At 32.5% G+C, this 60,948-nt stretch overlaps 2 protein-coding genes and 1 pseudogene across 2 annotated transcripts; all 3 read left to right on the plus strand.

The window, feature by feature from the left end:
• Positions 1-20,337: 20,337 nt before the first annotated feature.
• Positions 20,338-21,769, plus strand: LOC102578019 (1,6-rhamnosyltransferase; the record flags this gene model as incomplete). The annotated part of the gene is given in 1 exon segment (NM_001288900.1): positions 20,338-21,769. A coding segment is annotated over 1 exon segment (1,428 nt).
• Positions 21,770-46,095: 24,326 nt separating this feature from the next.
• On the plus strand, positions 46,096-47,924 carry LOC102619670 (probable xyloglucan galactosyltransferase GT14; annotated as a pseudogene).
• Positions 47,925-50,423: 2,499 nt separating this feature from the next.
• Positions 50,424-60,183, plus strand: LOC102615874 (heat stress transcription factor A-5). The gene is made up of 2 exons (XM_006492472.4): positions 50,424-50,788; positions 58,683-60,183. The coding sequence occupies exons 1-2, from the start codon at positions 50,555-50,557 to the stop codon at positions 59,928-59,930; spliced, it is 1,482 nt and encodes a 493-aa protein (XP_006492535.2). The 5' UTR covers positions 50,424-50,554; the 3' UTR covers positions 59,931-60,183.
• The last annotated feature ends 765 nt before the right edge of the window (positions 60,184-60,948 follow it).

Genomic DNA, 60,948 nt, shown 5'->3' on the forward strand with positions numbered 1-60,948 from the left:
GTGAATTAAAATCAATTTCTATTATTTTGTAACTTGCAAATAGGTCAGTAAAAATACCTTGTGGTATTATAAAGGATGTGTTGATACATATTAACAAATTTTATTATCATGTTGATTTTATTGTTATTGATACTCAGTATGTACAAGATCTAAAGAAACAAACCCTAGTTATTTTAGGTCGTCTTTTCTTAGCTACAGCTGATGCTCTTATTGATTGCAGCTAGAAAAGAACTTAAAGCTGATGTTGAAGATGAATTAGCAGAAAGTGAAGGGGACACCTATCAATTGGCAAGAGATATGAAGAGAAGGGCCATAAGACCACCTAAAAGATATCCAGTGGCTGATTTAATTGCATATGCTTTGACTGCTGCTCATCAGCTGAATTAGGGGTGCTCGCGGATTGGATTTTACGGATTAGACATCGATCTATATTCGATTCACGATTTTGCGAATTATAAATTTGTAATCCAATCCAATACACGAATTAATGAAATTCAATCCAAATCCAACCCATACATTTGTGGATCGAATGCGGATTTGACCTAATGTATATCTAATCTACCATTTTACAGATTGGTTTGTGGACTGAAAACTTTAAATTATGTTCAATCCACAAATTAACTAAATAAAAAAAATTAATATAAAAATAATTTTACTACTGATCAAATTTAAAATTAAATAAGATTTAAAAAAATTAATTACTTAAATAAAGCTAGAAAATACATTTAAAGTTTCAAAATATAACACACCAGAACGAAAAAAATTTCATTAGTTTAGATCAGCACATGGAAATTAACTATTTAAGAAGTTAGATTTTTTTATTTAATTATTTTTTATTTTATATTATTATCATATAAGATATAATATAGTGTTAATATAACTATATTTTAACGTATTTATTTACTAATAAGTACTAATGCCATCTTTACAAGTTTTATTTTTAATTAAATAAATAACTTTTTTACAGATTCACAGATTTTTACGAATTTACAAAAGTAGATTCATATCCAATCTAATGATTGCAGATTATCAAATTTTCAATCCAATCCAATCCACCAATCCACGAATTGGATTTTTACAGATCAGATAGCTAAATAGATCGAATTGGATCTAAACACTCCTAAGCTGAATGATGATGAACCTAGGACTTATCAAGAAGCTATCATAAGCAAAAATAAACTAGAATGGAAGAAGGAAATGGATGAGAAGATTGCATCCCTAATGAAGAATAAAACTTTGGAACTGATTATAAAACCAGAGAAAAGGAAGATAGTAAGCTGCAAATGGATCTTTAAGATATAAATTATATATATATATAGCATATAATTACTGCAACACTACTCATAACTCTTGTTGCCTTTGCACTCAAGTCTGCATATGGGGTACATATGCAAACTTGGTTACTCGGCAACTTAAACCATTGGAGCATAATTTATTTCATATCAGGCACAATCAAACAAACATTTTTCCCCCAAACTTGAGATATTTTCTATTTTTTTTTTGTTTTCCTGACTCTGCTACAACATTTTTATAGAACTCAACGAAAGTCTAAGGGTTGGGAAAGAATTTCAACCTTCATCTATAACTATTTCCATTTGGTATTTTCATAAATACTAACTAATACTCAATTTATCTTCATTAGGTTTTCAAATCTATACACAAATATTAGATCACAGAGCTTCACACAACATAAGCATAAACACCTGCACTCAGAAACACAACCCCCCAAACTTGAGATGTGTTGTGTCCTCACAAACACAAAATAAAACCACATAAATCAAACATGTATACACTAATTAAAAGGACATGCAAAATGAATCAGAAAATTAAAACTAAATGTAAGAAAATTTTTTCAGAAAAAAAGTAAAATAAACTAGCAGGTAGGGGATACTCCCCTGTTTCTGGGGCTTTGCTGTAACAAGGTGCAGTGACTTCAGCGCTTTTTAGATGCGCTCCGCAGTCGATCCTTATGGGATTCTTGCGGTGAGATAGCTGACAACGTCTTTTTCTTTGTCTCCAACGGGCCAGTGGAAGGAGTTGCAGTTGGTGCAGCCTGCCTGGATGAAACAAATCTGGTCCTTTTTTGTTCTGGTGTATATTGCAGCAACCACTCCAGAAGTGCCCCATTTTCTTTTGTTGGATTCTTTAAGACTAGCAAGAATAAGTTTGCTGGGGGTTCGCTGTGAAGGAGCTGGAGTTGGGTCTTCGTCTTTATACCCCTCAGCTGTGATTTTAGCAATGATATCAAGCATATGCTTTGTTTCAGTGGGTGTACGAGTGACTCTGGCTGCTGCAGCTTCTATCTCTACATCAATTTGCTCGGCTTCATCATCGAAGGCAGAAGGGGTAGTTACTTTCTCCTTACCTTTTCGCGAGATGACTAGAATTGGAGGCTTCTCTACAAGTTCATCTTCCTCTGCTCGTATGATATTCTTTTTCTTGGGCTTGAAAGAGGTCTTACCTGGGGGTTCCTCGAGTTCTTTCTCAGGCTCTTCCTCCTTTTCTGTTTGGGAACTGTCAGTTGCAGACTTGACACCCTCTTCTTCAGACTGGTCAGACTGGTCATCAGTATTTGTATCTGCTTTTGCTTACGGTTCTGCTGCTGCTTCTTCTTCTAGTTCATCTGTGTCAGTAGCATCGTCATTGACTTCTGCTGGAGCATCTATATTGAAGGTACCAAAATTGTATTGCTACAACAATGAATCAAGGAAATTTCGACGGGTACTTTTCATATATACAGCAAATTGGTGTAGGTAGTCCTCCAAGTGCTGCAAATAACTCCAAAACTGATTATTTTCCCTCTGCTGAGCCTCAGCACATTGAGTGATACTAGTGCTCAGTGCTTGGATCCTCTGTTCTAACCCAACAACTCGTCTTGCCCCTGCTACAGCACCCGGTTCGGGTGGGGCTCTAGTAACTTTACCAGCAATTCGTTCGATGGTACGTGCAGTGAGAGCACCATCATTCTTAACATGTTCATCTTTTGCATCAAGGCGAACTCCTAATACCACACAGATGCTGGTGATTAGTGAAGGAAATAACAAGGTAGCTGCTTTGTGGTTTTTCATGGCACAATCCCAAATTTCTTTTTCTATAATGCTTCCCACATTTATGGGTAACCATCTAACATTAATATACAAAAGTACTAACCGTTCTTGTGAAATAGTAGTGGTGTGTGGTTGACATCAATCTGGATTTAGAAATTTCACCCACACCTTAGCAATGGGTGTCAAATCTATCTTATTAATCACACGCCCTTCTTCATTAGCCCAAGATGCACCCTTTATGGTAAATACTGTGAAAATTTTGTTCCATCTTTGTGGGGTAAATTTTTCAAGCAATTTGGCATACTCACAATTAACTTAATAGGATAAATTATAGAAAGCATTAATAACTCGAGAATTTAATGGTACAAGTGAGTTTCTTACCCAAATATTGTGCTTACCAAGGCTTACTAAGTTGGCATAAAATTCTTTCACCAGTGGCAGCACAGGGTCTCGAGGGTTGTTACAAAACTCCAGCCACCCACGCTTTGCTGCAATATTGTATGATGATTGCACAATTCCCAAGGATTGAGCTGGGAACTAAAACTATTTTTCTTCCAGAATCTTACGCGATTCAATAAATTCTTAATACTTCTCTTCTGCATGGTAACTTTGGAATCGTGAGGGATCTTTTATTCGGCTCGCTGTCCTTTTATACCTTGGTATTACTACAACAGTAAGATTTCTATGGTAATATGCCCAAGAGTAAAACGAGAAGAAGAGGTTATGAGGTAGTGGAGTCGTGACTGCTAAGGGAAGAGAAAATAGTGTTAGAGGTCAATATGCACAGTGATACTCTTATATAGTTGGAAATAAATTAAAACAAATCCGATAAAAGAGATAAATTAGGGAAGAATTTTTAAATTTATTAAACACGTCCCATAAAAATAGGCAAGAGATATTGATGTAGTCATTTAAGAGATATTCTTCCCCAATCTCAATCCAAATTCACCCAACCAGCTGGCACATATTATCTCCAATGGTAAAATGTGAGCCTCCGTAATTACGTTATTGTAACGGTAAAAAACTTGTGTGCTTTAGCAAGCTGCACAACACTCTCCTTAAATGACTACTGACACGTAGCTTGTCTCTGTAATCTGTTAACATTATAGCACCAATTGTTAGTACTGAATCCAATTCCAAGAATTACGTGACTTGGCATATATATATATTTTTAAGAACAAAACAAGAAAATATAAAAATTAAACAATCCTAAATAAGAAAAATAAAAAAATTCTATAACAAAAACACGGAGGATCCAATTCATTCGAAATGACTGCCTCATTCATGGGTTGCCTCCCATTGAGCGCTTGATTTAAAGTCCTTCAACCTAACCTTCCTTGAGTGCTCACACTGCCGGTTCACTAAGGAATAAGACCTCCTTTGAGCAATCTGCAGCTGATTGCATGTAATGCTAAACTCCGTGCCCATTAACTTTGAATTCTTGGCCTGTTTTTTCATTTAAGAGATCAATAGCCCCATGAGGATAAATTTTGATCAAGTTGAACAGTCTAGACCATTTAGATTTTAGTTTTCCTGGAAATAGTCTCAACCTGGCATTATGAAGCAGAACTAGTTGACCAGGAATTAATTTCCTGTGTTGGATGTGTTTGTCATGTCATTGTTTAGTCTTTTCCTTATATATTTTTGCATTTTCATACGAGAATAGTCGTAATTCATCAAGCTCACATAATTGAAGTTTCCTTTACTCTGCTGTAGCATGTATATCCCAGTTTAATTGCTTCAGTGCCCAATATGCTTTGTGCTCTAGCTCGAGTGGCAAGTGGCAAGCTTTCCCATACACAATTCGGTAGAGAGACATGTCAAGTGGTGTCTTGCATGTTGTTCTGTAGGCTCATAGGGAGTCATGTAAGCTTAAGGACCAATCCTTTCTTAATGGGATCACCACTTTTTCTAAAATCTTTTTAATCTCCCTATTAGATACTTTTGCATGGCCATTGGATTGTGGGTGATATGCTGTTGCAATTTTATGCTTGACTCCATATTTCACCATTACTACAGCAAATACTTTATTACAGAAATGAGTACCTTCATCATTAATAATTGCTCGTAGACTGCCAAACTTGGAGAAGTTACGTCTCTGAAGGAAGTTCACCACTGCTCTGGCATCATTGATGGGTAATGCTGCAGCTTCTACCTACTTAGAGACATAATCCACAGCAACCAAGATATATAAATTCCCAAAAGATGGTGGGAAAGGACCCATAAAGTTTATTCCCCAAACATAAAAAATCTTCACTTCCAGAATGTTCGTCAATGGCATTTCATGTCTTTGAGTTATGTTTCCTGTCTTTTGGCACCTGTCACAATATTTAGCAAACTCATAAGCATCCTTAAAAATAGAAGGTCAATAATAACCTCATTGTAGAACTTTAGCAGTTGTTCTGTGACCACCAAAATTTCCTCTATATGCTGCAGCATGGCAAGATTGCAGTATCTGAGGAATTTCTTCCTCTAAAGCACATCTTCGTATTAGCTGACCTGAGCATAACTTGTACAAGTATGGGTCATCCCACTAGCAGCTTCTAACATCATGAAGAAATTTATTTTTCTGCTAAAAATTCAACTCATGTAGTAGCAATCCACTTAGTAAGTAGTTAGCAAAATCTGCATACCATGGAGATCCTGGTTGCTGTAGCATCTGTGCCTACTGTATTACTAGTAGTTGCTCATCAGGAAATGTTTTAGTGATGTCTTTTTTTGTCAATGTGGTTGTAGCTTCTAGCCTAGACAGATGGTCTGTTACTTGATTTTCAGTTCCCTTTTTATCTGTAATCTCCAAATCAAACTCCTTAAGCAATAAGATTCATCTTATTAATCTCGGTTTGGCATATTTCTTTGAGATTAGGTGCTTGATGGCTGCATGATTTGTGTAAATTGTCACTCTAGTACCCACTAAGTAAGTTCTATATTTATCGAAGCAAATACTACTGCTAGCAACTCTTTCTCTGTAGTAGTGTAATTAATTTGAGCTTGAGTAAGAGTTTTACCTTATTCTTTCTCCGCCCCAACACTGCCCCAATAGAGTGGTCACTAGCATCACACATCAGCTCAAAGGGTAGAGTCCAATCTAGTGCTATAACCACTGGTGCAGTAATCAAGGCTTTCTTCAATTCTCTAAAAGCTTGAAGAGAGTCTTTGTCAAAATGAAAAGGCTTGTCATGTTCCAACAATAAGTATAATGGTTTAGCTACTTTGGAAAAATCTTTTATGAATCTTCTGTAGAATCCAGCATGTCCCAAAAAACTTCTAATCCTCTTGACTAAAGTGGGAGGTGGCAGCTTATCTATCACTTCTATCTTTGCTTTATCTACCTTTATGCCATTTTTGGATACCTTATGACCCAACACTATGCCTTCTTGCACCATGAAGTGGTATTTTTCCCAATTGAGTACCAAGTTAGTCATCTCACATCTTTTAAGAACTTCTTCCAAGTTGTGTAAATAATCAGTATACATTTCTCCAAAGACTGAGAAATCATCCATGAAAACTTCCATTGTTTGCTTCACCATATCTGAGAAAATAGACATCATACATCTCTGGAAAGTTGCTGGAGCATTGTACAGACCAAAGGGCACTCTTCTGAAAGCAAAAGTTCCATAAGGACAGGTAAATGTAGTTTTTTCGTGGTCCTTTGGGGCTATAGCAATTTGGTTGTAACCTGAATACCCATTTAGGAAACAATAGTATTGTTTTCCAACAAGTCTGTCCAACATTTGATCTATAAATAGAAGTGGGAAGTGATCCTTCTGTTTGGCTTTGTTGAGCTTCCTGTAATTCATACATACCCTCCATCCAGTCACTATTCTTATAAGAATAAGTTCATTTTTTTCATTTGTTATCACTGTTATCTCTCATTTCTTTGGAACACATTGAACTAGGCTCACCAATGAATTGTCTAATATAGGGTATATAATCTCAGCATCCAACCATTTAATGATTTCTTTCTTTATAACTTCCTTCTAGGGGTGGGCAAAATCGGGTTCGGATCAACCCGATCGGGTTTCAGGTTGGTCGGGTTGGATAAAAATTGATCCGAACTCCACCCGAACTTATAACCCGATCCGATCTGATCCGAATTTAATTCTCATTTAAATATACATTTTTTAACACTCAACACACCCCTTAATCAGCTTATTACTAGTCCCTAGCAAATAAAGTGAACAAAATTCAAACCTAAAATTTTTTGTTTTAACAATCATGTTTATTCAATCAGACTAATGATAGTAATCAAATAAAAGTATAAGCATTATCTCTAATCTAAAGAAAAATCACACCCACATCAACAATCTACACGAATCAGCCCAGTAGACTTTGTCACAGTTGCTTTCAAGAATGACATGTTAAACCCCAAAATCTCATTAGATATAGTGACACTCTCATAAAGAAATTAAATCCAATAAAAATAGTCACTTCAATGAATGGTAATTGAGAGAAAATATTAAAGAAGTGATATCACACGCTCTCGCCAAGATGAAAGAAATATGTCCTCAGCTTAGAAATAATATGATCTCAAGTCAAATACAAATGCTAGTCAACCCAATTTATTTATTTATTTTTTATGCACCGCTACATCTTTTTAGCTCATATAACTAGCTTCTACTTCAAATTATAGTTCTCTAAAATCAAGAAGAACTTTTATTAGGACGTAACGTAGGCTAGGGACGTGGCTAACAAAGGAGAGGAAATAAGGAAAGCAAAGTATATGTTTGAGAAAAATGCAGAGATTTTTTTTTTTTTGGAAGTTGCAAGGTGGATTTCACCTATTATTGTTATTTTTTTCTTTTCTTTTTTTAAATAATTTTTTTCTTTTTTTGGGCACAACTTCACTGAATAAAATAATTATTTACATTTTTCTCAAACATAAATAGGTGATGGAACTTGTAAGATATCAGGTAATACTCCAAATCGGAGTGAGTCAAGATGATAAGTTTGACAAAGAAAAGGGTTTGTTTTTTAAAGGCTCAAAAGGGTTAACTATGAATATTTCATAAAAGGGATGGCTAGAAATGCTCAAACGGATCAAAAATGGTATTTCCATCGTCTTTTAGTGCTCTGAATAATCTTATATATCTACTAGTTAGATAGGCCTCTAGATGTAGCAGCACACATTTTTTTCTTTTTTAATTTTACAACTTTTTTTAAGGGTTAACTCAAAAGAAATCTAGAGATCGTGTATAAAATAATAAACTACTAAGTTGTATGAAGAAAGGGCAAAAGGGGTACTTTCTAAGAAAAATGATAGGCTCAAAAACTCACTTGGTACTTATTATGACATGTTCATTCCTTCAAGTAACTCATATTTGTCTCCGACATCAACATGTAGAATAGCAAACATGGCGTAACATCACTTAAGACCAAAGATAATACAAATACTAAAATTTGAAATTCATCATGTCATCCAATGTTAAAATAAATCACATAATTTTTTTTCGAACAACATTCTACCCCCCAACCTATTTTAAAGATGAAAGGAAAATATGCATGTAGAAATGTGAAAATGATACAGAAAAATTAATTAGAAAAGTTACACTTAAAATGATAGAAAAAGAAAATAGTTTTTTCTTTTACTGAGAAGATGCGTTTCTAGAGGCACTACACTCCATATTCAGCCATTTTCGACTCAAAAATTTGAAAATGTATATTTATAAAGGAGAAATTAAAAAGAAGAAAAGTAAAATGAATATAAAAACTTAATAAAGAAAAAGAAAATATTTGGAATTTTTTTGGTTTTTTTTAAACGAAGAAGATGCGTTTCTAGAGTAATTACACTCCATATTCAGTCATCTTCAATACAAAAGGTTAACAACAGTTAGTTTCTACAACAAAAAATCAGTAAAAACTTAACCAAGATTCCATAATTGTCGACTATTCCCTCCCCCCAACCAGAACAAAACATTGTCCTCAATATTTTAAAGGAAAGAAGTAGAGTTTAGAAAACATCACCTGAGTGCTGCAACACAAAAGAAAATATTTATAGGTGGAGAATTAAATCTAATTTGTACTTCTTATTGCGGCTACTATTACCATCATTATTTGGACGCTCCAACACAAAGGTCCAGGGGTCTGGCTCTGGTCTATAAGCTTGTAACAGATCAAGTAACTCATTAGTAGTGTGAGCACAAATAAAAAAAATTTTCGCATTAGAAGGAATGAAATAGTTTTTTATTGCATGGTTAAGAAATGCGATAAAGCCATCATAAAGTTATTGACATTTAACAAACCGATGGGTTTCTGGTGAATGTGTAGATGGGCCCAAGATGCTAATGTGATGAGTTCCTTTAGAGTTGCAAGATCTCCTGGTAGGAAAATAAAAGCATCAACATGATTAAGCATTTCAGTTATTCTTTCTTGCATATCTCGGACAACTAACTATTCTCCAGTCGGTGAGTCTGACAAACTGCCCAAAGGTTTTAGAACTCTTTGGATGATGCCTAACACTTGGCTTTCTCTGACAAAAGCAGTTTCTGTAGACCAATTTTGATAACCCTCGGTTACCTCCTCCATACACCAAGTGTAATTTTCTCTCTGTTATGTTTCGACCAAGATCTATGGCTGCCTCAACGAACTCTTTATGTTTGCCATAGTTAAATTCAGAAAGCACACAAATATTCTTGAATTGTCTATTGAGAGTAGCTGCCATTGGGATACTTTTGAAAAATAATTTGTGAGTGGATAACAAAAAATCATATTTTAGAATCTTGGTAACAGTGGGTCACAACTGTATATGAGGTAGCATGTCAGTGTCAAATAATGCATAAATCACATGGCTTGCGAGGCAAAAGGGAAACAATAAAAAGAAAAGGAAACAATGATAAAATAAAATTATTAAAGACAATAATGCAAATGATAAAACAACAGTGAAATAAAATAACAGTGAAATAAAAGGATATTTACAGGTAGTTGCGACTGTGGCTCACATCTTCCTCTGGTTTTACGTCCAAAAATGGCTTGAATGCCCTCTATGGGTCAAGGATAGGCTTCCCATTCAGTTTTCCTATAAATTGGCAAACATGGTCGTTTATAGTCAGATTCTCGAGACTATATCGTGCATGCTCTTTCTGGAATAATGGTCATAACTAGAGAATCGCTTATTGCACATATCCACTGGGATGCGTTTCAAGAGACAAAATGATATCATCCAATGACTCTTTATTCAAGCCATCCCTTATGAATTGAATCTTATCTTCCCTATTATCAGACACCATTCCTAAAGAACATGGGTTTTTATTGCATCTCATTCTGGCACATTTATGACAAGCAACAGAAATTCTTCAAGCTCTTCATTTTCTTGCATAATTTTCTTTACCACAACCAAGCATGTATACAATAAATTTTGGAGGTAACTCACCTGTCAATTGTACTTTAGCCTCGATTAACCAACGGATGTCAGCAAGCATGTTATTCCTCATGAGCAATCACATGCGTTTAGACCGAGCTTTATAGATTGTAAGGAGGGCATTCTGAGGAAGTGAAAGGAATCGATTGTGAAACTTTCCTAAACTCTCGTTTCTGTCCATACCTTCGCCTCAGAATATCAGTTATTATGGGAAACTGAAATAACCGACTTGATTGTCGCGCAGTACCATTATCAGCCACTTCACCGGGGTAATAAACTAAAGCACATAAACAAAGAAAAATAAACTAAAACACATAAAGAAAATTACAATCGTCCTCTTATTGAATTTACCTCAAGCTCCAACTGGATGTTGTAGACACTTCTCTCAATGTCTCTGAGTTGGCTTTCTAAATCCTCAACATAGGATACTAACTCTGATGGTTGCAGAGCCAAAATACGATGTGTTTTACAAAATTGAATCTGCCTTTTGAGATGAGATTTTACACGTTGAAGTGGTTTAAAAATGTTCAGGAGGAATTGTTTAGCTATGACACTCATGATTAACAATGAAAAGAGAAAACTTAATGGTTAAACAAACACACTTATGCAAAAATAATTTCAATTAGCAAAAGAATAATAAAAAGAAAGAAAGAAAGAAAGAAAAATCAAATCACTGAAAAGAAAAAAAGAAAACTCAATTCAAATCTGGTGAGTCACTCAAATTTATTTCGGTGTCCTCTCTATGTGGTTGGTACTCTAGATTTTTTACCATTAACTTTAAACGTGACACCGTTCTTTGGGTCCATAATTTCAATTGCCCCATGTGGAAAAATAGTATGAACAATAAAGGGGTCTTGAAAGCGTAATTTACTTAAGAATAGGTGCAAGCGAGAATTGAATAAAAACACTTTCTGACCTGGAGTAACAGATTTTCTCATAATTTGCTTGTCATGAAAGACTTTCATTCGCTGCTTGTAAATCTTAGAATTTTCGTATGCATCATTGCGAATTTCTTCAAGTTTTGCCAACTGTAATCTTCTTTCTAAGCTAGCTTGCTGCATATCAAAGTTGAAATTCTTGATGGCCCAATATGCATGATGCTCGAGTTCCACAAGTAGGTGGCAAGCTTTTCCATACACTAGCATGTAGGGTGACATCCCAATCGAGGTCTTGAAAGCCGTTCTATATGCCCATAATGCATCATCAAGTCTTAATGATCAATCTTTTCTGCCTAGCCTCACCGTCTTTTTTAATATGTGCTTTATTTCTCGATTGGAGATCTCAACTTAGCCACTAGTTTGCAGATGATATGGGGTCGCTATTTTGTGAGTGATTGAATACTTTGTCAAAAGAGTTTTGAATGTTTTGTTATAAAAGTGGGCACCACCATCATTGATTATCGCTCGAGGGAATCCAAAGCGTGAAACAATGTTACTTTTCAAAAATTCTATCACCACCTTGTGATCATTGGTTCTACATGGAATTGCTTCTATCAATTTCGATACGTAGTGAACAACAACCAATATGTATTGATGACCAAAAGAAGGGGGAAAGGATCCCATAAAGTCGATACCCCAGACGTAAAAAATCTCAACCACTAAAAGTGGATTTAGTGGCATCATGTTCCTTCGTGTAATGCTCCCCATTCGTTGACACCTATCACATAAAGAACAGAAAGTGTAAGCGTCTCAAAATACGGGTGGCCAATAGAAACCACATTGTAAAACTTTAGTCGTTGTCTTCTTAGCTTTGAAATGGCCTCCACAAGCTTGTTCATGGCAGAATGAAAGGATATTCTGAATTTCACTTTCTGGGACACACCGTCTAACAATTTAATCTGCACAATACTTGAACAAATAAAGGTCATCCCAAAGAAATTCTTTATTTCCGCAAAAAAAATTTGTTTTGTCTTACTTAGTCCAATACTCTGGAAGTTGACCTGTAACAAGATAATTAACGATATCAGCATACCACGGTAATACTTCCACACTCATCAATTGTTCATCTGGAAATGACTCATTCAATGGTAATGATTCCATAATTGTGTCAAAATGGAGACGAGAGAGATGGTCAACCATAATATTCTCTGTGCCTTTCTTATCTTTAAATTTCAATTAAATCCATATCAATAATTCCATCATCTGCATTATGAGGTTTTTTGGAAATGTTGAAGATGTTTAGTTCCATAGTTATGTTGCCGAAAGACAACAGCATATTGCCAAGAAAGGTCAGCCTAGAATAATGAGGATGTGCTTTCTTGAATCTTGTATTGGTTGAGTGTCAATTACAATGAAATCAACAGGAAAATAAAACTTATCTACCTGGATAAGCACGTCCTTCACAATACCATGAGATATTTTCGTGGACCGATCTGTAAGTTGTAACACCACTGGAGTTGGGTGTAATTCTCCCAGTCCAAGTTTCACAAATACTGAATAAGGTAACAGATTTACACTAGCTCCTAAATCCAATAAAGCATTCTCAATTGTGTGGTTCCCTATGCTACATGAGGTTGTGGCAGAGTCTGAGTCTTTATATTTTAGAGGAATTTTGTATTGGAGTATAGAACTAACGTTTTCTGTTAAAAATGTCTTCTTTTGAACATGAATGTTTCTCTTTTTAGTATAAAGGTCTTTAAGAAACTTGGCATAAGATGGCACTTGTTTAATAGCATCAAGCAAAGGGATGTTAACACTTACCTGTTTGAAGATTTCAAGAATCTCACCTGTGGATTTTCCCTTCTTTCCTTTAGCTAGCCTTTGAGAAAATGGAGCTTTAGGAACGTATTCTCATGGGTTGGTTTCTTCTTTCTCCTCTGATGGTGAGTTCTCAACATTCACAGGTACAATTTGATTTTCTTTTGTCACCGGCATCTCCACTTTATTGTCGACTTCTTCTCTTTTTTGCAAGGTCATGACTGTTTTGACCTCTCCATGCAGCTGTGGTGAACTGGTACTTGCTTCATGTACTCCTTTAGGATTAGGCACTGGTTGAGTTGGAAACTTGCCTTTCTCAACAATCATTGCCAAGGTCTAAACTGAAGAAGCATGTTGTCCCACCATCTTCTCTAGGCTTGAAACTGATTAGGCTTGTGAGTTGAAGCATGCTCTCATCTCATTTCGTAGTCCATCAATGGTGCGGTTCTGCTGCTCGATCGTGGAGTGAGTAACATTCCTGAAATTCTGGAATGCATCCTCCTATGGTCTGGGTTGAGAGTAGTTATGGTTTTGATTGTATTGCCTAAATGGTGGCTGAGAAGCTTAAGGAACTTGAGGAATTGGTTGCGTTGGTGGAGCTGGAGCTGGTGGTCCATTTTGTTGGAATCTTTGAGACCACGAAAAATTAGGGTGGTCTCTCCATCCAGGGTTATATGTGTTGGAGTATGGATTGTAATTTGGTGGCTTTCTCATTACACTTATGGCAATGGCTTGATCTGGATATGAGTCATGCTCATGTGGTTCTGTTGATTTAGCAGTTGTTAATGATGCTATTTTTTTAGAGAGACCTTCAACTATCTCCTTGACTTCTTTGATTCCCGAAGTTGACTCGTCAATGTAAACCTCATTCACTCCTTTAATTCTTTTAGTATTCCTGAGTGATCGACTCCGTTGTTGGGAATTATCTGCTTGTCGCTGGAAGAATTCCCAAATCTTTGATGTACTTTTTGACATTAGCTCTCCTCCACTTGTTGCCATTAGTCATTCTTGCACATTCGGCAATAATTCCTCCAAAACGTATTGGCATTGGTGTCATTTCTCGTACCCATGATGTGGACACTTCAAAAGCAGCCCATTGAATCGCTCCCACGTTTCGAAAAATTGCTTGTCTTCTTTCTGGGTAAACTCTAAAATTTCCCTGCGAATAGCATTGGTTTTATGCACTGGGAAATATTTGTTCAAAAATTTAGTTACCATTTGTTCCCATGATGTAACGCTATTAGCAGACAAAGTATTTAACCATGAATGAGCTCTATCCTTTAAAGAAAATGGGAATAATCTAAGTTTAACATCATCGTCTGAAAAATTCTCATATTTAAATGTTTGACAAATAGCATGAAAATCATTCAAATGATTATATAGGTCCTCATTTTCTAGGTCATAGAATGTTGGGAGATAATTTAGCACACTAGGTTTTAACTCAAAACTCCTAGCAACTACATTTGGATATCTTATGCATGATGTACTCAAATTAGCTAAGGGACTGAAATAGTCCTTAAATGGCCTCTCTTGTGGTGCTTGTTGTTGTTGCAAATCCATTTTATTTTTAACATGTTTGTGTGTGCGCAATGTTTTTTCAAGTTCAATGTCTATAGGCTCAAGATTAGGTAATAATGATATTCAACCATGCATGCAAAGAACACAAAATAAATGGGAACAAAAACAAATAAAAATAAAGAAGAATGATAAATTACGGTATTAATCTTATTACGCTGTTAAAACCTTTCTATATAAAAAAACACATAAAAAAATAATACGTGAAATAAATTAACGAAAATTAAATTAATAAGATAAAGAAAAAAATTATAAAGAAAAATAACTTGAAAATTAAATTACAGAATTTTAAAGAAGAGAAAAAAAAGAAATTTTTACCTCTAAATGTAGATTCACTTTTTTTTCTCTTTTTTTAATAAAAAAAATTACAAAAAAATTAAAAAATTTTATTCACAAAAATTAATTCTACGAATTAAAATAACTTACCTCCCCGGCAACGGCGCCAAAAACTTGTTGTGCAAATTTTATTGAACTCGCAAGTGCACGAACTTATTGCAGAATATATTAATGGTGACGAGTGTCGATCCCACGATGAGGTAGATTTTAATTGTATGAAGAATTAATTTTGTATAAGGGTGGTTGGATTTTTGGTGAAAGTGACTTAGATTATCCTAAAATTGGAATTGAAAAGGCGAGAATAAATTGAAGATAAATCTATTGAAATGACGTACTTGGGTATCTGGATCCATATCAACATGCACCATGGGCTAAATATTTCTTATTAATATCAATTAAATCATGAGGGGGATTTTCACACCTCATGAATCACGCTCTAATCAATATAGTGCTAAGGGTTTATCGTGCCAAATAATAATAACCTTGTACTAGGAAGTCGGTGTAACTAGGGTGGTATCTAGACAAGATTATTATTATTTGTCGACAAAAAATCAAAACATCCACAAAAATTAGAGAGGAAGAGAAAATAAATTTACCAAATAAAGCCATTACACATGTTGAGACTTCACCTTCAACCCAAGCTTGAAAGAAAATTAGTCACTCATAATTGAACTAGGGGTAAAATAAAAATTTATTAAAATACGTAGAAAATACAAGATAGAGAAGGAATTACAGAAAATGGAGCCCAAAAATGGATTCAGAGATGCCAAATTTGGGGGGAGACCCCCTTTTTATAGATACCTTGAGTAAATCATAGTCATCGGAATAAAAACAGTTTGGACGCTCAGGATTGTGCCACGTCATCAGTCAACAATACGCGGTTTGACCACGCGATTTGAACAATAACACGGTTTGACCACGCAGTTTGAACAGTCAACCGGTTTGAACAGTAACCCCGTTTAGTTGAAAATAATCCTGTGTATATACATGTATCGTACGTATGATTTTTGGTCCACTGATATGCTGACACGTCATCGATCAACAGTACATAAGAATTTTCTCCAATGGAATCATGACACCTCATCAGTCAATGCCACATCATCGGTCAATGCCACGTCATCGATCCATCTATGTGAACAGTGTCGTGAACAGTAACGTAGACAATATTGTACATGTGAACAGTAATATTTTTTCTTTTATGCTCCTCTTAAGGTTTTCGACTGTCCTGAGTTCAAAAGTATTGTCTGTTTTGCCGTCTGAGCTATCGTTCATTGTGAAATGACGATGATGCCCCTAAAATACATAAAATACTTAATTAAAATAAAACACATATAGTTAAGTCACAAGAAGCTTAAATACATAAAAGTAAGGGTGTTAGTAAGACTTGAAATGTAAAATGACGATTTTCTCCTTTATAAATATACTTTTCTAACACTCAACACACGTCTGCCATAAATTCTCTACACACAAACATTGATTTAGATCAACTGCTGAAATTTGATGACTATATTGATATTATGGAATGAAAAGAGGTAATTGTTCATACATCTTTTGATCTTGTGGATCAAATAGAGGTAGTTATTTGTACAATCTCTTATTATTCTCTTGATTTGTCAAAAGAACATAAAGAAGGTTGTGATATTTTTCAATGTTTAGTAGATTATGAGAACAAATCATTTTTCATCAACTATGTTGAAATTCACCACGAACAGTACGAGAAGTTAATGTTAGAGAAATTGTTGATAGAAGAATTTATTTTACGCTATTGGAGTGATTGGATCGTGTTGTAAAATAAAAGATTTGGTTGAGATATTGTCTTATTTTAGGAGATTTGGCTGAGATATTTTTTAGGATTGCTAGTTGTTTATTTGTATGTAAATATAAATCAAGAAAATAAGATATTAGGCTAGCTGGTGCAATTATTATTTCCTATGTTTATTCTATGTAAGTAGGTAGCTGTGTAAGTTATTTAATCAGGAGAAAATAAAAATAACAAAGAATCTGCTTTATATCTTCTCTTCTAAGTTTATAAATGGTCATTCTTACAAAAGTTCAAAAATTTAAAGTTCATTATCTACATCAAAACTCTATTTTGAAAATTAATCCTTATATATGTGAAGATATTCTTAGAGACTACAACAATCAAAATTCGATGATGTGTTTTCTCCACTTGACAGCAATGACGCAAAACAAGAAATTGAAGAAATTATACTTAGATTGAAATTTATAATATTGAGGAATATTTTATTTAAATTTTATTAGAATTTATTTTGATTAGCTATTTTGAGTTTTATTGTTTAGGCATAACTTATTTGAGTTGTATTCCTAATTTAAGTATAAGTCTTATTAAAATATGTTTTCTAATCAAATTATCATCAGTCATAGTTAGTATAAAAAAAATGTCTTTTGTAACTTTTACAAACAGGCCTTCATTATTTGTTATTGATGATTTCTTGGAATAAACTCTTGTTTTGAGTTCTATTCTTATTATTTCTCAGCATGCAAAATCAATGAGTTTTAGCATTTATATTTGTAGGTATTGACACAACTTAAAAGTAAATTTTAACTCCCAAGTATAAGAGTGTCTTGTTGTATTATAACTCGGTGAGTCCGAGGTCGATCCACAGAGAAAAAATTTAATTAGTTTATTTTACTTTATCTAAAAATTAAAATTAAAACTTAAATATAAACAACTTAATTTAAATGAAACTATAGAATTGAACTAGTTAGGGTTATGGATCTACTCTTAGAAATAAATAAAACTTAATAAATTTTTTTTGCCAATTTTTTAGATTTATTACCCAAAAGATTAATTATACAAATTATTATTATTTTCCCTTTAATTTTATGATGGATTAAGTATTTATTGTGCCAAAATTTAATTTGTCTACAATAAGTCAAAATACCACTACACCATGCCTTATATTAAGTTCTTAAGAATTTATTGTGCCAAATTCATTTGTTTGTCTACAATAAATTAAAATTTTAAAATATAAAACATGTATAAAATTAAATAGAAAATAATTTCATTTATAAAATTAAAAATAAAATTTGATTAAATCATATTTATTTCCTAAGAGTTTCACCTTCCCCTAACTAATATTATTTAGTTAAGCATAATTAAAATAAAAAGAAGTAGTAAAATTGAATTACTTATAATCAAAAGAAATAAAAACAACTAAAATTGGAAATAAAACTAATTTTATTAATGAAAATAATTATACAAAATATTAAAAACACACCTGGAAATCAAGATTACAAGGAGATTGAGAGAATTTGAGAAGAAGAGAGTTGTAGAGAAATGATTAAAACATAAATATGAGGCTCTATTTATAGAAAAATAAATTCATAATCCAATGCTTTGCGGTTCATCATAGGCTTCATGCATGTGCTCCTCATAACCCTTAGATCAAGATCCAATGGCTGTCAAACTTCAAAAGTCAACATCACAGATGGCATCATTTGACTCGTCCGATTTGCCCAAAGAACGGTTGAGATTTGGCGGGTTAATGGGTGGATCGGGTCGACCCGAATACAAAGATTCGGATCCTTCAACTTGCTTCACCAACCATTACCACGTGGCACAATCATGGCCATTGAATCATGAACGGTTGAGATTTGGTCAAGATTGCCAGCTATCCCATGCACTCATATCTATTATAAGCTCATTTCATCATCCAATCAGTGCTCGGTCAGAAGGAAAAGTCAATTTTTTTTAACACAAGCCCAATTTTAAGCCAATCTTGACTGATTTTAAGGTTTTCGGACCTCCGGAATCCAAATTTGACCTCCGTTTATTTGTTTGGAGTCTCGAAGTACGTGAAATTAATATTTTTCCTAATAAACACATAAAAATACACAAAATTAAATATATTTAAAACATAATTCATAATATATTACATAAACACAAATATAAATTATAACATAAGCATAAAATAACATATTATCACTTGATAATTAAACAATTTTTAATACTAATCAGGTATTCTTAGAATCAACGTGGATTTAGATTATTTTTTTATTTCGGTATTCTCAAGAACCAACGGAGTATTGAAAATATCCCCTCGTCTATCCATTACCCTATAACAGTTTATCCTTTTGCTGAATCAGTTTCACTGCAAAGCTTTCTTTTGTAGAACCACGCTGCATCACTATCTGATTTAAAATTATCCAAAAAAAATCCATGTTGATCTTATGGTTGTTTGGATCGAACTATAAAAAGTAAAATATTAGTTTGTTTATCATACATTAAAAATTAAGGTGACGTTTGCTTTTTTTTTTTTGTTTGAAATTTGAATAAACCTGAATTAAACTGAATTTTGAATAAAGTTGAATAGTTGATTCTGATAAGTATTAAGTTATCCTTTCCTTTCAACTTAAAAATAAATATTAAGTTATTTTTTATTTTAAAAAATAAAAAATAATACTTTTATATTTGTCCCCTTACAAATTATAAATGTGAAATAAATAATAAACATCTCAAAAAAATAAATAAGATAACATGTTATCATAATATAAATCATATTCAATTGAATCCGATTTTAAAATTTTACATTATTATATGTTAATCAATTTTGTTGTAGTTTATGATGTTTTTGTATGAAAAATATTCATAAAAATTATAAAGATTAATAATGCTAATTTAAAGAAAATAAAAAGATGAAAATAATAATTATTTATTATTATATTATCACAAGTTATAAAGATGACATTCTCTAATTAATAATTAGAGAATAATTTAATAATTATTAATTATTAAAATAATTATAAAGATGAGTAATAATTAATTAAGTAATGGTTATAAAGATGAGTAACGATGAAAATTAATTAATTAAATAAGAATATTTTGGAGAATATTTTTAATGCTATCATTTTAATTTTTTAGATTAAAAAAATTAGTTTAATAACTGAAATTTTTTATTAAATAAAAAATAAATTTAAGAATTTAATTAATTAAAATTTAATTAATTAAGTCATTACTTAAAAAAATAATTGGAGTCAAGAAAAAGAAACCATACCTACTCTGGAGTCTCATACCTACCTTGTATTGAGAAACCATTCCGAGTCACTCCGTACATCTTGAGGGTGTGTCGGTTGCGACAGAGGGCAAAAAACAAAAGAACAAACCAGTTTAGTGGAGAAATAATTTCTTCCCGAGGGGTTGGTTGGTTGGTTGGTTGGGAGGAGTAATAATCTACTGGTTCTACCAGATACGCTGTCGTCTTGTGAATATTATAAAATAACCCCTCAAGGTTCAAGCAACCACAAACAAATTAATCAACAAAGAAAACGGCAAGAGAGAGACAGAGACCATGCACGCCTCTTCGAACATGCACGCCCCTTGGAACCAACACCACAAAATGGGAACTGAATCAGCTGAAGCTGATCAACTTCACGTGGTGATGTTCCCATGGTTTGCTTTTGGTCACATAAGCCCCTTTGTACAACTTTCCAACAAGCTCTCACTTCATGGAGTCAAGGTCTCTTTCTTTTCGGCTCCTGGTAACATTCCCCGCATCAAATCATCGCTCAATTTAACTCCCATGGCCGACATTATCCCTCTTCAAATCCCACACGTCGATGGCCTCCCTCCTGGTCTTGATAGCACCTCAGAGATGACACCTCACATGGCTGAGCTCCTAAAGCAAGCCTTGGACCTCATGCAACCACAAATCAAAACTTTGTTGTCACAGCTCAAACCCCATTTTGTGTTCTTTGATTTTACCCATTACTGGTTGCCGGGTCTTGTTGGTTCTCAACTTGGCATCAAAACAGTTAACTTCTCTGTTTTCTCTGCCATTTCACAAGCCTATCTCGTGGTCCCCGCCAGGAAACTCAACAACAGTTTAGCAGATCTAATGAAATCTCCCGATGGGTTCCCTGCAACTTCCATTACCTCGCTCGATGAATTTGTGGCTCGAGATTACTTGTATGTTTATACAAAGTTCAATGGCGGCCCGAGTGTTTATGAGAGAGGGATTCAGGGCGTTGATGGCTGCGATGTTCTTGCCATCAAGACATGTAATGAAATGGAGGGTCCTTACCTGGATTTCGTGAGAACCCAGTTCAAGAAACCGGTTCTTCTAACCGGTCCACTTGTTAATCCTGAGCCGCCATCCGGGGAGCTTGAAGAGAGATGGGCTAAATGGCTCTGTAAGTATCCTCCCAAGTCTGTTATTTATTGCTCCTTCGGAAGTGAAACATTCCTCACCGTTGATCAGATCAAAGAGTTAGCCATTGGGTTGGAAATTACGGGATTGCCCTTCTTCCTGGTCTTAAATTTCCCGCCTAACGTTGATGGTCAGAGTGAGCTGGTCCGGACTCTGCCTCCAGGGTTCATGGACAGGGTGAAAGACAGGGGAGTGGTGCACACAGGATGGGTGCAACAGCAGCTCATTTTAAGACATGAGAGCGTTGGATGTTACGTGTGTCACTCAGGATTTAGTTCGGTAACTGAAGCTGTGATTAGCGATTGTCAATTGGTGCTTCTGCCTTTAAAAGGTGACCAATTCTTGAACTCCAAGCTCGTTGCTGGAGACTTGAAAGCTGGAGTGGAGGTAAATAGGAGGGATCATGATGGGCATTTTGGGAAGGAGGATATTTTTAAGGCTGTTAAAACAGTTATGGTGGATGTGAACAAGGAGCCTGGAGCTTCAATCAGGGCTAATCAGAAATGGTGGAGGGAGTTTTTGTTGAACGGCCAGATTCAGGATAAGTTTATTGCAGATTTCGTCAAGGATCTCAAAGCCTTAGCTTAATTTAAACTAAAATAAATAGGAAAATGCTTCTCAGCGAGAATGCTAAGAGAATGCCGAGAGAAACGGCATACAGTAATACCGTTTTCTCTCGGCCCCACCCCCCACCATGTGAACTTTTGCCCCTTTTGTTTTTTCTTGCTACTTTTGCTTTTTTTCACATTCTCTCGGCGTTCTCTCGGCATTCTTGACGTCTAGCACTCCTCAAATAGATAACATTCAGCCTTCTTGATTTAGCGTTTCTTGTGTAACTTTGTCTTCTCTGCGATTGAATGTCTGGCTGTCTCTGTCTGGCTTGGTTGTGCCCGTCCCAAATTCATAAAATAATTTAATGTTGTCGCTTCTGCGCCAGGCCCAGTAATACATTCCACTTTCATATTTTCAAATTCACCTAATTTATTGAAACTAAAGAATGATAAAAATAACTAAAGTTGATTAGTGTGAGTAGTTTGGTATTCTTACTCTTTAAAAGAGGTTAAGAGTTTAAGTTCTGCTCTCGTATGGAGTCACTACTTTAGCCAGCATTTTATCTCTTATGGACCGACCCACTTTGGCCAGCACTTTATCCCTTATGAGCTGACCTAATGCGAACGGGGATTAGTCTGAATTGTTGTATGGCCACTTTGGCCAGCACTTTAATCCTTATGAACCGACCAATGCGAGCAGTGATTAATCTAAATTGTGGTACGGGTTTAAAGGTACCTCCCACAGTTAAGGCTCACTCAGGACCACTTCGTAGTTTAGACAAAAAAAAAGAACGATAAAAACAGACTTAAAATAATCGAGTTTTTTAAAATTATAGTTAATATAATTTACAATTAAATAAAATTTACTTATTAGTCCATCCGATCCCATTGCTCTGTTATTTATTTTATACTGAAAATATCTAATTGTAAATTATAATAAATATGAGTTAAGAAATTCTAATAATATAATCTTGGTGAATTATTATTATTTTTTTTTTGTCCTGCTTGAATTTGACAATCATTTTTCTCGAATAATTGACATGCATGGCATGGGACAAACGACTTTGTCATCGGTGTCAGTATACAGACCAGTGTAGTGTGTCAACGTGCACCACATAATTAAGCGTTCTAAATTTTTGGTGGAAAGAAATGGAGATTGAGTGCCAACCACGTTAAGTTCTCGAATTGGATTAGAAATTATGGGATTTGAAGTGAGAGTAGATCGTTTATTTACTCAATTAATTTCATTTATGTGTATCACTTTTTCTTAGATCGTGAGCGAATTGTCTTAAATAACAATTTTACTCTTATTTCAAAATTGTAATTTTTTATTACAAATTGAATAAAAAATATATTTGTAAAATAAATTATTTATTGTATTAGTAATTTTAATAATTTTAATTATACAAATTAATAATAATTATTAATATTCTTAATTATGTAAATCATAATTTTTCATTAATTTTAATTTTAATTATGCAAATTAAAAATTATTAATAATAGCAACACAAATGAAACCTCATTATTAATAATATAGTACAATTTTATATCATTATTATTTTTGAGTAATTTTCACTTGTAAATTATTATTTTTTAATATAATATATTATATTTAAATAAGTTTAATAATATTATTTTTAAATAAATGTAATATTATTAAATAATATAATAATATTATTTAAACAAATTTAATATTTTTATTTTTAAATAAATGTAACAATATTTTATTTTAATAAATATAATTATATTATACTTAATAAGGGAAGGGTAAAAAAGAAAGGGGTGGGAGTTTCATCTCTGTCCGTGGGAGTGGGAATCTCACTCCTTACTCTAAAATGAGGTGGACTCCCACTCTCCTTCTTAAATGAGTAAGTAAACGTTGGAATAGAATGAATTCAGATTGTTCACTTCCACTTTAGTAAGAAAACATAGCTTTATTAATAAATGGTTATGTGAATGCCCTTGTTTTTATAAATACACTTTTCTTTTAGGTTAAAAAAAAAAAGAGAGAAAGGGTTTATATCTATTTTAAATAGAGGTGGCAAAACGAATAAACGAATTGACTTTGAATCGAATCGTAAAACGAATTGGATTAAAATTCTATTAATTCGGAGTCGATTCGTTTAATAAACGAATCGAAATCTGAGGATTCGGATTTGATTCGTTTATTAAATGAATATTCGGTTCGATTCGTTTAATAAAATTAATAAACAAATAAAATCGAATCCGGATTCGTATACTATTCCTTTATCCTTACAAATCCGTAATGAATTTAATCGAATCTGAATTCGTTTACAATTCATCTACAAATTACAATATTAACCTTCAAATTTTAAAATTTTTTAAATAAATTAAGGACAAAAAAGTAATTTAATTAAATGAACAATAAACAAATTTTAAACGAATGGGCCACATTCATTTGTTTATGACTCATTTATTAAACCAATCATAAATGACTAAATGAATCAATATCTTCAAACTCGGATTCGATTTGTTTAATTAGCAAATCGAATCGAATTCACCCATTTATTAAACGAATCAATTTTTTCAAACTCAAATCTATTTGATTTGTATCCAATCGAATCAAATAAACGAATCTTGACCCAAATTGCCCCCCTAATTTTAGAATACATAAGGAGATATTTAGATCCCATAAAAAATCTATGTGACTATTTTATTTTATAAAATAAGAACTCTCTCTATTGTATGATACCATAAGCGTTCATTATCTTTTTCCTAAAATGATTGAAATTAAGTCAATTAAGTCATTAAATTAAAAAAAATAGCTCTTTAATCACTTAACTGATTAAAATTAAGTCATTAAGTTAGAAAAATAAGCACTTCCTGTATTTTAACAAAAATAGATACAAAATAGGGGCGTGATAGATAATTTTTAAAAATATATGTACTAGTTGAATTAAATCCTAAGAACTAAAAGAATAGTGGAACTATTTAAACCGATTAAAATACTCATTAGATTCACATTTAATAAAATTTAATATTACTAAATTGCCCATAGTATAAGTTACTATTATGGGCAAAATAATTTATTAATGCTAACTTGTGCTTTGTCCTTATCGTTGAACCCATTTTTAAGTCTATTCAGTGTGAAACATATTTACAATATTCATCTAAAGCTGTATCTTCACAAAATTACAAAAATGGTTCATAAATTCAATTAAACTAAAAACTGACAGTGCATAGGAAACGAAACAAAAAAAGGACTTACCTAGAATCAAGTCATGCTCTTGAAGAATACAAGTTAAATTTTAATTAGTATCTTCAATTAGATTAATTGTCCACAAACCAACAAGTGCGTAGATCAACTGGAATGGGGTTGTTCTAACTTAACAAAAGTTTTCAGTTCAAGACTTGAGAATACAGCTGCGTTAAATACTTGTTGGAAGAGTTTTGTCACTCTAGTGATTCTACCCGGGTCGAATCTAGATTAGTCAGGACTTAATGTGATCTTCGAATACCAGATAATCTCCTATACCGAAAACAAAAAAGATTAATTGTCCACAAACTAAGCCTTCCTCACTATAGAAAAACTGGTAATAGATAACAAAAAACAATTGTCATAAATGAGAGTGGATGACAAAATATCTATCTATCATCTATATGTATATTACTCTTTTATAATCAAAAAATACATCATACAATTTGTGATAGGTTTTACTAAGGATGGCAATGGGGTGAGGTGGGGATGGCGAGACCTACAACATTCCCTATTCCATTAAAAATTTTGTCTCTATTCCCTATCTCATCCCCCAATAAATTTATGTTGCGTTTACATTTTGGATTAGGGTGGGAATCCTGAGCAGTGAGAATTATGGGATTGGGATTAAGAGTGTAGAGTGGGAGTGGGAGTAGGTTGTTTACTTATATTAGAATGAGAGCATGGAATTGGAAGTAAATAATTTTAAATTACAGTTTTATCCTTATTTAAAGAATTGTAGTTTTTAATTACAAAATTAATAAAAAAATAGATTTGAAAAATAAAATATTTGTTTTATTATATTTGTAAATTAATAATAATTATTAATATTCTTAATTATGTAAATAATTTTTTTTATTAATTTTAATTTTAATTATGTAAATAAAAAATTCTTATTAAGAGCAACACAAATGAAACATTATTATTAATAATATAATACAAAATTATTATTATTTAGAATAAAATATTGATTATTATTAATTACTAATATTAAATAAATATAATACTATTATTTTTAAATAAATATAATAATATTTTATTTTCAAATAAAAAGAGTATAGAGTAATATTATTAATTCTTTATGAGTATAATAATATTATTTTTAAGTAAATTTAACTTAGAATCAATGTAAATTATTATTTTTAATAAGTATAATTTATAAAATAATATAATAATATTATTGAAATAAATATGATATTATTTTATTTTATTAAATATTATTTATTTTATTTGATTAAATGTAAGGATAAAAATGGAAGAGGGAGGAGTGGATTTCCACTCCCACCTCCCCCCATGGGAGTGGGAATCCCACTCTTCACTCCAAAAAATGGTAGGTCCTACGGAGTGAGATTCCCACTCCCCCCTAAAATTAGTAAGTAAACACTAGAGTGAGAGGACTCCTCACTCCTAATCCAGCAAGTAAACACTACCTTAGTGGATTGAGAATATGGAATCCTCATGTGGGGAATGTTTTTCTCATCCTCACCCCATTCTCCATTTACTTATTTTATATTAAGTATGGATAAATAATTTCAGTAAATTAAAAACAAGATACATCAAAAAAATCATTATCATATTATAAAATATTTAAGTTATTTAAAAAAAACTCTAAAAGGTTGAAGCAATATCTTAAAATGATATCAAAACTAAAAAATGTTTAAAAAGAGCAATTCTTTTTTTATTGAAAAGTTTCTAAAATTTTGTAATTCTCCATGCTGCTTTTAAAATTTAAATTCTAAAATTAATATACAACAAACTAAAAATAAAATTCAATCAAATCCAAAAGTTTATAAAACTAACAAAATATTAAGTCCCATACAAAATCTCAAATGCACTAAACCAAATAGTATAGTTAAAATGTATACTGAAACTACATCAACAAAGTGACATTTTGTAATCACCGTTTAAATCCAGCTTGAAACTCAAATTTTCCATTAACATCAAGAATACAAGCTGTCAGTCGTGCCGCAAGCTCCGTAACTCCAAATGTTATTCCTGTTCAAACAAACGAATTAATAAGCGAGAAAAATCAAATTAAAGAAACAATACCATTTAACTATCATTGAGGAATGATTCATTTAAAAGGCTTAAACTTCTAACAATATGCTCATAGATATACAAATGACATATGCAGAGTATACAAGCTAAAATTTATGGCACAAGAGTCCAATGTCAAGTATAAGAAATAAATGTATGCATCCATTCTAATCAATAAGAAAATGAATATTCTGAATGTATCCTCGCTTAGAAAGGCATCAATACATTGCATCTCCAATAAGAAAATGAACAACATATCCACACTTATGAAGACATCAATATAGGCCCCAAAATACTCTGGTTCTCAATGCGCTTCACATCAAATTGAACAAAAATTATTTGATTAAAATTATTCTTAACTTCATTTGAAAGTTAATTAAATTGCATATCTTTGAAAATCATTTACCTTCCAAGGCTAGATTGACTGAGTGACAACAAGAGAATTGTACGATTCTTGCTCCACGTATGTACTTGAGTAAGGTGTATCAGCCTCCACAACCAATGGGCCATTTCTGTGCCTATTCATAATTAATTATATCAAAGAAATTACGTTCAGACCGTTCCTAGTTATTTCAAATTTAAAAAAAGTAAACTGAACTTCGAATGAAGAGAATATTTCAAGTTATACGAGCTAGAAGAAAGAGATAAATTTACCTGGGGGTGGCACAACAGTTATTGCAATGGAAAAGGGGGCACAGGCTAATGGAGACCCGAAGGGGCCATGGTACCTCAAGGCTTTGAAAATTTTTTGAAATTTTAAAAGGAAATATTAAAAATTGAATATAAACAGATTGATTTGGCCCCTACACAAAATGGAAAATAGTCTTTTAAAATTTTGATAAAATTTAGACTTAACTCTTTGATTTTTATTTTATTAATTATTTTTTTCTTTTTTTTTTCACTTGAATAGCAGGCTTAATTATCAATTAAAATCTCTACAGCTACAAGTCAAATCCCTAAATTTCTTTACACCACAACTATAAATGGGAAAACCTTCGAAAATTAATCTCCTACTAACACTTGAAGTTTGAACTTGGTTCCCCTGAATATTTTACTCCGAAATCTGCCCCCGGTCCCTTAAATTGGACATATCAAAAGATTCTACATCCGGAATAAACGAGCTGGCTCTCTGCACCTAAAATATGCTCTTTGTAGACCATAACATTAGTGACAATCAACACAAGTCTCAAGCAGCATAATTCTTTTTTACAGTAAGCAATAATACACGAGAGTAATTGTATCAAATCGACTCTTTATGACTAATTGCAGAATATGTTTAATACCAAATTCTCGTACTGAAACACTTGGTCTTTCATTCTCTCTTATTGCCTATGTCGAAATTAATTGAACCGTTAGAAGAGCTTTGCTTTCACCCTTTTCAATTATTGTCACTGTACTGTTTCATTATAAAGTGACTTCAAGATCTTAATATCTTGTTCCAAGATCCTGAACAAGGCATTTTATTTTTTTTCATCAGCAATCAAATAGGTACAAAATTGACATCGGTATAGGCACAAAAAAAAAAAAGTCGAGATCGATTCTAGTTAGTGAAGGACAACATTTGTCCAAGAAATAGATTACTGCGCGAACATTTTCTGTTTTTGCACGATTTGAATCTTTAAAACATCTCAATTGTAATGCCTCTAATCAGTCTACACTTACAAATGTTCCAAGAGTTTATAGGATTTTGAATCACCAAATTTCGTTTTGAAATGAGAGAGATCATGAAGAAACATGAATATTAGTTCATGATCATTCATTCCACCAAATAAAGCCACTATTATATTTTCAATAATGACACAAAACATTATCATGAGCTAAACCCACCTACTAAGCTATTCTTTATTAGATGTGATCTTATCACTCCAATAATTTATTTAATTAAATTAATTTTGAATAAATAAATAGTCCAATTAATTAATTTTATCTTTAATTAATTAAGCTTATTTTGATCAAATTAAATGGTTAATTGTGGGCTTCTTTTGTGACATGTTCTTATACTTTTTTCTAATCCATATTCGGTCTAATAAAAGCCCAAAATTCTAAATCCAAAATTGGTCTAGAAGTCCATTGTCATTTATGAACCGATACATGTCCAATATGGTCATTTTACGTGCTCGATCTTATAGTTAATGTTTGATTGAGAATTTATGAAATTTATTTTGTTCTCTAAGCTATTTATGGAACATCAAAATTTCTATCTTAAATCGTGTGTGTGTGTGTATTCATTCTCAATTAATTATAATATAAATATTGATTTTCCTAAAATTAGGAAATTTAACTCCTCATTTTCTAGTAACTTCTTTTTCATTTCTATTAGGTGTGTGATCTTTTAGGTTATTTATTATAAGGTAGTAGAAATATTTTAATGATAACTCTTTATTCATTAAATGATGCTAAACTCTTTAGTCATCAATTAGAACTTATCTAATGACTTTATGATGCACTGCTAATACGCTTTATCAATAATGATCTTAAGGTTTCTACAAGTCAGGAGTGACACCTAACAGTATTTCACAACCACCCAAATAACAAGAATTGCTGGATCTATAGAACTTATCTCATTGTTTCTCTATGTCCTGGTATCTTCATCATCCATGTCCAGAGAAAAAGCATGGCTTATGCTTTAGTGTGTTAAACATTTATGCTTTATCTCAAAGTTAAATCTAAATGAACTTTTCATGAAAACAATAATTTGAATTCCTTCAAATATATTTCACCTTGTCCAAGGATTTCTCATGCCAATTCATATTATCTTAAAAGAACATCCTTTTTTGTTTATTACAAAGTGATAAATTCCATATTGGCCATACATTGGTCTTCATACATAGCCAATCATGACAACTATTGTTAGATCTCTTCCTTGATTAGGAATCAATCCTTATACATTCACATATTAGAGATGTCTACGTACAAGACATCTGTGATGCTTCAAGTCTAAAGACCATTACTAAATATAGTGTCTATCACAATGTATAATAAGTCATTAACACTCAAAAGCATATGACTTATTATTATAAGGTTAAGTTTAGTAAACTTTTTCTCGCAACAAGTACCTATGTGTTTGACTTGACATCTCATGTCAATGATATGAAACTCACCATTCATTTTAATATCACATACCATAAGGAGTCATAACACATACTAGTGTTTATAGGAATTTTTAACATCCAATCATAAATCCACCACTAGGAATTATTTTAGAAGTATAGTACAAAGGATACACGTTTCATATTCTCAACAAAATCGAAAATTTATTCCTTTATTATTTTATTTCTTGGACTATATTCATTAAATTAATTTATGAATGTTGATAACTTTGCCATTTTATAGATATCAAAATGCTAATCAAATACAATAATTTCCAAAAGCAAACATCATTCAATTGGCCTTTAGGGTATATCACTAACAGTTAGCACATTGATTCACTTCAGATAGAAAACCAATGAAAAAAAAAACATAAACAATCACCTAATTCATATCTTAATACGCACAGTTCCAAATTTGCTACTATTGACGAAAATGGTTAATCACAAATGACTCGAACCAGTTAACTAATCTGAATTGACTAAGTGCAACAAAGAACAAGGAACAGAACCCAACAACAGTAGCAAGATTCACCAAGAACAAAGAAGAAAGCAAGAAGAAGAACTAACGTGGTTCGGTACTAAGGTACCTACATCCACAACTGAAAAACAGTAGGAGGCTAAAGCTTTATTAATGGAGATGATTACACAAAGAATCTATAAAGTGCAGAGATTAAATCTCTTGTTTACGGAATTTACTATCTCTCACTCTATCTCACACAAAATCACCCGTTAACTCTGCCACAAGCCAGCACTTATATATGCATGCCTCTGTTTCTGGAATCAGCCATAAGTTATAACGGCTTTTAACTAACAGCGGGCCCACATTACCAGCTCAGCTTGCCACTTCAGCAAATTAATAACAAAATTAAACTAACAGCTTCACAAATTTCCACCTTAGTTTATTATGATATTTAAGTTTTCCCCCAACTCTGCTTCAGCATTTTGAAAACTTAGTTCACATGTTACCGAGTTTAATCATGTTCAAAGAATTCATGAACTTGACTGCTGGTAATAGCTTAGTAAGTATGTCAGCTGAATTTACCTCATAAGGTATCTTGACAACATTCATTATGCCACTACTAATCTCTTCTCTTTTAAAGTGCAATCTCACATCTATATGCTTAGTTCTCTCATGATATTTAGGATTCTTACTTAGTTGTATAGCACTCGAGCTATCACAACTAATTGTGACTGTCTCTTGCTTGAAATCCAACTCAAAGACTAAACCTCTTAGCCAGATTGCCTCTTTTACTGCTTCTGTCAGTGCAATGTACTATGCTTTAGTTTTTGAAAAGGCAACAATAGACTACAGGGATGCCTTCCAACTAATAGCACCTCCACACATGGTAAAAACAAAATCAGTTATGGATCTTCTTTTGTCTAGATCACCTGCAAAGTCTGAGTCTACAAAACCAGTAACCTTACAGGTGGCTCCATTAACATTCCCAAATAGAATGCCATGATTAGAAGCCCCCTTAAGATATCTCAATATCCACTTAACTCCAATCCAATGCTCTTTCCCTGGATTTCCCATAAACCTACTGACAACCCCAACACTATATGTTATATCAGGCCTGGAACAGACCATAGCATACATAACACTCCCCACTGCATTTGAATAAGGAATTTTCTTCATGTATTCTATGTCTGCATCAGTTGTACGTTCTTGAAGCTTAGAGAGCTTAAAGTGAGCTGACAGAGGTGTCAACACAGGTTTAGCATTGTCCATAATGAACCTATTCAACACTCTTTTTACATAACCAGCTTGAGCAAGAAACAAAATTTTTGCTGGTCTATCTCTTACAATTTGCATACCCAGAATTTTTGTTGCAATACTTAAGTCTTTCATTTCAAACTCAGTGATGAGCTACATTTTGAGTTCCTTGATGGCTTCCTTCTAATTACATGCAATAAGCATGTCATCCATATAGAAAAGTAAGTAGATGTAGTTGTTTGTAACTAAGTTTCTGTAGTACACACAACTGTCATACTGACTTCTGTTGTAACCATAACTGCTCGTGAACTGGTCAAACCTTAAATACCACTGCCTTGGAGACTGCTTTAAGCCATATAAACTTTTCTTAAGTAAATACACCATATCTTCAGTCCCTTTTTCTATGAAACCCTCAGGTTATATCATAAAGATTTCTTCATCAAGGTTACCATTTAATAAGGCAGTTCTTACATCCATTTGGTCTAATTCCAGATCAAGGAAAACAGTAACAGCAAGTAACAACCTTACGGAGCTGTTTCACTACTAGTGAGAACACCTCATTAAAGTCTACCCCTTCTTTCTGTGTGAAGCCTTTAGCTACCAGTCTTGCCTTATACCTAGATTGTTTATCACCAGACTCTCCATCCTTGAGTTTATAAATCCATTTACAGCCCACTTGTCTTTTATTTAAGGGTTTATCAACCAAAATCCAATTGCTGTTTTTCCTAAGAGAGGCTAATTATTCTTCAATTGCAGCAAGTCACTTAGTTTTATCACTTCTGCACATGGCTTCCTTGTAGCTCATGGGTTCTTTACCACTTAGTTCTCCAGTAATACTTAGTGCATATGAGATAAGGTCGGTAATGCCATATTTCTTAGGCATTCTAATAGTTCTCATTTCTCTATCCCTTGCAAGTTGATAATTGTCCAACTCAGAGGATTTGGGCTCCTTTTTAGATTTTCCTAGAGTCTTTTCTGCAGGTTGATAGCCATCAGTATACTCCACCTTCAACTCAGCATCATGTTTCCCATTTAAACCAGTAGACATCACCTCAGTCTCTACTTTGGAAAACAACATTGAGTCATTATCAAACACCACATCCCTACTAATTAGAGTCCTTGAGGGCTTGCCATTTATGCACCGGATTTTATACCCCTTGGTGCCTTCTGGATATCATATAAAGTACCATTTCACTACTCTTGGTTCTAATTTGCCATGACTAACATGAGCATATGCAATGCAGCCAAAAATTCTGAGGTTACTAAGATTTGTAAACCAGACTTCTTATGGAGTTCTAAAGTTTAAGGCTAATAAGGGGCTTCTATTCACCAAATAAGCTGCTGTTGTGACTGCCTCAGCCCAGAAATGCTTAGATAGATTTGCATTGAACATCATACACCTGACTTTGTTAAGGTTCTATTCATCCTCTCGGCAAATCCATTTTATTGTGGGGTGTGTCTTACTGTTCTGTGCCTTGCTATGCCCTTGTTCTTGCAAAACTCATCAAATTAATTGTTGCAGTACTCCAATCCATTGTCTGTCCTTAGCTTTTTTATCTTCTTACCAGTCTGATTTTTTTGTAAGTGTTGACCATTCTTTAAACTTCTCCAAGGCCTCACTCTTCTGTCTTAATTCACAGACCCAAACATTTCTTGAGTAGTCATCAATGAAAGTTATGAAATGCCTAGCTCCACCATGAGAGGGAACCTGTGATGGTCCCCATAGGTCTGTATGAATGTAGTCCAAGGTCTGTTTTGTTTCTTTTCTTCATGTATTGAATTTTTGTCTTGTTGCTTTACCAAAAACACATTTTTCACAAAATTCTAATGAGGATATGTGGTCTTCACCAAACCAACCTTGTTTCTCTAATTCTTTTAAACCACTTTCACTTATGTGTGCTAACCTCATGTGCCACAGCTTGGTTTTATCATTGCTCACAGTAGCTGTAATTTCAGGCTAAAGACAAGATCCTATTAGAGCATAAAGGTCATTCCTTCTAACTCCTTTCATGATGGTAGTACCATTTTGAATCACATGAATCTCACCATTTTCATCTTTAATACTACAGCCAAGTTAATCAAACATGTCTAGTAATATAAGGTTTCTTTTAAGTTCTGGTACATATCTGACTTGATCTAAGTTTCTGATTTCACTATCAAACATTTTTATATCAATGGTCCCAATTCTAGCAACTTTACAAGTTAAGTCACTTCCCAGCAAAACTTTACCACCTTCAACAATTTTGAATGTCTTAAAGAAATGCTTATTTGGGCACATATGGAAAGAGCATCTAGAGTCAAGTATCCACACACCAATTGGGTGTTTTTCTGTTGCTACTAGGACATCAGCACCCTCTGAGTCTCCTTTATCCTCTGATACAATGGTAGCCTTTCCATTTGATTCCTTTTAAAGCTTTTCAAGCTTTTTCTTCTCAAAAAAATCCTTTATATAATGCCCTTATTTCTGGCAAAAATAGCATTTTCTTTTCTTTTTCTTTTTCTTTGTTTTATTTTTCTGGCTAGCATTTTTCTTTTATTGCTTTTTTTTCTTTGGCTTTGACTTGACTGTCAATCCTTCCCCGGAGTTTTTATCTTTCCCATTTGATCTCTTTTTCAAGTCATTTAATTCCAAAGCACTCTTGACATCTTTTAATGTGAGGGTCTGTCTTCCATATAGGACTGTATCAACAAAATGCTCAAGGCAGAGAACTCAGCAAAACTAGTGCCCTATCTTCATCTTCCAAATCGATGTTCACATTTTCAAGATCCAAGATCAGCTTATTGAATTCATCCAGATGATCCTTTACAGCTACTCCATCTTTCATGGAGAACGTATATAGTCTCTTTTTCATATATAATCTCTTGGCCAGTGACTTCTTCAAATACAAGTCTTCAAGCTTAGACTATAATCCTGATGCAATCCTGTCTTTTGCAACCTCTCTCAGCACTTCATCATAGAGATGTAGGATAATGGTGTTGTGAGCTTTGTTATTAATGGTTTTCTGATCTCCTCCTGATCTCGAGGAACCCTTTGTATGTTCTTTCTTGCCCTTTGGATCTTCATCTTCATCATCAAGAGCACTATCAAGCCCTTGATGGATGAGGATTGCTCTCATCTTGAGACTCCAAAGGTAGAAGTCATTATTACCATTAAATTTTTCGAGATCAAATTTGGTGGTAGTCATTTCAGATCAAGAACAACCCTAAGAAACATGCTTTGATACCAGTTTGTTGACAAAAATAGTGAATTACAAATTACGCAAACTAGTTAACCAATTTGAATTGACTAAGTGCGACCAAGAACAAGGAATAGAACCCAACAACACTAGCAAGATTCACCAAGAACAAAAAAGAAAGCAAGAAGAAAAATACAGAAGAACTAATTTGGTTCAGTACCAAGGTACCTACATCCACGGTTGAAAAACAACAGGAGGCTAAAGCTTTATTAATGGAGATGATTACACAAATAATCTATAGAGTGCAGAGATTAAATCTTTTGTTTACAGAATTTACTATCTCTCACTCTATCTTACACAAAATCACTCGTTAACTCTGCCACAAGTCAGCACTTATATGTGCATGCCTCTATTTCTGGAATCAGTCATAAATTATAACGGCTTTTAACTAACAACGGGCCCATATTACCAGCTCAACTTGCCACATCAGCAGATTAATAACATAATTAAACTAACAACTTCATAGCTACAAATTAGCATAGTATATAATTACAAACCAACTAAACCACCATAAATAAAAAATGACTTTATAAACATAATAGTCAACTAGACTTAAAACTCCACAAAATAAATATAATCCAAAAAATAGCCTTATCACCAGTAACAACATAAATTAACATGTTAATCAACATAATTGACAATTCATATTAGATACGAGAGAAAGAATCAAAGTTGCCTACAGGCTAATAAGGGCACTATAATGTCACAGACCGCTCAAACTTGCCACCAACGGAGGCTAAAATGGCCCGCACGGGTACGCTCAGTAAAAGTTCGTCCAACAGTAAGTAAGCTTAATAGCAAAGTATGTTCATACAACTAGCGACCAGTGATGCGCTTAGTGGCGGATGTACTCAGTAATGGGCTGCCAAAACGCGAGTACACTTAGAAGCTCAGTTTGATTCTAGACTTCTCTACAATTTGTAATTACCTAGAAATTTCTACACTTTTGCATTCTAGTCCTTAATTGCTAGATTTTTAGGCAACTTGCCTACTTGTTAGGAAGATTCGTGAGCTAGGTATCCAACTCTATAAATAAGACGTAGCACCCACCATTTTTCTCAACACAACACAGAACACCACACCAGCACACACACACAACACACAAGCATCTCAAGCACCCTTGTAAAAAGCTCTCTTGTATATTTTCTCATTTGAGTAATAAAATTATATTTGGTCATATTGCTCATTCTTCTCTCTAGCATTTTCGCAATCATCCTTGCTTGGCTAGCTTGAGAAATTCTTTAAGCTTAATTAACAACTTTTGTGCTAAAAGTTGTGTAAGTGCCGCACGCGTTGCTACCCAAAATACTCATCTCGTAACAATCAACACTAAAACCTCTCATAGTCAAATCATCAAGCATTTCAACTGCATCAAAAGATTTTCCATCTAAGCACATAACCTAGAAACTCAAAGCTACAAGTAGATTAATAATATATGAAAAGAGAAACCAAACTAAGAGCAAAAACCAACACCATGTATTTGTATCAACAATCACCTTTTGCCTCAATGACTATCCTTTTTTTTCTTTTATGTGTTTTATATGACATAGAAAACAAGACATGAAAATAAAATCTAGTGTTATTATATTAGTAAAGTGAAGGAATAATAATATATACTTATAAAAATAAATTATGATCTAAATTATCCTTAATTCAAGCAATCCGGAAGCAAATTAAAAAGCAAACAAATTCAGGAAAAATATATTATTCCTAGTTTTATTAAAAAAATCACACAAATTGAAGCCAAAGGCTACTAGAAATCACACACCTAGGGATTTGAAGATGAAAATGAAAATGAAAATGAATAGAGAAGTTTGAGATCGTGCAAAATTCAATTCAAAATCAAATAGTATCAACTAGAAATCACACCTAGGGTTTTGAAGATGTGAAAAATTGAGAGGTAGTAGATGGAAGTTTAATTAACCATTCACACAAATCTCGTTCTTTAGGCAACAGCTTCGAACATGACAACGGTATGTTGTTTTTTAGACTTGGTCCTTTAGTTCATCAAATGGTGGTTTGAGAGAGTGAGGGTTAGTGATGATTGACTGCAGGTGATTGGTTTTATTATTGGTGAGTGTTGTGTGATGAGTTTGGGTATTGAGAAAAATTTGAGTGTTGTGTGATAGGTTTGGGTACTTAAGAAATTTTTTTTTGTTTTTGTTACGTTTTGGTTTAAACACACCGTTGTGGTTTTCTTTATATATATATTAAATTATTTGACCATTTAAAACATGGAACTTTGATTATTTTTTAATAAAATATGAATTCAAACACGGTCAATATTAAATTTCGATCAAAATTTTTTTTTTGTGAAGTAAATTTCTATCACTACTCTATCATAAACTCTTAATAGATAAAAAAATATATCATAAGTACATCATTAGTTGTTTAATAAACTAAAATTCTATCACGATTACATCATACTTATATGATAAAATGATTTTTATCATAAAATGATTGTCATATATTGTCAGTTTTCTTGTCGTGCCGCCAATTTTCTTCAATGGGTATTTCAACTTGGATTTTGATATCATTTGCAAATTGAAGAAAGAACAACTAGAGAAAGAAAGTATTACAAGAAAAATGGTCTTCAGTGACACTTGTGTTGCAACACTTTGTTAACAAGTATCAGTAGTTACATACATTTAAGTCAGTTTCTGTGAATAACATAAAAGTATCATAAATTACTGATTCTATGGTATCTATAGATTAAATGTCAAAAATTATTGTCACTAGATTATTAGTATCAAATAAATAAAATACCTCCAAACTAAAATTTTTTTTTTGTTTAAACAACAAACCACCAGGCCAAAGTAATAATTTATTTTATGTTATAAATATTATATTAAATTGATATAAAGAAACAACAATATAAAAGCAAAAACAAAAAAAAAACTAAAAACAAAAAAAAACTAAAATCAACATAAACCTAAACTTCTCTAACTTTTAATTCTGGGTTAGCCACCTCATCTCTCTAACCATCTCTCAAATTCTAAGACCCATATCATACGAAACCCTAACGAGGCTACATCATGTTGCAAAATATCCACCATGCCGCTAGGGGTGGGCATATTTTAACCAAACCAATCCAAACCGACCATTTGGATCGATTTGGATCGGTTTCATTAGTAAAAAAAATTAGTTTCGGTTTATTGGATTGCAAACCGACATCACTCAGTTTGGAAGGATTCCAAATTGATTCAAATCGATCCAATCCAGAAATATTATATAATTACATTATATTCTAAGTTAAGCAATCTAACTAATTATATTTACCATTTTATGCAGATTTTGACAAATCAAAAGCAATTAGGCCATAAGTTTTGACGGACAAGATGCACAATATTTTAATTGTCAAATGTTGTTCAAGTTTATTTTAATCTGTGAGTTTGTTTTGAATGAACAGGTTAAGAACTTATATATTATGATGTATTATGTTGTGAACTTGTATGGATGTATCTTTGAATTGTTATGTAGATATCAAAGTAGATATGCATAATATAACAAAGGTATCAATTTAGATTACGGACACAAAAAAATAACAAATAATTTAGGTAAAATAATATAAAAGAAGTAGGCTTTTAGCTAATAAGCTCAAACCGAGGATCCAAACCGATCCAGTCGGTTTGGATCGATTCGATTTGAAAAAATTTTAGGTTGATATCGGTTTGAAAATATTTCAAACCGATAAGTTTGGATCGGTTTGATAATATGTCTCAAACCGATCCAAACCGAAATTGCCCACCCCTACATGCCGCTACGCTAAAAGCTCACGAAACCCTCTTTAAATCTCCACCTTTTGCCCCGATGGCCACCATGCTCAAGTGTGCATCACTCGTCGTGCTTTAGCTTCTCCGGATTTCTCATTAGCTAAACTTTCATCTTCTTTTATTAATTCAATCTTCGATGTCGTAAATTAACTCTCCAAATTCAAGGGATTATGATCAGACCAGTTTTCTTGTTCGAATCGGTGAGTCAGTGTTCTATTTCGAGCTTCAAACTCCATCATGGTGGAGAAATCATGTGCGAGGCTCAAGACACTACCGTTAAAGGTCATATTACTATTTTAGCCTCTGTTGAGATTTTAACTTTATTTATCTAATTGGAAAATTAATGCCTTGAATTGTATTGTGTTTATTTTGTTATACTTGAGTTGTGGCTAAACTGATTTTTTAGTTAAACTTATAATCATGTTATGGTATTATGGGGTTCAATTCTTACATTTATTGTAACTATGAAATTTTTGTGAATTGTTTTGTTTTTGAAAGATTGAAGTTATTAATTTTTATTGACCAAACAATCAAGAAAAACTATAGCATGTAAATAGGATGGGTACTTAATTTGTATATATGACTAGATTGGTTATTAACACTTGAATGATTAATCTTTTTTATGAATGCAAATTTTAATATTTTTGTAGATATGCTTATAGTTGAGGATGATGATTTTTTAGATTAACTTATGTTGTTTTGGTGTTTGTTTGGGTGGAAAAAGAAAGAATTTTAAAGCGAAAAGTATGAAATTTCTATGAGGATTAGAGGATTCTTGTTGTAATCTTAGTTGTTTGAAAACTTGACTAGATGATTTTTGATTGCCTAGAAACTCTGAGAAACTAAAGTTAAATGTGTGTGATTTAGTCCTGAATATTTAGGAATAAATTGGGTTTATGTTTGATTTTTAATAAATTTTCAAAATGGTTGGTTGCTGTTTAATTTTATCATATATTACTCATGTACCATGTTTGGTGTATCAAATGAATAGTCTAATAGCATTGCAATGAGTTGAAATTTGTATAAACTAAACTTGTATATGCATACTCCAAATCTGAAAACTTTCATGTTGATTGAACTTATAGCTTTTTTTTAATGATGTTTCAAACTTTACCGCCTCTACAGCAAGGTCTATTAACAGAATTGTTTGTTAACTTTTGATCTTATAAAACACTTGCCTAATGATATCATAATGACCTTAAATTTTAATATGTTGTTGATTCATGTGTAGTTAAATATTCAACTACTTTTTACTGTTGTGGTGGTTTTATAGGTAGTTTTGACTTATATAGTTTTATCATATAAGAACCTAATGTAAAGTTGTCCAAATGACTTGAAATTTTTATATGTGGTGTATTTATGTGTTTAATTATATTTTGAAAGTTTTCATAAAATTATGAATACTTAATTTGTATATATGACTAGATTGGTTATTAACACTTGAATGATTAATCTTTTTTATGAATGCAAATTTTAATATTTTTGTAGATATGCTTATAGTTGAGGATGATGATTTTTTAGATTAACTTATGTTGTTTTGGTGTTTGTTTGGGTGGAAAAAGAAAGAATTTTAAAGCGAAAAGTATGAAATTTCTATGAGGATTAGAGGATTCTTGTTGTAATCTTAGTTGTTTGAAAACTTGACTAGATGATTTTTGATTGCCTAGAAACTCTGAGAAACTAAAGTTAAATGTGTGTGATTTAGTCCTGAATATTTAGGAATAAATTGGGTTTATGTTTGATTTTTAATAAATTTTCAAAATGGTTGGTTGCTGTTTAATTTTATCATATATTACTCATGTACCATGTTTGGTGTATCAAATGAATAGTCTAATAGCATTGCAATGAGTTGAAATTTGTATAAACTAAACTTGTATATGCATACTCCAAATCTGAAAACTTTCATGTTGATTGAACTTATAGCTTTTTTTTAATGATGTTTCAAACTTTACCGCCTCTACAGCAAGGTCTATTAACAGAATTGTTTGTTAACTTTTGATCTTATAAAACACTTGCCTAATGATATCATAATGACCTTAAATTTTAATATGTTGTTGATTCATGTGTAGTTAAATATTCAACTACTTTTTACTGTTGTGGTGGTTTTATAGGTAGTTTTGACTTATATAGTTTTATCATATAAGAACCTAATGTAAAGTTGTCCAAATGACTTGAAATTTTTATATGTGGTGTATTTATGTGTTTAATTATATTTTGAAAGTTTTCATAAAATTATGAATAATATTGAATGTTGAAGAAAATCTAAAACTCATATTGTCAATGTTTCTTGTTAAATTTGACTAGTGATAGACTTTCTATACCATGATGAGGGGCTCAATATCGAGAAGAATAAAAAAACAACTATTAGACCTTTCCAAAGGTCTTTCTTTCATCCTTTTTTTAATGGTATTTACTTGTCAATATGGGTATAATTCTTTTTGCATTGACTTTTAGATAAATGTGACTCTGAATAATTTTTTAATTTAATTACTTGCATAACATTGATCTAAATTTGACCTTTTTTATGGATTTGCTTCTAATTGATCTATGTTCCAATTTGGTTGCTTGCTATGTCCAAATTCCATTTTAGTTTTATTAATCCTAGCTTAGTTGAATTAATTTTTATGAATCATAACTCTTGTATTTTTCTTTTTTCTTTTTTTCTCTATTGGTTAATGTAAACTTAGTTTTTAAGAAATTTTTTTTTAATTAGAGGGACAACACAAAAAAGGTGCAGAAGTGGTGGCCAATATCTCTGGCTGGAAATTAAGGACAAGTAACCATTCTTATTCTTAAATATAAAGTTTCTTAGTTGTGGAATCAACTAATTGACAAATTAATTTTATTGTTGAGCTAATTTCTTATTATATAAATATTCAACTATATTTATTTCAAAAGTAAATGTATATGTTTATTAAATTCATGGGGCCACCTATGTTGCAACATACCACTACTTTTGTCCTTTTGTAATCTAACCATCGGATTCAAGGCAAGAATGATGCAACGGCATGGATGTATTTATTTAGGTTATTTTCATTGCAATCCCTCTTATTTTATGAAATGTCAGGAAAAAATATAATAATTATTATTTTATTTATTGGCTCAGTTGTTAAATAATATGAATAAGGAAGAAATAGGAAATTTTAAGAGAACTTTTATTATTGATATTAGGCAATTACAATGCATGATTCAATATTCTTTTATAAGAGCCACAATCCATTAAATATAAAATAAAGCCTATGTTTGCTTCCTAACTTCAAAAAGATAAATATGTTTATTTATTCTACAATTCATAAATATTTCATAATTATCTAATTATTACTATCATTTCTAAATATACTCTCATTATTTAAAATTATTATTAATTATATTTAATTATTTTTATATTAATTATTAATATATAAATATACTATGATATAATAAAATAATATTATAACATAATTTATTTTTAATATTATAATTATTATAGTAAAAATAAAAATATAATTTAAATATATTTAATGTTTCAATTAAGGCAAAAGTTAGCACATTGTAGTGAATTATATAATTAACCACAATCTAGCTTTCAAAACTTCTAAATATAGGTAAAGAATAAATTAATGTGAACAATATTATAACAATATACAATACTATGTTCCAAACACATTCTAATGGTGCATTTATTAAATAAGAATCGAAATGAGCTAGAATCGTAATAAGGAATTTGAACAAGAATAAGTTGTTTACTTGAGCTGTAAGAATTGGAATTAGAATGAACAACATTCCTATTGATGTGTTTACTTTATTTTAGAATTGGACTAGACTATTACAAGTTATTAAAATGTCCTTTGTTAATTGTGTCCCTAATATTATTTGTATATATTATAATTAAAACAATAATAATAATAATAAACTAAAAATAATAATTATGACAATAATGTTAATTATAAAAATTAATAAATTTAACAATAATAATAATAATAACAACAACAAAATTAACTGAATTAATAATATTAAATAATGAAAATAATAAAAATAATAAAAATTATTAATAAGTTTTCATAATAATAATATTAAGCAAAATAATAACAACAATAATTAATAATAAATAAAATAATAAAGTTAATATATTTTTATAATAACAATAATTTTAATCATAACAATAATTTTAATCATAACAAGATAAATATTAATAATAACGAATTAATTACGGTATAATAACAATTAAAATAATAAAAGTAATGAATTTTCATAATAATAATAATGACAGTAATAATCATAAATAATAATAATTAAAATAAATAAAAATAATAAAAAATAATAGCAATAATCTTATATAATAATAATAATGATAATAATAATAATAATAATAATAATAATAACAAATTAAAATTCTTTTCAAATGCCATTTTATCCTAAAAATGGACTTTTATGTAAAAGTTTGTAACTTTTAGTGCCTATTGAATTTTACAAAAAATATAAAGCCGTGTAGTGTAATCAAACACAAAAAAACAAAAATTGTTGTATGTTGCAACTGTTTCAACATAGGCGAACCCTAAATTCATATATACATTGAGATTTTATGTTTTTATTTGGATAGAAATAGCTAGATTGAATATATTAAAATTCTGAGCCTTTTGTTCTACTTAGCTAGTCTCATCTTATCTTTGATCTATGCATTGCAATTGAACCATGAATGCTAAAGCTAATAAAGTTGAGAACATTTTCATGTCAAATATGAATATTTTATAAAGAAATGTGCAAAAGAGATTGCTTAAAGAATCTCTCTTGAGGTATTGCCTTAAAGTATATTTTTGTCTCCTATTTAATCAATGCCAAGGTTAGTTGGTCGCCACATTAATTATCATATATTTTTCTACTTTATGTATGCATTAATTTGGATTTTATTTTTATTTAAAAAATCTTATATTTGATTTGGATGTTGGGTACATAGTTGCTAGGAATTCAATTTTTATTCACTTATGAAATATATCAATTTTTTTACCATGAGTTGAATTACAGGATTAAATTTTTGCCAGTACTTATATGGTGATGCATCTCAATGAAATTAGTTGTACTGTATAATGATTATGTTGTGAACCTGAGTCGTTTCACGTGTCTAGCATAAGATATTTTCTAATATCTTTTTTTTTCTTTTTATGCAAACACCATTTGCAATCTAAATTGGTCATAACTTTGCAACTTTAACCATAATATTTAAGGTTTAACTTTTGGAAGCTTCAAACTTATTTGATTTATTTTTGTTTGATGTAACAAGTTCTTAAAACTTATTTTCTCGTTAGCTTGTAATCAATACTCACATTCTTGTATTACACTCATTTTTCATGTAATTAAAAGTTAATTTAGTTATTTTTTAATGTTTAGTATGAATTTTATAGTACATTATACTCACAGTTGCAAATGGATAATATTCAAATTTATATTTTTTAATAATAAATCTAATTTGATAACATAGTTAAGGCTGGCCAAAAAGCCTGAGCTGGCTTGGCCCATTCTCACAGGCTTTTGCCTGGGTTTCGCACATGAGAGCCTAAACAAGGGCTTAGAAAAAAAAGTCTAGGCCAGACCCAAGCCCTCTATTTTTAAAAAAAAAGTTATAAATTAGAATAATAAATTAAAATTTGAAAAATAATGGAAAGAAAATTTAGCTTAAATTCCTAATTTATATGTCAATAATGAATCACAAAACTTAAATTATAATGCTATGAGAGTGCTTGAATTAGATAATTCATTACTAAAAAATTAAATCTGTAACTTTTATTTACTTTTATTTCTTTATTTATTATTTTATTTTAAAATTTTTATTTTTTTAATTCATTATTGATTATAACAACTCTATTATTATTAACTCATTTTAAGTTTATAATAATTTTTAAAATTTTTGAAAAAATAACTAAAAACACAAGCCCAGTCCAAGCCCGCAGTGGGCCCGGCCCAAGCCTAACCCTTGCACTTTTTATCTAATGGGATTGGGCCTTGGCTTGAAAAAACCTGACTCAAACTCTTAATTTGTCAACCCTAAACATAATAATAAAAATAACAGACATTAATTTAGTATTGTGACATTCTGATACTACAGTGTCATAATTTTAGTGATATTATAGTAACAATAATTACTTAATTACACATTAATTGTGACATCACAAATTAGTATCAGTAGATTCTAACTCTCATATCTATAACATAATTAGTAAATGTAACCGAAAGTACCTAGAACACTATTTCTATGTCCCTGAAGGCCACTTTTCTTCTTTCTTGTAGTGAAGAAAAGTATTTTCACCATTATTTGTATAAATACTCGCATAACTAACAAGTTAAACATAATATTAAATTATTAATTAAAATAAGTTCTAAGGTATTCTGCAGTTAGTTCTATTTGAACAAATGATTGGTCGCTTGATATCAATTATCACATATGTAAATTGAACTCGGTATGTAAATCAATGGCTGCAAATTGTTTTAGACTTTAGCGGGTTTCTTTGGCCAAAAAATATCAAAAATAAGAATTTAGTGTTAAATGAGATATTTGGTGTTTAATGGGTTTATAGAGTAAAATTTTCATTTTCAAATTTTGTAGTAGTTTTCTTTGTTTTAAAAGAAATATTTTCATTAATCATTAGGAACTATAATTCTTAAAGATAACAACATAGGTGCGATCGAAAATCTTCCAACCAAACATAAGAATCCCTACAACGGACAAAATATTTTGTTAATGCATGTCATCCACTATTGAATTATGAACCCTTAGGATATGACGAACCCAAACAGAATGTTTTGGAAAAAGTAAGACTCTACTTTGATGGGTTCAAATTAAAATCGATGTGTAGAAAATAGATTTAGTGAATACTTTTGTTGGGATGAAATTAAAATCCTTCAATAAAATTTTATATCATGTATACAGCGCATGTTACTCGTTATTTTATGTGCACAACATGTCACTCCTTGATAGTTGTTACATACATAACCTGTACTAAATTTGCTAGTAACACCGAAAATGCTTAATTCATTAAATTAATAATGCTGACATGATTTAATTTGCTTATTGCATTAGTCAATTGACAACCTTATCAAACATCAGGGATATAAGTGAAATTTTACAGAAAGAAAACATTTATGGAGTCTTGGTACTGGCGGCTTTTCTGGGAGAAAGCTCCAAGAAAGACACAAAAAAAAAAATTATTATTATAATCAGACCTGAACAATAACACTTTCACATTTTGATGATCCCATGCATTATTTTCAACGTAAAAACTTAATGATTAAGGATTTTTTTTTTCTTAATTACCTAAATCTGTTGGCCACCTAACGCGCAGAGACTTGGTGAGAGAGCCTCCAATCAGGACTTAATTTTCTCTGCCATGAGTATGTTGTACGCTAAAATAGAACAGCAGCCTCTCTTTTCTTATAATACACAGCAGATTTCTGCTCGCCTCCCTCTTATTCCATGCTGAAACGAGAGCTCAGATAAGAAGATCACCGCAGCACTGAATCTAAATTTCAAATGGGGAAGCCCAGCCGCAGTACCATACTCGGGTTCGTTTTTATTTTTTATACTATGATTTGTCTCTTGTTGCTGCGTAATTGTTATTCATCAATAATTGGTAGCACTAAGATTGACGGCATTAAAGTAAATAGCAAACAAGTTAATGCGTGCTTAGGTCGATATATTTACATTCATGATCTGCCCAAGCAATTCAATGAAGACGTGCTCGAAAATTGTCAATTGATTACCAGAAAGATTGATAAGTATGATACGTGTATGTACACTTTGAACTCAGGTTTTGGTCCACGAATTGAAAATTCCAACGGGATTTTATCAAACAGTACAAGTTGGTTTATCACTGACCATTTTTTTTTAGAAGTCATTTTCCATAACAGGATGAAAAACTATGAATGCTTAACGAATGATTCCTCGCTTGCATCAGCAATATATGTACCATTCTACGCTGGTCTAGATCTCCGGCGTCATCTCTGGGGTTTTAAGCCATCAGTGAGAGATTCGTCAGGCAAAAACTTGATCAAGTGGCTTTTGGAAAAACCTGAATGGGAAAAAATGCGGGGTCTGGATCATTTCTTAGTTTCTGGGAGACCTTCTTTGGATTTCAGGAGGCAATCAAACAGTAAATGGGGTAGCATGTTCAGGATTTTGCCTGAATCTCAGAACATGACGATGCTGTCAGTCGATTCACAATCCTGGAGCAATGACTTGGCAATACCATATCCAACGTACTTTCATCCTTCAAAGCAAACCGAAGTCTCAGAATGGCAAGAAAGGATGAGAAGACTGAAGAGGGAATATCTCTTCTGCTTTGTCGGTGCTACAAGAAACTATGGAGGCTCAATCCGGGGCAGTATCATTGGCCAATGCAAAGACTCAAGCTCATGTAAATTGCTAGATTGTGGTGACAAAACAACCAATTGCTATAATCCTGTTAACGTGATGAAGGCTTTTGAGAGCTCAGTGTTCTGTTTACAGCCTCCAGGGGATACGCCCACTCGAAGATCAACATTTGATTCTATTTTGGCTGGTTGCATTCCTGTTTTTTTCCATCCGGGCAGTGCTTATACACAATATAAATGGCACTTACCGAAGAATCATACAAAGTATTCGGTGTTCATACCCGAGAAGAAATTAAGGGATAGAAGATTCAGGATTAATGAGACATTACTTGGAGTTTCCAAGGTTGAAGAAGAAGCAATGAGGGAAGAAGTGATAAGGCTGATTCCAAGGACGGTATACGGAGATCATAAATCTAAGTTAGAAGATGCATTTGATTTGGCCGTGAAGGGTGTTCTTGAGAGAGTGGAAAAACTTCGTGGGGCAATTAATTTGTGAGGGAAAAGATCCCACTATTGGGTTTGATGAGCAGAATGACTTGAAGATCAAGCTATGATAATAACTATAAGTGCTCCTTTAATTTAGTTTTTAAGGTTTGGTCTAATTTGTCGGATGGTGTCCTCCATATATATTTTAGAATACCCCATGCCTCAAGGTATTAGTTATTAAGCTTTTGGCACCTGTACAATAAATTTCAAACTCTCAATTTTAGCTATTGATCACTGTATAGATATGGCTAAGTCATCACTTTGTTTTTGGTTAATATTATCAAGCTCCTTTTTAGTTTATAGTTTATTAAAACTACATCGTAGCTAATACTTCGTGCATTAATATTATAACAGTACATATCTTTTCATCAAATTTAATTAATTTTTCTCTATCATGTCTCTTTATCAAATTTAATTAATATCTCTTTTGCACATATTCTTGATTTATTTGTTTGCAAGGGGAAGGACGAGGTGAGGTGATTGGGATGTGGGAAGCGGTGCTCTGAGCCATTACCTTAAGAAAATTTTAAATTATATCGAGTTAAATTCCAAATACGTTTCTTGTATGTAAAAGAAAATTTGTGTTGTCTTTCTACATTTTTTTTTCCATTAATGAAAGATACATATAGAGAGAAATTCTTGTGTTTTTTTTTTTTTTTTTTTTTGCTTCTATTTATGTTTCATTTGAAAGAAAGAAAATCTTGTGTTTAAAAGGTCAATATAAATATAAAGTAATAGTTTTCGGTTTTTTGGTGGATCAGTCAATAAGGTTTAGGTCCAGCATCCTAAAAAATTCAAAATCTCCTTTCAAAATGTTGTTAATAAGATTTTTCATACACAAAATATGTTCTAAAGTACCAGATAATTTTCATTCCAACACAATTAAAATTTATCATTTTAGCTCGTAAAGTTTTACCATACTTGACAATTTTAAGGTATGCTTATGCTGGCTCTTAGCAAATACATTGCAATAGTCTTTAATAAAATTTTCTTTTATAGCTGAGTTGTGGTTAAAAATAATTGCTATTGAGCTTATAGTTTAGTAGATGAAAACATAATTAACAACAAAATCAATCCTACTTTAATTTCAATTTGGTTAGTTTCTTGTCAATGTAGTTCAATGGGTTGGTCTCATTCTTTTAGAATAAAGAAACAAAATGTTATGGGTTTAAAATGATACGTTTAGTGTGGAGCGGCGTGCGGTATACTTAAAGAAAAAGTGCAAATGCTTATATATTAAAAAAATTATAATGTTGACTTGTTGACTATTGCGATGACTTTTCAAACATACAAGCAATGTGAAAATTATTTTTACGTGTTAGATTACAATTTAAGCAATCAAACCCTACTTTGCAAAAACGATTACAAGGAATCCATATTATTTGTAAGAAATTTAAATAAAGAAGAAGTTTAAGCAATTAGTCAATTACATTTTCATTAATTTCTTTACTTTTAAATCATGATTATCTTTTATCTTTAAAATTACTATAACATAAGTTTAATTTAATTATTTTACCTCATAAAATATAATGGTTAAATTCCTCAAAAAGAACATGTGCTATTATTTCATAATAATTTAGATGTTACCTAAATAATCAGAGACGAAGCTATTGGTATCTCTAGGGCGGCCCAAGACACTGCCAGCTAAAAAAAGGTTAAAAAAAAAAAAAAAGTTCTAGGAATGATTAAGATGGATTAAAAATTTGAAATCCTGATATATTTCACAAGATATATCATTTCAAGGAGATTTTCTTAATTTAATCGAAAAATTATAATTATACTAATAATTAGTGTTAATAAATCATTTACAAAAATTTAAATTTTGTTAAAAACTTTATTTTTAAAAATAATTTTGTGGGTATTTTCATACTTTTACCTTAAATAATTAATTTTTCTTAATGTTCTTCCAATCTTAATATCAAATGTGGTAAATAGTCCTAAATTAAAAAAAATAAATTAGATAATCATGATTTAGCTAATTGATTGTGTAAATTTCTTCTAAATGTGAATTTTTTAAAATAATACAGTTTTTATAATTAATTCTTTTAAGTGGAGTGCATTTCTATAAATAGATACAACTCATCATTTTTATGAAGAAAAAAAACTTATGTAAGACAGTTTTATCACGTGACCGTATAGATATAATAAGTATCATCCAGCAAACCTTTGACGCATAAACCTATCATTTTAAATTAAAAAATCATCTCTCTCTTTCATGTAGTAAAGATTGGTTGGATGATCTTAGCATGGTGAATCATGTGGTAGGCTTATCCTATATAATTTTTTCTCATTTATCGAGGACATATCTACCGGAATGGGTAAATAGACAATTGACCCTATAACTTTCTTAAAAATTTATTTTTGATTAATTTTTTTAAAATACACCAAATAAAATATTAAATATTAAAACAAGTTATATAATTTCTGCTCAAAATTATTTCTTCCTTTTAGTGATATATAATAAATCGTATAAAAAGGGAGTTATCTTGTTGTCCCTTATAGTCAATTTTCTTAACTCCACCCCTAAGTTCATAGCTCTTTTTCACTGATCTAAGCTTCATCATCAAACCCAACTTTATACCCCTACACAAACAACAGAATATGATCTAAATCTCGATCCTAGATCCCTTAGTTTGCTTATGGTAGGTTAGATAATCATCACGCGGTTTCAAAATTTCATGTAACTTCTGAATTATGTTGAGTTTGTCAAAACCTGAGGGGAGGTATGTGAAATTACTCCGTATTTAATTTTAAACAAACAAGCAGTTTGTACATTTTACGGCAGCTTATTTTATTTTTTCTTCCCAAAACCTCAGGATGACGTGGCAATGGAAATTACTCGACTATGCGATTGAAAATTCAACTCGAAACGAAGAGATTTTCTTCTCTCTTGTCTCTCGGACGCCAATTGACCCGAAAAATCAACGAGAATGGAGACATCGGCGGCGTCAGGTGGCCCCGGCGGAGTAGGAGGAGGGCCGGCGCCGTTTCTTATAAAGACTTACGACATGGTTGACGATTCATCAACGGACGAGATCGTGTCTTGGAGCGACAACAAAAACAGTTTTGTTGTTTGGAACCCACCTGAATTCGCTCGTCTTCTGCTTCCAACTTTTTTCAAGCATAACAATTTCTCTAGCTTCATTCGACAGCTCAATACCTATGTGAGTTCATTTTCAATTTATTTCTTTTTTTCAGTTTCAATATCAGTCTCAATTTTTTATATTTAATTTTGTTTTTTTTTTTTGGTTTCGTTATGATTCTATCATATTACTTATACCAAGCTATTTGATAATTTCATAACTCTGTGCATAAATTGCTGCAATTGTTATGAATTTACATGGAGAAAAAAAAAGTTGGTCAACGCTTTAAAAGGCTCTTAAATTATAATTTGCAATCAGAAATAATTTTTTATTTGGTAGCTAAATGTATGATCTGGTAGGTGCAAATTATTATCAACAAGTCATTTCTATGGAACCATGATAATGCAGTATGAGTTTGTGAAAATTTGCTTGGAGCTGCTAAGGTTGGGGTGTGTGGTGGTGACTGCTAAGACATCATGTCATATGTAGTTCTAACAGAATTTTTCCGTTCATACTCTTCTTTATTTTCACTTGGTGTATTTGTGTCCTTTCTCGAAGTTGTATTCCTTTTGGTTATGTGGTAAGTTTTCAGATCTTCAATGATGAAGATGGGGTGTTCTAGGTTCCACCTTAGTTTTTGTGTAAAAGGAACATTTCTTATAAGACCTTGCTGATGAAAAAGTTACAATAAGTTTGTTTTGTACTATGAAATGTGATAATTTGTTTCAGTTATATTGGATGATAGATATGTATATTCCCATAAGCATGCACACCACGCAACAGGTCCTAACTTTAATGTAGATTCCTTTAATTGGGAAATAACTGTATTGCAATGTACATTGTATGGACAGCTGTAACTTTGAACTGGCTCTTTTCTCATTTTTTTTTTTTTGGGTTCAATTAGATGATAGTTTCAAAAATTTGAAGTTAAGTCCTTAGATCTTAGTGCAGCATACATAGTCTGGCAATCAGTTATGGTTTCTGTAGCTGAAGTCTGATAAAAATTACAAATAATTAATTTTATGACTTGGTTGATGAGTGGTGGTGACTAGCTCATTTGGCCTCCTTTAAGCATGTTGGAGGTCAGCATCCCACATATATCCATGTGGCTGTAGATGTAAATAATCTAACACATGGTTTGCATATGTTGTTTGGTCAACTCTATGCTTAATAGAAGTCTCGGAAAGTTTGTTTCATTAAAGTGATCTCGGAAAATCTTGTTTTCTTGTGTCACAAAATTCAATAGAAGCATTTTTATATAATTTAATAATCTTATACTGGATTTATGAGTGGAAAAAGGTATGTAAAAGTAAGACCTTTTAATTTTTATTCATTTTTTTCCTCTTGTTGAAAGTTAGACAAAATAAAATATACTATCCTTCTTGTTCGTATATGAGCTGGTGCATGTGAATTTTCCATAGTATATTATTCACTACATACAAGCAATTTATTTGCAATCCAAGTTTTGTTAGGTTACTACTAGGGTACCATTGCCTTCTAAAAATATGGCAACAAAAGGGTTTGCATTTGAGCTGAAAAATGACTTCTTAAACTAATGCTTATGATCCCACTAGAAAGACAAATGTTAAGCTTGTGATGGCTTCTTTCTTTATTTCCTTTGCATAACGAAGCATTGGTTTGTCAATATCAATAAGTTTGTGGTCCTATCTCCAAACTTTCCACTTTTAGTTATTATACATAAGCATTTGTATGTACCTTTATGGCTTTACCTGCTGGTAGTGAGCTGTTGCTGCATTGTGAAAGTTAGTTATGATATTTAGAGAATAATTTTATAACAGTAACACTATGTTGCCATTATGTAGAAGCAATGTACTATAGCTTGAGTTTACAGATTATTGTAACTCTTACATTGGAATTTTGGATGTGGTTTCGGTAACGTCTTAGGAACTATTAGTCTCAATCAAACCATAATAAAGCCTTTCTTGAGAGGCATTTTTATCACATTTAGCTCTGCCTGCTGTTGTGTCCCGCTGTATGTATTCTGCACCAGTAACTGTAGCTCACTGTATAGTTATTTCAGACTCTGGAGCTGGATCCATGTGTAGTCCACACTCATGCTCAAGAGTCAAGACATGTATTGATGTCTGTGATCTACATAATATTGAAAACAGTTCTTTCAGGCCATCCATTTATTTTGATTTCAGAAACTCCTCTATGAATCCTTGTTTCCACCGGAACATGACTCCTTAGGTTGGTGAGAAAAAATATTGGGAAAATATTTCTAATTCATAGAAGTTGCAATCTTTACATTATATACTACTCTGACTAGGCTATATAAGGAAGTTATAGGAAATTAAGAAAAATAAACTATACAAGGAAAGAATAAATATATGTACACAAACTTAGGCTACAATCTCTGACTTTCAACACTCCTCAAGCTGGCTTGAAGATATCTATTGTTCCCAGCTTGGAATTCAGTGATTGAAAGACTTGTTTTGATAGTCCCTTGTTGAGAATATCAGCTACTTGCTTTTGAGTAGTAACATATGGTATGCATATCAGACCTCTCTGCAGCTTCTCTTTGATAGAAGTGCCTAGCAATCTCAATATGTTTTGTCCTATCATGTTGGACTGCATTATGAGCAATGCTAATGGCAACTTTATGATCAGAGTACAGTCATTTATCCAGCTTTCCACATCTTCAACTCATTAGAAACATTGTCAGCTGCATAAGCTCACAAATCCCCAATGCCATTGCTCTAAACTCAGCTTCAGCACTTGATCTTGGAACCACTGATTGTTCCTTGCTTCTCCAAGTAACTAGATTTCCCCCAACAAATGTACAATAACCTGATATTGACTTTCTATCAACAAAGGATCCAGTCCAATCCGCATCTGTATATGCCTCAAACCTTAGGTGATTATTCTTAGAGAATAAATTGCCTTTTCCTGGAGATGCCATCAAATATTTCAGTATCCTAAACACAGCTTCCACGTGCTCTACATTTGGGGAATGCATAAATTGACTCACAACGCGTACTGCAAATGTAATGTCTGGACAAGTATGACACAAATAGATTAGCTTTCCAACTAAGCTTTGGTACTGTTCCTTATTAACCAAACTACTTTTAGTACTTACCCCAAGTCTATGATTGGATTCTATAGGAACATCGCTAGGTTTGCATCCTAACATCCCAGTTTCTTTCAAGAGATCCAAAATATATTTCCTTTGTGACAAAAATATCCCTTTCCGAGACCTGGCCACTTCAATTCTGAGGAAATATTTCAGAGAACCTAGGTCTTTAGTTTCAAACTCTTTGGTTAACAACCTCTTAAGTCTTTCAATTTCATCTCTGTCATTTCCAGTCAAGATAATATCATCCACATACACGATAAGGATAGCAAGCTTATCTTCTTAACCATGCTTGGGAAGCATGGTATGATCACTATGGCTTTGTAAATATCCACATTTGCGAATAAATCTCACAAATCTGTCAAACTAGGCTCTAGGTGATTGCTGGAGCCCATATAAAGACTTTTTCAGCTTGCAAACTTTTCTTCTTTCAAAATATTCTCAAACCCTGGTGGTGGATTCATATACACCTCCTCTTCTGAATCTCCATGGAAAAATGCATTCTACACATTTAGCTGCTGTAATGGCCATTTTAAATTTGCTGCAAGTGACAACAGGACCTGAAAAGAGTTAATTTTTGCAACAGGGGCGAATGTCTTTCGGTAATCAATTCCATATGTCTGAGTATATTCCTTAGCCACCAGTCCAACCTTGAATCTCTCAATTGATCCATCAGCCTTATGCTTAACCATGAATACCCATTTACAACCCACGGTTTTCTTTCCAGAAGGCAAGTCTGCAAGAGCACAAGTTCTATTTTTATACAATGCTCTCAGTTCTTCACAAATCGCTTCTCTCCACTTTGGATTTGCAAGAGCATCCTGTACTGTTCTAGGAGTAGTTACAGATGACTGATTAGTAGCAAAAGCTTTAAATGATGGTGACAATCTATGATAAGAGACAAACTTAGAAATAGGATGTTTAGTGCAAGTTCCAACACTTTTTATATGAGCGATAGGCAAATCTAAATCCAAATGAAATGATGGGAGAGAGTTTAAATGTAATTTAGACTCAGATTGAACAATACCGGTGTCTTCCAACAACTCTATGTTCGATTCAGAATTCTGGCAGTCGGGAGATGTAAAAATTGTTTTATTTTGTTGAGAATACGCCTTTGGCTTTTGAGCATCCTCTAGATTTTGTGTGGTGGATGGTTGAATTTGTGAAGGCACTTGCTGGTCATCACTTGGGTTAGATTGTTTCTGTGGGGAAGAGCAATCTTGTTCCTCTTGCTGATTGTTGTTGGAAGGTGGCAGATTTTGTGGAGAGCAAACTGTCAAAAGGAGAAGTTGAATTTGTGATATTATCTCTAAAAGATGTCTCACCTGAGTATGTGGATTTTGGAAAAAACTTGCAAAACTGATCTTCCATATTATATTCCTCCCCCTGAAGATAGGTTTTGGAGAAATAAGTCTTAGTTTCAAAAGAAAAAAAAAATCACATCCGTGGTTACAAAATATTTCCTAGTTGGAGAATGAAAACATTTGTACCCTTTTTGTGTAGGAGAATAACCTAAAAACACAACTTGAGAGACCTAGGATCAAGCTTACTTTTGTCATGATTCTTATGATGAACAAAAGCAACACACCAAACAATTTAGGAGAAAGAACTAAAGAACCGAGACATGGGATAAAGTTGCTGAAGAAGTTTGATTGGGGTTTTAAACTTCAAAGTACTAGTAGGGAATCTATTTATGAGATAACAGGCAGTTAAAACCGCTTCACCCCACAAATAATTTGGTACCCCCATAGTAAACATCAAAGATCGAGCAACTTCAAGTAACTGTATATTTTTTCTTTGTGTGACTCCATTTTGTTGGGGAGTATCAACACAAGAGGATTGATGAACAATTCCATTCTCAGTCAAATAGTTTCCCGAGATAGAAGAAAAAAATTCTTTGCCATTGTTAGTTTAAAACACTCCTATTTTTCGCTTGAGATTGGGTTTGAACCACTTTATGGAAGATTTGAATAGTTTTAGGAACTTCAGATTTTTCTTTTAATAAATACACCCAACAAGCTGGAGTATGATCATTAATAAAAGTGACAAACCACTTAGCTCCAAAATTATTGGCACAGAGAGGACCCCATACATCACTATGTATAAGAGAGAAACTTTATAAGTTTGGGCAGGAAAATGTGTGCGATGATGCTTGGACAATTCACACACTTCACATTTAAATAATGTTGGGAACAACAACTTTAAATATGAAAAATTTGGATTTCCTAATCTGATTTGCGACAAACTAGTGTCATGCTCACTAGGCACTTGAGAAACAATTTTGTCAACTAAGGATAGCTTACTCAAAGCTTCAGGCTCCTCTTCCAAATAATAAAGTCCATCATCCTCCTTAGCACTGCCAATCTTCTTCCCCGTACATAGGTCCTGAAATTCACAATTGGAAGGAGAAAATTTAGCCATACAGTTAAAGTCTTTTGTAAGCTTACTGACAGACAAAAGATTACAAGACAAATTAGGGACGTGCAACACTGATTTTAAGATCATTGTTTTAGAAGCTGAAATTGAATCTTTTCCTGCAACTGAAGAAAGAGACCCATCAGTGATTTTTGCCTTTTCTTTACTAGAAAGAGGCGTGTAAGTAGAGAATAAGTTGGACAAAGTAATCGTATGATCGGTTGCCTCTCAATCAATGATCCAAGGGCAAGTAGTAGTTGAAGAGATACTGAAAGCATTTAAAAAATTATCTGATTGCGCTAGATCAGAAGAAGAGGTTTTGACTCATGAACCTGACAAGTTGCTTAAGTTGGTCCTTAGTGAACAGATTTGATCCTTGATTCCATGAGTTTGCATTGGCGTTATCAGTTGCAGCTTGAAAACCCTTTGAATTTTGTCCAGAAGACTTGTTATCCTTCCCCAAGTGTTTTGGCCTTCCATGGAGCTTCCAGCAAAACCCGTTGGTATTTCTTGGCTTATGGCGATATATCACACCAAAGTTTATTCTTGTCATCTTTCTTCTTGCTCATATTCTTTTATTCACCTACTAATGCTGAATCAGTAGCACATTAATCAAGGCAGAATTATCAGTATTAGGGCTGCTCATCATTACCTTTCATCTACTTTCTTCCCTTCCGACATATGCATAGGCTTCCCTAATTGCAGGAAGAGGTTCTTTGCTTAGTGCTCGTTCCCTAACTTCATCCAAATCTGGATTCAATCCATCCAAAAACTCAAACACCCTCTCCTTCTCCTGTAACCTCTTAAATTTTTTACTGTCATCTGCACACTTCCATTCTCCATCAAAGTACAACTCCATTTCTTGCCATAAGCTATTCATGATATTGTAATATACTGTTATAGTGTCACTTCCTTGTTTGGTTTCATGAATAAGACACTTAAGTTCATACAACTGTGTAGTATTTTCCAATATCAGTATATGTATTTTCCAATATCAGTATATGTCTCTGTGACTGCATCCCATAAATCTTGTGCTGATGGTAAGAAAAGAAACGCTGACTAATGTGAGGGTCCACTACATTACCATAGAGTTCTGTTCATCCCAGATTTTATACAAAGGGTCGTCAGCCTTGGTATGTCTATTGACCCATCTAGAGAGCCCACTTTTACCTTTTTCCTTCACATACAACTGTGAGACTTCATGGACTGTGACCACTGCAGAAAGTTTTGGCCATTCAATTTGTGAGTTTAATCTGCAATGACGGATTGTCAACAGAACTATTGGCCTGAACATGTTTAACGTTGACACCAGAGCTGGATTCGCTCACATCTGACATTTTAAATCAGAATTTTGAAGTCACAGAACAAGATAAAACCCTAAAGGTATTGGTGGCTAAAAAATTTGTTTACAAAAAAGATGCCCAGGAACCCCAACGTGGGCTCTGATACCATGAGAAAAAATATTGAGAAAATATTTCTAATTCATAGAACTTGCAATCTTTACATTGTACGCTACTCTCACTAGGCTATATAAGGAAGTTATAGGAAATTAAGAAAAATAGACTATGCAAGGAAAGAATAAATATATGTACACAAAATTAGGCTACAATCTCTGACTTTCAACAGTTGGTTTTATTTGGTTTCTCCGTAGGTTGGTTTATTGGATTTCTTTTACGTTGCTATGTTGCTCTATTACAAATTTGTATTGTTTAGTTCAACTTTACTTGCTGATTGTGGATCATTTGGGCAATCCAGGATCATCTATGGTAAGTTTTGATATTTTAGTAAAATATTAATAAAACTTGGATGAATTTATGTTAGTCCAATCAGGAGGCAGATTTATCATACTATTGTTGTAGTCACTACTTTGTCATGTGCATAATTTTCTTACAGGATCAACAAATTAAAGACAGTAAAGATAATTTCAGTTTCTCATAAGATTACAATGAATTTAATAAGCCATACGTCTTTGTGGCAAAGTGGCTCCACCAGCAGCCCTTTTTCACCTCCCTTTCGGATCCTGAAATCGATTGAAAATGACACCAGAAGTAACTTTGCATGAACTTGGGAAAACAATGTTTAACTGAAATTTAAAAATAAAAACTTTGTTGTTTTATTTTCTTTTGTTGTTTTATTTTCTTTGGAGCTCCATTTTTGTTCTCTTAAATAATGTATAGTTGTTTACCTAGCAAATTTACTCAGATTGATCCATTTTCTGAATGTGTGCATGTCCCTTGACATTAAAATTAAATTGTTAGTCAATATTCTGGATTTTCTGGCCTCTCATTTAATGAAGTGAAATTTATTCCTCATACTTCATCATGGATAGTAATGATATCTAGGTCATCCTTTTGTTTTCTACTCTTACGCTTTCTTGGTTGGCAAATGTGGATAAATTGTAGTTTGAGTTTTCAATTAGGATAAGTATGATTTAACTGTGCCAATGTGGATGTTATTCAATGACAGGGATTCCGAAAAATTGATCCTGAGAAGTGGGAATTTTCAAATGATGATTTTGTCAAGGATAAAAGGCATCTTCTTAAGAATATCCACCGCAGGAAACCTATTCACAGCCACAGTCACCCTCAGACTCAGGGTTCATCAGTGGATCCTGAGAGAGCAACATTTGAGGAACAAATGGAGAGGCTTTCACATGAGAAATCTGCACTGGAGGCAAATATTGTAAGATTAAAACAGCAGCGGTCAACTGCAAAGATTCAGTTAGAAGACCTTGCACAGCGAATTGATAGTATGGAGCAGAGGCAGGAGAATTTGTTGACCTTCTTGCAAAAGGCTGTTCAGAATCCTACTTTTGTTGATCATCTTGCCCGAAAAATTGAGTCTATGGATATCTCAGCATACAATAAGAAACGACGAAAACCACAAGTTGATCAATCAAAGCCAATCGTGGAAAGTAGTCTTTTGGACAACAATAGCTGTTCTACTTCCAGACCTGAGTCTGGGAATATTTTCCACCAAGATTTCTCAAATAAGCTCAGGTTAGAATTATCACCAGCTGTTTCTGATATTAATTTGGTTTCACATAGCACACAGAGTTCCACTGAAGATAGGGGAAGTCCGCAGAAGAAAATTTCTGAGGTGGAACCAAAAGTTGCACACACAAGAACAGAAGGCAATTTATATGTGCCCGAAACATTTGAACTTTCAGATACTGGGACATCTTTTACATTTAAAATGGACTCAACTTTCTCGAGAAAAGTACCAGCAAATGATAGCTCGAGAGTTTATTCGTTGCAGCGGAGATCGACTTCTAATGAAGAGGTTGATGGCCATGTTTCTTGCCACTTGAATTTAACTCTGGCATCTTCTCCTCTGCAAATCAACAGAGGGCTTCATTCATCTAGGATGCCCCAGCCAAGTAAGGATATTGCCAAAACTACAGAATTGAGGTACAATTCTAATGACGAGGAATCTGATACTAGACCATTTCCTAGCAACAGGAATCTGGGTCATGAGGATGCCTCTATAGTTTCTCCTCAGGAGGCCCCAAACAACAATCCAGCACCTGCAGCTGCCCCAGTTCGAGTAAATGATGTATTTTGGGAACAATTCCTTACGGAGCGACCAGGTTCTTCAGATAATGAAGAGGCAAGTTCAAGTTATAGGGCAAACCCATATGAAGAGCAGGAAGATAAAAGGTCGGGCCTTGGAATGTCCAGAAATGCTAAGAATATGGAGCAACTCACACTTTGATGATCAAAGTGTTAAAACCCAGCAAAACGTTTATAGAAGTTTCTACCTAATCTTCTCATGGTTACTAAGAACTTGTTACATGCCCTTAGTTCCAGGTGGTTGGAAGTAATAAATTGGTCATCATTACATAAGTTTTTCATTTCTGAATACTGCAATGGTCATGTAGCATAGCTTCAGTGCGTAAGTTGTATAAATCTAACACATTATATACATTTTGCTAACTGTGTAATTGATTTGATTCATGTTTCTGTGCCGCCCTCTGCTTCTTTTGTTGCAAAGTACACTGGGTTTTTTTGGGGTTTTGATCTACATGTTTTTTTTTTTTTGGTAAAAGAACTGTTCATTAATTATGTATTTGCAAGTTTCTATTTAGGTTAAAAACTTTTTATTGTTCCTATAGAATTCATCCTCGTTAATCATTTTCAGTCGTTAATTTCGTTAGCAAACTATCACCTAACCAACATCAAAGCAGTAATGTATTATATTGGTTGCTTCTGCCAAAGTATTATATTGGTTGTTTGATTTAAAGATTGTTCATTAATCAATATCTAATGTTCTTGCGTTGGTTCAAGATTTTGAACCCTTGATCTTACATTATACTCGTTATCAATTGATAAAGTGTGCAAGCTGACTGAAAAAGAATGGATGGGAATTTGCTTTGACCATCCCTAAATTGTGGCATAATTACATGAAGAACGATGATCTTTTTGATAATTAACTATGTAAAGTATCTGTGATAACTCTAGTTGGGCATGTTATCACCCCTCTCCCTGTCCGTTAGGGGAAGGATTCTAGTCTTTCGGTAATTGTTGTTTGAACATTACATACTTATTGCTTATTGTTTTTGAGTAATACTACACTTATAAATTAATTTTTATATAAATTGATGTAGCACCATATCATTAGTTGAGTGAAAATATAAAAAGTCATGTCACGTTAATTTGTATGAAAGTTTGTAGTAGTATTAGTAATTAAGAATTAAGAGTAATATGATAGCTATAAGTTCTTGTACAAATTA

The sequence above is a fragment of the Citrus sinensis genome, chromosome 9 (assembly GCF_022201045.2).
Source record: "Citrus sinensis cultivar Valencia sweet orange chromosome 9, DVS_A1.0, whole genome shotgun sequence".
NCBI lineage: Eukaryota > Viridiplantae > Streptophyta > Magnoliopsida > Sapindales > Rutaceae > Citrus > Citrus sinensis.

Bases quoted from the DNA above. Each gene is read 5' to 3' on its own strand.
- LOC102615874 (XM_006492472.4), top strand. From the start codon at position 50,555: ATGGAGACATCGGCGGCGTCAGGTGGCCCCGGCGGAGTAGGAGGAGGG. The intron at 50,789-58,682 runs GTGAGTTCATTT...ATTCAATGACAG, and splicing joins TTCGACAGCTCAATACCTAT to GGATTCCGAAAAATTGATCC.